Consider the following 72,089-nt stretch of genomic DNA (forward strand, 5'->3'; position numbering starts at 1 on the left):
GTCTGCTATCACCCAGGTGGTTAATAAATATATATATGCATTTAATCGAGATGTTGAATCAACTATGGATTCGACTTGGCATTTTATTACTATTTAGTTTCGTACCGCACAACATGTGCGGCACTCCTCAGATAAAATAGCCAAAACTGTTAAAATACCGTTACAACGTAAGCTGATATAAGCGCGCGCGGCAAAATTTGAATTCAATTAGATGCTACTACGTGGCAACGGGTGGTTTAAATGTGCTTAGGAGAAATTTGTTCGAATGCCTACATGAAGTCACCAGTTCATTGCGTTAGTTCAGGCTCGCACGGTCTGATCTACAAATAATGAAATACTTCTCCCACAAGCACAGATTGCAACGATTCGAAGAGGGATTAAAAGGCGCAGCTTGCTTTAAAATCTGTTATTAACGCTCTAGTCCTACTATTGAACACTCTTGCCAACAGGCGTGCATATCAACTGGTATATGTACATTTATATAATCCCCCCCCCCTTTTTTTTGGCGGGGCGGGGGGTTTGTTGTTTTGGTGTGGTGATTGAATTTTTAAGCCTTCTTTGAATTGAACTAATTTGAAATTTACAAGCAGGCCTCTCATTTGCATCCTTGACAAGCATGAAGGAGAGAAAATTGAAAACACATCACCTATAGTTTTTGTTACATTGGTCTACTGTCACTGAATTGATGTGTGGTTTTAGAACTGACTGTGTGGTTATTGAACTTTTGCCTTTTCATTGAATTGAACAGAACTCAATATTCCTTGTCAAAATGAACTTTGAATTTCATTGGTTCAAAGGAGACAATGTTATTTGAACTTAATGTATGGGTCAATTACTGCTGCTAGATAACCTCCAGGAATTTGCAAATATATATATATTTTTTTACTTTATGTCCTCTTCCCCAACCTTGGACACAGAGAAAAAGACAATTCCCCACCCTTAAATAATTGGCACCAACTAACATAACTGAAATAACTGGTAAATAATTCTATGATGTACAAATGACATTGTCAGCCATAAAGAGTTTTCAAAGTCCATTTGGCCTTCCATGTGTCCTTTGATAACCCACAGAGGACTCCAAAACAAGGTAAGAACATCAGTCATGCCACTCGTCTGTGGCTTGTGGCATACCGTTTGTTCTTACCACAATTTGATGTCACAGGCGCATAATTATAGTGCAAATAATATAGTGCAAATGTATAAAAAGCCTTAACCCATGAGCACCCAAGTGGTGAGAGTGCAGATGAGATAAAGGGTGAAGGGGTTGTTTCTTTCAATACTTGAGAAATAATGTCATTCGCAATAATGCTATTTAATTTATTGTTTAAGATGGCTTGACATCAATAACTTTAACAACTGTCTCACACTAGCAATATGAACCAGGCCACGCAGATACATTTTCTGACTCAAGCCCCTCCTCAAGCCTGCACTGGCAGAACAACATGATATGAATGCATTTCAGATAAGAGAATTACTATAGCTATTTATTAATTGAACGTCACTTGCGTCTTTATAAAGAACTACGAAGCACAAAACCGACTTATTACCCTAAAGCCCACATGTAAAGGTACTCACGTCGGCAGAAAAGAACTGGAAATGAAGATAACCACATTTACTCACCTGGAAGATTACGAGTCTCGTACAACGAAGACAATTGGAACAGCTTCAATGATACAGGCTTCCAACACTTCACGTCGAGTGATAATTAGGTTCCCGATGTTAACACTGCAAACTATGACTGACGATGTCTCCTCCATTATGTTGCACACGGGATAGGCTATTAAAATTTCAGCTTTCGAACGATCAGAAGCCACAAGAACTAAAAGTCTGAACGCCACTCGTTTTGAGAGTGTGAAATTTTCGCCATGACACGACGCTTAGCTGTCTCGTATTTTCCGTCAAAACAATAGAAAAAATAACTTCTTTGGAAAACCCTTGCTCATGAAGTCGAAGCAATATCTTTACAACATCTTTCATATCCACAGTTCACAATTCCTGATACGGATGGCTCAAAAATCCGAAGAAATCATGCCTGACCCGGACGCCATCATTCGACTTCGCCGAGACAGGCTGCTGGGCGCCAATTTGACCGGATGTGACGTCAACTTTTGTTGGATGATTCTGATACAAAAAAAGTGCCAGGCGCTATCGAGTGTTCTCCCCCGCCCCTGCCTTCTGACTAAATACGCGTGTTTCGCTATGTTTTGTAGCCACCTCAAGCTTTACAGTAATTTACCGGTTTCTCCTGCTTGTCGTGGTACGGTCGTTCCTGAACTTTATACAACAAGAATTTACTACGTCAGGGACTTGGGAAGGAAGAGGAGACAAACTTGGAATTGGGATAGGATCCAAAGGAGAGACGGAGGGAGACAAGGATTACCTAGCCTGCGTAGCTGGCGGTTTTTGTAGGTGGGCGGGAAAGTTGGGCCGAAACGAGTGGTGCGGCTGCGGGGGAAATGGGGCGAGTGTACCATTGCAGTTATGTCCTCCGTTGCAGACATGTCCTCTGACGTCATGTGATATGATGGGCCAATCACATAATGCGATCTATCCTGGCCCACGCGAATTAAGACTGGTAAAGAGACTCCGTTGCAGTTCGGTCTTCGAGCAAAATTGGTTATTCGACGGGGTGAGGGTAAGTGGCAAATATATTTGACTTGATTTGAAAGCGACGTAACTGAGCGGCTTACATCGACCGACTTCGTTTAAAAATCGAAAGCAACAGTATGTGCGTTGGTGTTCAGTTTCCATAAGCCTCTAAAGTCTTGTTCATACTATCCTCGTAAATAAGAGGATAAATCAGAGAAGGAAATGCTAACATTGAGCTTACGAGCTAACCGACAACAGGTCACAAGAAGGAGAACGCTTCTTTCCCGACAAACGGGAGAGCTTCAAACTCAACGATTCTCCTTGATCTTCGTATCATAGCATTCCAATTTTCTCTAGAAACCTATTGCACCCAAATTAAAAAGCAAAATTGCTGTGACTTAGAGCGCAATATGTTCGGCAACGTTCTGAAGTTTTATTACAATAGTACCGTTTCAATTGTTCAGTTGTGTCCTTAGTCTATATACATTTTTGGGACATCAGTTGTCCGGTTTTCAGTACCATTTATTTGTCGCAAACAAACACTCAGGGAGCCCAAAGGAGAAGCGCAACACAAATCTCAGTACTCACGTCTGTCTCATGTTTTTAATCTACCGTCGCCTTACTTCTGTTACTTTAAAACTAACTAGCGGAATTTGCAGATTTATGTCTTTTTGTCTTCACTGAGAGCGTTTTTTTAAGTCGTTTTATACGAAAGTCATAAAGCGCTTTGTGATGTTTTATCTGACAATTACCACAGTGCGCTTTGTGGTTTTGTATGTGAAGCCATAAAGTGCTTTGTGGTCAGTTTTAGGGCATTCAACAATGAAAACTGGGTGTTTCCTTGACACCTACAAGCATATCACACGATCTTGTGAACATTATATGATTTTTCCAATTTTATCACCAGAGAGCGCTTTGTGGACTAAAGAAGGTGGCACAGAGCGCTTTGTGGCCTAATCAAAACACCACAAAGCGCTCTGTGGCGCGGTTATTACAACCGGAGATACTAGTGAATATGGGGTCTCCGCGGATAAGCCTAGAAAGGCTTGTGAGCTTTCCAGCTCAATATCATGACTTTTGTTAACCCTTTAAGCCCCGATAGTGCCATATGGCACAAGATGCAATTACATGCTCAATATTCAGTCAATTTGTGTGAAATTTGCACAACTAAAAGATCTTGGAAAGATCTGCATATGGAAGGCATAATATCATGCCCCACTCCTATACAAGACTTGATTTACCACCCCTGCAACTTTTGGAACTTTTTACCTTTGTACTTTTTAGGCCAAGTTAATATCTGACAACAACCAATGTACTGAGAGCTGCAAATTAAGCTACAGTTTAGGGACATACCCAATCTGTACAAGGAACAGGAAAATTTTAAACATTTTTATTTTTTCATTTTGGGCACTTGTCAATTCAACTGTGACCTCCTCCATTTCTTTCGGTGTGATTTATAGCATACCCCAGAAAACACCTTTCAAATGGTATATCACATGTGGTCTCCTGGTTTATAGTTACCGATTTAGAAAAATTTGGCATTTCCCTCGGGGCTTAAAGGGTTAAGAAATACTAATGTAACGATACCTGTCAGTGATTTTGGGCAATAAATAAAGTTGAAAAGTTAAGTTGAAAGTGCGTTGCTTTGTGGCACCTAGTGAGTCCAATTCAGACTGAGTAATTCGGAACACTTGAAACAGCACTGGGAAAGGAGCTCAGCAATTGGCAGCACGATGAACTATCAGTCAATTATTTCATTTTTTTTTCCATTATAATCCAGTTTTTCAAGTGATTTCAAATCAGATAAATCACTGCCACCCAGCGCAAGTTTTATTTTTTTATTTTGGAGGGAGGTGAAGGGGAGTGGAAATAACAGGCTCTTCTACAGCACCGGCCGATTTCTTTGACCCTCGAGCAAAGTTGTTTTACGATGACGTACTTTTCGGTAATTCGGTTCTCATCAGAACAGCAATCTGTTGTTATCTGATTGACTTCTTAACAATGTGCGATAGGCCCTTCATCAGTACAGATATCATCCTGTTATTTGTTTGTACGTTTTGTATTTGCTGCTGCTTCCCAGTCGTAAATGATTATACTTTGTCGGGAAAAATGGTCTACTATCGGAGCACGAATTAAGTTCTCATGATGATTTGCCATACCTTGTAATCAAATGATCGAAAATCATGTATTTACTGGTAAAATAGCCTCACTCAACGCGTGAAGAATGACACTGAGCTTAACCAATCAGGGAAATCCAGTTTCTTAGGATCAAAGCCGTCGTAATACCTGGGCGCTGAAAGCCCCGGGAAAATAAAAACAAGATGGGCTATTTACATCATCCAAAAAACCTCAACTTCGTGAATCAAAAAAATATCGAAAAGCAAAAGGACTCGAATGACAAATGAAAGGGCCCAGTAGTTTACGCCATAAATGAGTGAAGGTGTACACGCTCTCCCCTTTTTCCCCTAGTCATACTTTTCCCCACACGTTAACTTTTCCTCCCCCTCCTTCACTCTCTGATCACTCGGAATACTGTGGCTTCTAGGCGGAACCCTTAGCACATGGTACAAGTCACAACTTGTCTAGTAAAACGCAGAGAAAATGGTACTACAAATCCTCTGTGTTATAGACAGCACTGAATTCTGGTAGCCAAGATATATTTGGGCAACAAAAATTCTAAAACCGTCTCTGTTCACAAACGACTAACAAGTTCCATTAAATTGCGTTCAGCGCCCCTTACAAAGTTTTGTCCGCGCGCCGGTGTCTACCAACAGCGTTGGTCAATAGGGTTGCTTATGACGATCAATAGAAGTCTTTCCTCTCTTCAATTAATGAAAAAGTGTGTTCAGCATTGAAGCCAGCTGGAACATCATGAAAGTTAATATATTCACAGATAGAAAGGAAAATCGTACCTCGATCGAATTTTACAACTCATTACTCGAACGTTTAGCGGGTTAAAGAGGCCTCATCAAAGCAAAACCGGCCGCTGATTTTCGTTAGCATTACGAGCAAGAATGGAAAACTACTAAGAGCCTTCATAAATAGTTCTTTCCGCAAGCCAATATTTTTCCTTTTGCAAATCTACTGTTCAGCTAACTCAACGGGACAAATAACATATGGTCGATGGCTGGTGAGATCCCTCAAGAATTTGTGCCAGTGAGATGATCTTTTCATGTTCCCTGACTCATCAATAGCTCAAAATCTTGAGCCCCTCCTAGACATGATATGACTGTCTATCTCCAAAACCTTTCAACTCTCTGTTTATTCTGTTATCTATGACATTTGCAACATTTATCAGTGCACCAAGCGCTGCAAAACAAGCTATAAATAAGTGTATGGATATAGATGGCGACTTCTTACGTTTAAAGCAAATTTATTCCAAAGCTATAAAGACTTCATTCAATTTTGATGTGTTTATTTGTTTGTTTGTTTTAAAATCTCGTAAAAAAAATGGCTCTCTTGGTACGGGCGAAAGGATCAACTGAAAGAATTAACGAATCGCTTAAAGTTTAAAAGTGTGAATGGTTTACAAGCAGCGATTCTCTCAGAATGGTACAATAGATTGACTTCAACTTGATGCTGGCCGTTCAATGTGAGTTTCTTTAATTCAACAAACTTTTTTGCACAAAGTTCCATTATTTTCATTATGTCCTCATAATCTGCCTCTTAGTCTTCTTATGTATCTTCTGCGGTGCTTCATCCAATTATAACTCCAGTTATGTTTCTGTCAATCTATTTCAGAAAAGCAAAATAAATTAATCAAAAAATATCCTCACTACGCACACAGATAAGTTTTCAACCAGTATTGAGTTAGGAAAAGTACGTTTGTAGCCCACGTGGCAGTTATTGGAGGGATGGTGAAAATTAGAGTTTGTGTATTAGTCCCTAAAGTGGAAAACGGTCTTCGGAGCGAGGTAATGTCTATTTTGTCTAACATTCCCTTCAGCAAGGGTAACGGCTGGTAAGTATTGACCAAGCGTGAATCTGACAATGACAAGTTCTGTTAATATAGTTGCGTTGCCGTTTTAGCCAAGGTTATGTATACCCAGGTGTGATGTCACAAGGCATTGAATGACCTATGTTGCTAAGAAAATGGTTGGAGGACAATGTCAGTTACTTTAAGTAACACTTTCATTGAAGTACCTAGATGCACTTTCACACATGCAAGCCCAAAAATGAAGGTTGCAGTTTTGTTAAAAGTTACAACACTATAGTGTACACTGTGATTACACGTAATTACAAGCCTGGCTACAGATGGCGAAGATAGAAGTGGGTTGTAACTTGAAAAAAACGGCCAACTTTTTCAAGTCCTCTTGTGTCTTTGAAAAATTGCTAAAAATTGAAAACTTGACATCTTCTTTTTATTGGTGCTTTTGGGGGCATTTCATAAACAGGAATAGGTACTTAGATTCAGTTGCAGCACAATTCTTGATCAAAACACATAGAAATCCCCACGATAGAGCCCCTTTAAAATGGATTGACTTTTCATAATTAACTTACTGCTCTCTGTAAGGTAGTGAATTGTCTATAATGCATTTACAATAGTTTCGTTAGATAGGAGCTACTGCCGAACACTTACAACTACTGTTTATTTGATCTGACTACTTTGTCCTAAGTAGCTTCCATGTTTGAACTAACCTGTTCAGCTAATTCTTGATCCCAATGTCATCCATCTGCCCTTAATCTACATAAAATCAGAAATATCAAGAAACTTAATTGTTACCATGATAAGAAGATGATAATGATGATGATGATGATTAAGATTGGTTATTATTATTTCAGAGTGGCCTATCTGAATAGACAGGTTATTTTTCATCAACAATGATTGAATTCTTGACTTGACAAAGCAGACAAAGTGCACCAAATGGCCTAAGGAAAACAAACCCTGCAGTCTTTTATTTTGCCTCTTGTAGATTATAAAGTTATTTCCTTTTTTTTATTGTAAAACAGTCTACATGATTTCCTTTTCCGAGTATGCCTGTTTCACTCACCGAATAATACAGCATTCTCGGTCTAGATGTAGGTGAAAACTTTTATTTGCTCAGTATACAGAGAAATTCAGGTTGCATAAATCCCAAGCTGTTTAACATGATTTTTGTCTTTGCTGTTCAAGAGTACGACAGTTTCATGCAGCACATGCACAGTTCACTAAAAGTTGAGACTGACCATAAAAAGAGGACTGGTCAATTTCTTATGGATGTCTGCATGTATAAAAGATAGAAACTTTAGTACACTTGGAAGTGAAGAACTTTAGAAAAGTGAGTGACCTAGCTGAAAAATAATTTATAAAGGAATATTTAAGTTATTAAATCTGAAGATCATAGCATGAAAACATTTTTAAAAAACATAGCTAAAAACCTATTTGGTATACATAATAAACACACACGAATAATATTATTATTCTGACTTGTATTGTATTAACAGTGATCAGTATCAAATTTCCCCTAGTAATATCAATGCTTATTCCACCCCTGAGGTCATGAGAATTAAGGATATGATAACCCAAAATGAAATTTCTTGATATTTTAATAACGTCTCCCAAGTACTTTTATAGGAAAAGTATGGGAAAAAGGTAGGAGAATTTGTTCTTTGATATTAAGGGTTAATAATTCCAGTGTTGGTTTGTGTTATTGGCATTCTTCCCAATATTATACAGTTGCACAGCATTCTATCTAAAAAAGGTGACCACCCAAGGTTGTCTTCTGGCCAATCTTCTGATAATAAGTTTACCAAAAATACATGTATTTAGTCTATCACTAGGTCAATTAATATCCACAAACTTACAGGGCCCCTATGGATACCAGCCTTGCTGCTGACTGGGCCACCCTGTAAAGATAAAGTTTATTAGCCCAACCCAAGGGAGTATCATTATTTGATCTAGGGTTGGGGTTTGAAGTTATTTGATATTGGTCAAGCTCTTTTTTACCAGTCAGACAATTTACATTACCCTAGCTACATATACCCTGTCTCCTGACTAGTTCAGTTTCTTGTTTAAAGAATTCATGATGTTCTATCTGGAAAAAAAAGTATCCGGTTTTTTTCACAGAAAATCTTCAGTGAATAAGTCAAACTTTTCGTTGACTTTGATTTTACAGATAGCCTCAAAAATCTCTAGCCTCCCACGCAGTCGTTTTTAGGGGACTCGTATTACCTCGTAATACGAGTCCCCTAAAAACGACTGCGTGGGAGGCTACAAAAATCTCTGGACTCATTAAAAATTCTTGACTCATGTTTCATGTAAATCAAACTTACAACTTGTTGTGCATGACATATAAAATATTGTAGGATTGTGAAACATATTTTAAAATCCTATATGTATGACAGTCATAGTTGTAGGCAATGGGCATGTTGAATGACGAGAGTTGTGTACAATTTTTTTCATGACGTGAGCAGCGCACAAAAAAGAAATTGCATGCAACAGTCATAAGCAAAAGCTGTACTGTCTAAATTGGCCTTAAAAAATAGAGCGCCTATAGCACTCATTCTACTGAAGATTTTGCGGGCTATAATAAATTCAAATTTTTACAGTACAAGTGTATTGAGTGACCTCCATTGCTTTTCATTGTGATCAGGATCATTGACAAAAATTGCCATCACAGCACAGTCAGTGTTCTTACAATTTTACCCAGTCACCTTGAAATGCATGGGTTGTTGTTAGGAAGTGCTGCTTTCTTGCACAAGAAACTTATGCAACACAAATCTCTTTGCTGAAGGCAACAATTATTATTTTATTGTAAACTTTGGGAACATGTTTGTTCTTTCAACAGGGCTAATGAAGTTTGGTTGGTCTAAATAGATTGTTCCCAAATTTTATGATTTTTATTACTTAAGAGTACAGAATCTTAAATTTTATTAGTACTACAAAAGTTGTTATTGAGATCACTACACAGTATCATCTCCAGCCTGTTTACATGGATCACTTCTCATTCTGGGACAAGTTCAGCTTGGTGTCCAGTCATTTCCATGATGTTGTTTACATGGTTTTGCTCTCAGATTAGCTCATCCCAGAATTATTTCACCCGTGTTTAACAGTGTAAGGACTGGCATGAACTGTGACAAACGTTTTCAGACTGCAGAAATCATGTCAAGCCTTTGAGGTCTCTATTAAGTCCAAACTTTTGGCCTAGTCACTCTGGTTTTCTGTCATTAGACCGGTTTTGATAGTGCACATATCATTTTTAAAATAAATTAAAAACTGAAAGCCAAAAATGAGCTCACTGCACCAAGGCAAAACAATTTCTTATAAGCTTGAGAGCCTCGATGGAGTAATGTTTTGAATCTATGCTTAATAAGACTTCATCACACACCTCCACTTTTAGAATGCTAAAGCAAACACACTTTGAGGAATACTTGACAGCTTAAACATGGAATTAAGAGTCAGAGTTAAAAGCAAAGAAATCATTCTTTGATAACTGACTTATGATGTATTATTCTAGAAAGTGACACAGGCACACTCGGAAAAAAGAAATCTGAGTGCTCCTATCAGGAGTTGAGCCTAAGACCTTCCGAATACTAGTTCAGATGCTCTACCACTGAGCTACAGGAGACTCATAGGAGCAAAAGCCATTAAACTAGGTTCATGGGGCAAATATCCTTCATACTGCTAGGATTTGAATGTTGAACATGTGGTACAGTGTATATTGGCCTAAGCTCCCACGAGTCTCCTATAGCTCAGTGGTAGAGCATCTGAACTAGTAATCGGAAGGTCTCCTGATCGGAGCACTTGGATTTCTTTTTTCTGAGCATGCCTGTGTCACTTTCTAGAATAATACATCAATTTCTCATTCATTCACTAGGCTTGAAATATACCATCACATTTATTTCAAATCATCATTCTGCCTTTGAAAAACAATTGAAGGGCTGAGAGCATAACCGACTTATGTCGAATTTTAGCCCGGTTTCCGAATTTTTGCTCTTCCAGGTTTAAAAAACATTTCGCGGTTTTGCAATCGTGCACAAAACTCCTTGAGAAAACCAAACACGAACAGCGCAAAAACCACTTGCTTACGATTTCTCTCTTGATCATTCTACCACAGAACTTTACTTCTCTCTCCCACCCCCTCCCCCTATGCAATGACAACTGAAAACAGATGGAAAAACCACTCACTTACTGTTATCTCTTCGTAATTCTACCACAGTTACTTCTCCCTCCCCCCCTCCCCCTTATGCAATGTTGATTTGGAAGGTGATGCTTGCCAGGAGACTGTTCGTGACCTAGAAAACAACACTGAGTTGGGGGGTGGGGGGGGATGTGGTGGTTTGCTTGTTTACCAGTGAACGCACTTGGAAGGGTAATGTTGTCCACGTCGTACTCGTCGGTTAAGAGGACTCGGACCGCGCGTTCTTGTTGTAAGGTGACCGTGCCTATTTGGGAAGCGGAGACATTGTAAAGTAAGTTACGGCTTGCGGTCAGCCAAGTCGTATGGTGCATATTTTTGCTTTGTGCATTAACGAAGTCAAGAAAGTTACTTTTTAGCCGTAGGTTAAGTGTGGCGCAAATAGCTTTAGCGTGATTTCACCAAAATGCTAGCTCCAATTTTGTGTTTTCCCTTCGAGGCGATAGAACCAACTAGTGGCTGTAACGTTTCACTTAACCGTTAGGGAAAATAACTGCACTTCATACAAAGACCGCTCTCTTGAAAGCCAGTAAAGCCGTAAGTCACGCAGTGCGTGACATAGAACTTTGTTTTCTTTCAATGCGTAACCGTTCTCGCCCTCAGTTCTTGCTTATTCAAATCGTGTTGCAGGGAAGGAAATGGCTTGTTTCGAGATCAGTTTTCTCTCAATGAAAAACCGATTTGTTGCCCTTCTATTCTACCCCTTTTGATCACAGCAAAAGTGCATCTTAGTACTTTGGCAACAGTTCTCACCCATGTCGCAATAAAGAAATTAATAGAATTTTGAATTATTTTTACGTAATGGGGTGAGAACTGTTCGAAAATAGATTTTCTCTGTGAAACACATTTAGGAAAGCATTTCAACATGGTGATCAAACGATAAACAAAGCATTTATGTGCTGCTAAAGGTAATACATTGCCAGCGAACATATAAAAATGACTTTTTAGTGGTGAGAACTGTGGCCAAGAAATGTGCTGACATTTTGATGACGTATTGTATCTGTTGTGCGTTTCTTACATTCCTGTCACGCATGTAGTAGTTTGTAACAGAATCAAATAAAAGCATAACAGAATTCTTTTCGTTTCTCCCGCGAGAAAGACCGCTTTCGTGTCCCATGGTTCAAAGACCACAAGTTTATATTTAATACAAATATTAATACTCAATGCATTGTCCTTTTGGTCATCCATATTGACTATCATGTTATCGATTTTTCTTTAGAAGATGGTAGCTATTCCCAATACGAAACACAAATCGGCGGAAAAAAAACACTGGACAATGTTTTTCAATCGAATTGACGTTCACATGCAAAAATTCGGACAAATCCAAGCAAAATCGAAAAACGGGCTGAAATCCGTTATGCTCCCAGCCCTTCAATTGACTGATTCTTTGTGTTCCTAAATTACAGCTTTTCCATAAGTTTTGAAAGAAGTGCATAGTTCTGGTGAGGAAATGCCTTTCAAAATGATTCACACAACAATTCAAATGACTTGCGTGTACCTTTACTCAACAGTGAAAATTGAAGGCCTCAGTGGTATCGAGATGGAAGCAGTTACTGATATCTGAATTCCGAAATTTTCCATTTAGGGGAAGCTTGTTGCTGTTGTTGGGTAAACACTAATTTGAAGCCATAGGACTTGGCCTGAATTTGAAGGGTGTCTCAGAAACAGATACTGGTTACAAACATTTTGCCATAACAATATCAGGCTGCAGTGACCAGATACTCCTAAAATGCACAATTAGCCATCAAACAAGGCAAACAAACACTTCAGTAAAAGGCTTGAAAGCGATAAATATTTAACACAAGTTGAAAATAATCCTTTGGTGACAACAACTAGTTTAGAAACAAAAAACACTAATAGCATAATTTTCAAGGTCACAGTGGTGCTAGGTCCTGTTAATAATAAAATCTGGCTGTGTGTCACCTAACTCAGCACTAAAGAAAAGTTTTAAAATGCCTAAATACCATTGAATTGAATTTACGATAGCGGTGCGGTAGATCACCCCAAACAGATAAAATTAGTATATACCACACAAGTGAATAGTACTTCTCGCATGTACTGATTGGTTAGTTTGGAGGTCATTAGCCAAGTACTACCCGTTTCGCCATGGTTACTCAATAAACAAGGTGGCTGTTAAAAAAATACATAAATGGCAACAACTGTAGGAACTAAACAACTGTCTCCAAAAGTTTTATTTGTCTGCAAGGAAGCGAGACAGAACTTTCTACTGCATGAGAAATTGCTTACCGCGTGGTGTGCAAGATTTTTTAAATTTCATACCATTTTGTCAGTATTATCTGAATAAAATAAATATTGTCAGAAATAAAATAATTTTGTGGTCCACTGGTTATTCAGCTTGTGTGGTATATACTAAAACAATTATTCACCTCAGTGTCGGTGAAAGTGATGGATATTTACCTCACCGCTTTGCGACTGGGTAAATATCCATCACTATTCACCTCCACTTCGGTGAATGATCAACTATCACCAGTCTTAACAATTAACATTTTGTATTTGTAAAATTTAGCTTTTGGTTGATCATCAATGTTGTGACAGGAAGCTAAGTCCCAAAATGATCTTTAAGGGGGTCTGAGCTTTTCCAGGGTCTGAGGTCTGAGTTTTTCAGACACCCTGAATTTGAAACTACAGTATATCCAAGCAAATATGAGCATACTCCATAAAACACAATTTCTGCAGAGCCTTTCTTTCTTCCTGTGGAGTTAAGAAAAGCTCTGCCTGCAGGGTACGTGGTTTCCAGCAAGGACAAGATGGAAATAATTTTGGGTCAGATAAAGTTTATCATGCATGGTGAGATGACTTTCATCCTGCCCAGGGGCATGGTCAATCAGTAAGTTTTTATTGTTCTCGAGCTGAAGTCGAACTTATGATACTTGTAAAACCAGGAAAACGTGCATCAGGTAATAAAGTGTTCCGCAGTTTAAGTTCCACAGAAACATTGCACAGATCTCGAAATTAAAACCCGCACATCTAGCAAAAGGACGACAGCTTTGCGTCAGCCATCCGGGTTTCAACTGGCATCGAATGTAGTTTACAGTACAAAGAAAAGTCCTGCAAAACACTGCACGAAAATAATACAAAGGCCGTAGTTACTAAAACAAGGAATGACCTAAAATGATCTAAAATGACCTAAAATGACCTTAAATGACCTAATATGAATCTAAAATGACCTAAAATGATCTAAAATGACCTAAAATGATCTAAAATGATTTTATTTTTTTAATTTTATAACAAAGACTGGGTTTCGACAAAACGCTGACCCCCTACTGACCCCCAACTGACCCCCTAACTGACCCCCTCAAAAAATCTCAGTGAAAAACAAAAAATCTTAAATTAAAGTTATAAAGTTAACCTGCAAGATGAAACAGCGCAAATGTCGAGTGAGTTACCACTCAATTTAACGTTTGACTGTTGACTGTTGTCACGAAATAACATCTGGAAACAATTCCCACGGTAAAATACAGCAGAAAGTAGATTCTAGGTCCCGCTCTGGTTCGCTATTCCCGCGCTGACGGATTCCCTCGCTGGCGATCTCGGGTGTGTAGTTTATTTTGATTGATTTATTTATTTTTCAAAATTTCTTCCTAAATTTGCTTCCGTTCTAATCTTACATTGGTCATCTTTAGCTTGTTTAAGGGATCACTGCTTTGTAGTATTAGAAATGGCTTATAACAAAAAACCTCACAAAATTACCCGACGCATTTTCCTGAAATCATGTGTTACAGTTTAGAGTCTATAACCCCTTTCCGTAACGACAGATTGTTTTGACGAAAACAATTCGCTCCTGTCAGAAAATTGACTTTCGAACATCAGTTTCGATCATCGGCTTTTGAAGCTTACTGAAGTTTTTTTTTAAAGTTACCTAGTGGAACTGGGATTTTTTTTTTCGAACAGACGCTTGATTCTTTGATTGCAATCAAAAATCTTCTGTCTAGCGGCGATTTTGGCTATTTGAATGGTTGTCAACTTCATGATGATATTATGAATCCCTTTCAAACTATTTTGGTCACAACGAGAACTGGGTGCATCGGAACGTTGGTTTATGGTGAGAAACAGGTGTATCCGTTCCTCATGATTTGTGTTGCATTTCGTCATCTTGGAAATTTCAGGTTGGTTTATAACTTTAATTTAACATTTATTTGTTTTTCCCTGAGATTTTTTGAGGGGGTCAGTTAGGGGGTCAGCTGACCCGGGGGTCAGCGTTTTGTCGAAACCCACAAAGACTAGTGAGCAGCACAACAGAAGACTTCTTGTAGTTTATTTCCGACGCGTTTCGTCTCTACCGGAGACTTCTTCAGGGAAATTCCCGATAATTACTGTATTACAACCGCGGCTTTGATTGATGCAAAGTGTCTAGTTTTTCCCCAGCAACGTGGTTTTGATTGGTGCGAAGTTCCAAGTTTCGCTCAGCAACGCAGTTTTGATTGGTACGAAGCGAAGTTCTATTTTTCGCCCAGCAACGCGGTTTTGACTGATGCAGCTATTTTATATGGAACTGGCACAGAGTTATCTTTTATTCATGCGTTACCCTTGATTTGTTAACTGCGTGTTTATTTAAGGAAATAGGCTTTATCACGGTTTTCGGCGCCATTTTGACGAGTAGGCAAACAGGCTTGAAAAAACAGCGTTTGTATGGAAATCCGATGTCAAATAATTTTGATAAAACTGATCGCTTCTAAAAAATTCATGAATTGGAAACTTTTGGCACTAGAAAGAGGATTAAAAAAAAATTGGAGGGACGTAGCTGTGCCAGAAAGCGTCTAGTCGTATTTTGAATTTTTCATACATTTGTCTGCATAGCGAACCAGCCGTGAACTGCTACTACAAATAGTTCGCGGGAAAAAATACCGAAAATCGTGATAAGGACTATTGATGCACAGATATGCCTTTACATTGTTTACAAAAGCGTTTTATCAGTGCCAATATATTTTTCGGTAAGGGTAAAAGACGGAAAGATTTTGCGGAATGGTATGTGGAATGGCGTGCGGAATGGCATAATTATGCGAAATACGATTTACGCGGGGAATAAATTAACTGGAGAGCGCATCCTGTTTTCGCGCCAATTTTATAAGAGCAGCAGTTTTTTTCGATTTTGCAGACTATAAAACAACCAAACAACAGATCGAGGATTAGAAAATATACGCCTGGGATAGAACATGTCTGATCGCTGGTTCGGAAGTGACAGTGAAGAAATCGATGAAGTTTCGCATTCAAGGAACTAAGAATAAATTAAATTTCTAGTTGACAAAAAGAACGTGACAGCGAGTAGCCTAGACAAAAAGCAACACCAGACTGGAGAAATAACATCAGTCCAAGGCCAAAACTATTATCAGTGAGAAATTTTAAATTTAAACTCGGTCATTTTATCAGACTCTTTGACGGTTACAATTTGTACAACTCATGGGAAAAATATGTTCTACTTTTTCTCACCTTACATTTTCGTCGAGCGACGAGTACGCAAGTCAATGTTGAGCTGCTGAGCTAGCTACCTAGCTATTTAATACGGCGATTCAGGTAGCTATAGTTCAGTTACGCGTTATCTAACTAAACATATCCGTCTTTGATTAAGGCCTTTCAGTGCCAGACGTCCCAACCTAAAATGAGATTTAAAAGCGAAAAAGCCCTAGAGCAAAAAAGCAGATGACAAGCATGGTGTCTAATTATCGACACTGGTTGTTTGAAAGGTTGTGAAACTATTCTTATCATAAATGCATTTTGGTCAAATTGTTGTTCATTTTCCCGCTCATGATAAATGAATCATCGAGCATACAGGGTATGAGAATTGATCTTTTACCGAGGGTTTAAAAAAAAAAAAGAAAAAAATGTTTATTATTTGCCCTCGGTAAAGGATCAATCTTTGTCCTGAGAAGACTTCACGCTGCCACGTTATTTTTGTCAACCGAAGTCGCATGGAGTAAAGTGAACATGAAATTTAATTTACTACGGATTTACTCATAGTTCCTTGAATGCGAAAACTATAAACAGTTTTCATTGCTTTCTTTACCCTCACTTCTTCCAAATCAACAATCAGACGATCAAATCCTCGAATTGTTGTTAATATTTAGCAAGAGTCCGCAGCATCAAAAAAGCTGCTGCTCTTATAAAATTGGCGCAAAAACATGACGCGCTCTTCAGTTAATTTATTTCCCGCGTAAATCGTATTTCGCATAATTATGCCATTCCGCACGCCATTCCACATACCATTCCGCAAAATCTTTCCGCCTTTTACCCTCACCGGATATTTTTGGGTCTTTCAGACCGACCAAAAAAAAAAAAAGATTCGCTCTAGTGCGGTTTGTTTACGCAACTTTGTCATCGCAACCATCGGCACTTTTCGAGTCTTCTTCTGTCTTTCCGGCAGTTCACAGCAGCTTCCTGGTATCAGCCTTTACTTTGGTAAGCACTCAGTTCTGTAATTCTGTAATTTTATCTTGGTTTCACTTCATTTAGATCATTTAAGAATATTTCAGATTTGTTTTAGATCATTTAAGGTCATTTTAGGTCATTTTAGGTCATTTTAGATCATTTTAGGTCATTTTAGGTCATTTTAGATCATTTTAGGTCATTCCTTGTTTTAGTAACTACGATACAAAGGCTGCTTACCTGCAATTCACGAGTCATCTCGCGATGGTTCAGTTCAGTTCGTGTTTAGTTCAAAATGGCGACTTCTTAATGCTTATCGCCGGCGAAAGTCGACCAAGTTGATCCCCTCCCTTGTCAAAATAATCACAGAGGACACGATCACAACGCAGTTTCATTGGTGGAAAGAAGAACGTTCATTATTGGTTACAAGGTGAGAAGACATATCTGCCACGAAGACCAAACTGCAACGCTACAAACGAGCGGCGAAGTCGTCGCTCTCGCCCCATTTCCCCGCGGCTTGGCCACTCGTTTTGGCCTTTGTGCCTGCTTTCCCGCGAGCCCAACAACAAAAAGGCTAACAAGGATAAGACTGTATTCTGAGAAAGACATATTTAACAACTTTTCCACGAGTGCACGTTGGATGTGAGATGGTAGTTAGCCATCGACGCGCGTAGCGCCGAGCTGGCTATAATCGTCTCATATCCAACAAGGGCGAATGGAATAATTGTTTTATTAAAAAAAAGAAAATTGGAAATATTGCTAGATCTTGTTGATAACGCTTTGTGAGAACAACCAGAAGAAAATTTAATGGTCGTTATTTCTCGGGCATGGCGTGCGTTTCTCAAAACTCCCGAAAACTTTTCGGGCCCGAAAAGCTCCCCGTAAAGCTCCCGAAAACGCTTTCTGGTGTTTCTCAAAGCGCACGAACTTTTCGGGCCCGAGAAAAGTCACATAATTTTCCCCCGATAATTTTCGGGTGCTAGAAATGGATAGAAAGCTCCCGAAATGCGTTTTCGGGAATGTTTTTTCAGTTTAATGGTTGTATTGCGTTACTATTATCAAGGAAAAAGTTATCCAAAACGAGAGTTTGAGTTAATTGGCAGATACTGGGCTAGACTCAAGCTAAAAATGTTTAAAAACCAAGAGAAAATTTCTGAAAATCTCACGGGTTTACATGCGTTAGTGCGCGCAAGAACTTCGCATAGAAGAACTTAAAGATTTTGTTAATTCCAGTAAATTTACGAAGGTGACTCTTACAAATCAGTTATTTTCAGTTGAACTTTCAAAAAATGACGACTGACAAGGCAAAATAAGTGAAATTCGTACTTAAAAAACTGGATTTTTGAGAGACTATGGACCAAATAAAGACAGTTTGATAGTTTCCTCAGCGGTTCGCATATTGCCGAGGTTAAATTTTATATTTTAAGTGTATAACGGACAATTAATGTAACGATACCGGATTGTGACACTAACTTGCGTGATCTCGATATGATAATTATAGTAGTGTAATCGACACCTCTGATTACCCCACGCATATCGCGTGTTTGTATAAGAGTACTTTATTGATTCATTGTAACTCTCAGAACACAGAAGCCTGCATTAAACTAGGAGTTGACTAGCACTCGCGTCTCTCTCTATCTATCGTTCCGACGTACGACCATAAAACGTTACATGGTGTCAGACAGAACCTGAACCACGATGCCGGCAGGAGGGACATCTGAAGAAGCTCCAGGAGAAGCTCTAGAAATCTTGCCCGCTCCGCCTGCACAGATATTCATGCCTCCTGCAAACTTGCCACCGCCAAAAGCGCTTGTCATGGACGACAACGTAGCCACAAATTGGAAAGCGTGGAAGAAAGTGTGGTCACGATATGAAATTGCCACAGGAATTTCTAAACAGGAGCCACTGGTTAGAGTTTCTACGCTCTTGTCAGTTATTGGAGAAGATGCCACGAAAGCCTTCGATGCCTTTGAATGGGGAGAGGACGAAGATGAAACCAAAATAGAACACGTGCTAGCAAAGTTTGACGCATACTGCGAACCGCGAACACAGGTGATCTACGAACGCTACCGATTTAACAATCGCAAGCAAGAGCCTGGCGAGAATATAGCAGCGTATCTTACAGAGTTAAGAACAATCGCTAAAAACTGCCAACACGAGGACATTACCCCAGAGGAGATTTTGCGTGACAGGATCGTTTTAGGAATTCGAGACGACAAGATGCGTGAGAGACTGCTTCGATACAGTGATTTGACACTGCAAAAAGCCGTCGATCTTATCAAAGCAGCCGAACAAACGGAGCACCAAGTGAAGCTGATGGGTGCAAGCGCAAACGTCAATGCGTTAAAACAGGGTCGCTCGAAAAGCAACAGACCGTCGATGCCGTCGCGTGCAGCAAACAGCAAACATCAAAAACAAACATCGCGTGGTAATTGCGGCAGATGTGGAACGTCACCCGCAAAGCAAAAATGTCCGGCATTTGGTCAGAAATGTCACCGATGTGGCAACATGAATCACTACCAATCGCTTTGCCGAAGCAAGACTGTTGCTACCGTGCAATTAGATGATGGACCTGATCAATATGAAATTTGCACCGTTGGAGAACAGCCTAGCCGTGCGAACAAAGCCCTTGTAAATTTGCACGTAAACCGACGACAGGCCGGAAATGTAGTCCGTTTTCAAGTGGACACTGGGTCCGAATGCGATTTATTACCACTCAAAGTGTACAAATCAATCACCGGAGATGACACTGTCGAAATGCTAAGGAAATGCAACAAATCAATCGTTTCCTACACTGGTGAACGAAAACAAATCGCCGGAAAGATAAACCTCCCAGTCTGGCATAAGGACAGAAAGAAAACTCTGACTTTTAATGTTGTAAATGGCGATTATCAGCCTATCCTATCACTCAACACAAGTATCGCGCTTGGAATCGTCACGCTAGCAGATTGTGACGTATTATCGCTCACGATATCGCCAGAAAGTAACACGATCCTTGAAGAACACAAAGATGTGTTTGAAGGACTTGGAGAACTTCCAGGCGAGTACAAAATTATCACGGACGAGAGGGTAAAACCGAAAGTTCACCCCCCGAGGAGAGTACCAGTTGCAGTACGCCCACAAATCAAGGAAAAGTTAGACGAATTAGTACAGCGAAACGTCATCACACCAGTAACAGAGCCAACAGAATGGGTCTCAAGTATGCTGGTAGTAATAAAGCCGAACAAAATTCGAATTTGTTTGGACCCAAGGGATCTGAACGAAGCGATCAAGCGAGAGCACTACCAGATGCCTACCATAGAAGAGGTCGCTACTCGACTTGACAAAGCTAAGCTTTTCACAGTGGTTGACGCAAAAGACGGATTCTGGCAGAAAAAACTAGACCGCGAGTCAAGCTACAAAACGACTCAACACTCCCTTCGGACGCTACCGTTGGCTTCGCATGCCCTTCGGTATCAGTTCCGCTCCAGAAGTATGGCAAAGAACCATGCACGAATTTGTGGAGGGGCTTCAAGGCGTAGAAGTCATTGCTGATGACTTTGTTATGGCTGGTTTCGGCGACACCACTGAAGAAGCTTACAAGAGCCTAGAACAAAATGAGCGATCATTCTTCACAAGATGCAGAGAATGGAACTTGAAACTGAACAAACAGAAAGTCAGTCGTGCTCAGACAAACGTACCATTCATGGGGCACCTGCTCACTCCCGAGGGACTCAAACCCGACCCCCGGAAGATTGAAGCGATCGTTGCCATGCCTGAGCCAGAAGACGCCACAGCCCTTAAACGTTTCCTTGGAATGGTGAATTACCTTTCTAAGTTCATGCCGCATCTGAGCGAAATGACAGAGCCGTTGCGGAGATTAGAAGATAAAGACGTGGAGTGGCAGTGGATGACGCAGCACAGTATCGCGTTTAATACTGTGAAGAAGTACCTGACTGAATCTCCAGTACTCAAGTACTACAACGTGAATGAAGAAGTTACCATTCAGTGCGACGCATCTGAAACAGGTCTGGGAGCTGTCCTCATGCAGAAAGGTCAGCCAGTGTGTTACGCCTCAAGAGCGCTCACAGACACTGAAACCAGATACGCCCAGATCGAGAAAGAGCTTCTTGCCATCGTATGGTCTTGTCACAAGTTTGACCAGTATATATATGGCCGAGACATCGTAAACGTCGAGTCTGCCCATGAGCCTCTACAAGCCGTATTCAAGAAGCCTATACAGCAGTCACCGAAACGACTACAGAGAATGCGCATGGCGTTACAAAACTATTCTCTGGACATTCAGTACAAGAAAGGCCGTCTAATGTTCATTGCAGATGCCCTGAGCCGTGCCTACAGGCTTACAACCGAGGACGCCCAGCACGACAGCAGTGAAGTACGCGCCTTACGAGAAGTTCAGCATGAAGATGGACTTTCTGTATCGCCCAACCGACTACAACAGTTCAAACGAGTCACAGCAGATGACCCAGAGATGCAGCTACTCATTGGTGCGATACACAAAGGGTGGCCGTTATGTCGAAAAGACTGCCCAGCAAAGCTTGTACCTTACTACGACAGCCGAAGCGAGCTAGTTGAAGATGGTGGACTGGTTTATCGCGGAGAACGCCTGGTTGTTCCTCAATCGCTGCGAGCTGATATGCTCAAAGAAATCCACAGGTCGCACATAGGAATCGGTGGATGCCTAAGGAGAGCCCGGGAGCTACTCTACTGGCCAAGAATCAACGCGGGAGTCAAAGATTACGTTTCCAAGTGCAGCGTTTGCCAGTCATACCAGCCAGAGCAATGCCGAGAGGAACTCCAGCAGCATGAAATGCCCAGTCGCCCATGGTCCAAAGTTGGAGCTGACATTTTCGAGCTTGGACCACAACAGTTCCTGATAATGGTGGACTACTGGTCAAATTACTTCGAAGTACAGGAACTGAAACGAATAACGTCAGCAAGCGTGATCCACGCACTTAAAGTCCAGTTTGCCAGACATGGTATTCCGGAAGTCCTTGTTACAGACAACGGGACACAATTCAGCTCGTCTGAATTTGCGAATTTCGCCGAGACGTGGAGATTTGAGCACAAGACCTCAAGCCCACGCTATCCTCAGTCGAACGGAAAAGCGGAGAACGCCGTGAAAGTTTGCAAAGCGCTGCTGAAGAAAGCACGAGCCGACAACAAAGATCCTCTACTGGCGTTCTTAGACTGGAGAAACACCCCGTCAGAAGGTTTAGGAACCTCACCAGTCCAACGTCTGATGGGCAGAAGAACACGAACGCTGTTGCCAACCCACACCAAACTGCTGGAGCCAAAAGTAGACAGCCAGACAGGAGACAAGTTAGCAAAGCGCAAAGCCCTACAAGAGCAGCGGTACAACTCGAAGAGTCAACCGCTAACACCGCTACAGCCAGGTCAAGCGATCAGGATGAAACTCCCTGGTGAAACTAAATGGTCTCTTGGAAGTTGTGTGAAGATTCTTCCAAACCGTTCGTATGAAGTAGAAGTTGCTAGTCGCCACTACCGTCGCAACAGGCGTCAGCTCAGAACAACTGCTGAGACACCGCCACCTCCTTCTGTCGAAGAAGATCTTTCGCACGATCATCCACAGACTGCAAAGCCTCCCAGCACAAGTCAAGACGCAGAATTGGCTATCAATCCCGACCAGCCTGCTGTCCAACTGCGGAGGTCCTCCCGTATCAAGAAACCACCAGCTTGGCATGAGGATTATGTCATGAACACTTAACTTTAAGAAAAGGGAGATGTAACGATACCGGATTGTGACACTAACTTGCGTGATCTCGATATGATAATTATAGTAGTGTAATCGACACCTCTGATTACCCCACGCATATCGCGTGTTTGTATAAGAGTACTTTATTGATTCATTGTAACTCTCAGAACACAGAAGCCTGCATTAAACTAGGAGTTGACTAGCACTCGCGTCTCTCTCTATCTATCGTTCCGACGTACGACCATAAAACGTTACAATTAATTCTGTCTCTTTTAACGTAAATCGGTTGAGAAGAAGCTCAACTTCAAAACCTACAAATGTAGTCAAATGTTTTCAAACTGAAATTGGCCTATTTACTCGCCGAGATTGCGAAAACTGTAACTGATTCATGGCGCTCGCTTTCGTGCTTTAAGAATTATTAATGTAAAATAGAAAGCTTTCACTAAGGATATATAAGTCTTCATACAGTGGACAACGTTGGCCTAAGTTTTGTATTGGCTTAGGACAATTGGCTTAAACCGCAACCGAAGGCCTCATTCAAACAGTTTGTTTACCGTTTGTGCATGCATCCATGGTGCATGGTAAGTAAGCGCTAGCTTAAGACGCAGGCTACTGAAATTTATCCTCAGTGACTTATATCTAGACTTAGGTATCTCTTAATTTATCATTTCATCCTCAGGTAATGTAGAAAAAGTATTCGCAAAACAGGTTGTACAGCAACTTCGTAACTGAAAGAAAATCAAAAACAACAACTGAAAAAACATGAGATACCCACCTTGTCTGATTCTGGAAAACTTTCACCGGACAACGCTACGCCGCAGGTGTGATAAGCCATTTTCTTGCAGTACAACTTATTTCTTCTATAATTATCAGCCTCCACCTCGAAATTTCGAGTTCATGGTAATGCGGTGTCCGAGGACGCTAAAACTTGCTCAAAACCAAAACATCCCTTGATTTTTTGGGGATTTGCGAGCAACGTTTTCAGTTCATTCAAACGAGTAGCCAATAGTATCATGGAAACTTTGACAAGGCTTGACGGTTTGACAGATATATGGAAACATTGACAAACTGCAACAACGGTGAATTAAGTTCAAGATTAAAATAGAAACCAAACAGTCTACACGTTGTGCACCAGTTAGCTCAGTAGTATCTGCGCTGAAATCTGTTTTTAACAACAGCATTTACCCGTAAATTTATTTTACAAATACAGTTACAGAAATTAAAGTTGTAATAAAAAAACCGTGTTCTAAAATAATCTTTCCAGCTCTAACATGAAAAGATTCCCGAAAATATCGGGAGACAATTCGGGGCACTTTCGGGTGCTCTGAGAAACACTTTTCGGGACCCGAGAAAAACACCCGAAAAACGCCCCGTAATGTTTTCGGGCCCGAAAAGTTCTTGGGAGTTTTGAGAATACACCATGGCCGCTAAGCAAATCAAATCCCTAGAATTACATTATACGATGATCCAGTTGCTGTAGTTTATATGGACTCTCTAACACCAGTCGACCGCCACCACCGTCTCACAAATATTTTCACTTTCTTCGTGTCACGCAAACAATTGTTCAATCAGATTGGTTTTTTTTGGCATTTTTCTTTAGAATTTTTTGTTTTACGTTGCTTTTTCGCAGCGCTAAGAAACAAATCACTTTCGGCAGTCGGTAGCGTGCTGTTTTGCATTTTGTATAAGCCCGTACAAAGTATTAAGGAGGGAACTTGAAATGGTAGATAGAGCAGTTTTCACACCATAACCAAAGGAATTTTTCTGTCCAGTTCCTACAGACAGAAGAAGCGATGAGCTAATCAGAATTCAAAGCAATAACATATAGCCGGATCCAAGCGCGGGCCGTGGAACGCACGCGGGCAGAACACGATTGGGTTTGATTCTTGTTGCTTATTGTTTGAGAAAGTGGCGAGCAAAGCAAAACTAAAGTAAACGCGAAATTACTTTCAATACTTATTTTAAAACCACTCTAGGCTCTAGGGTGAGAATTTCAGAATCCAGACCAGTTTTATCAGTTAAGGACTTTTTCGTCCATCTCACCCGTCTTGAATCGAGTTTACTCGTAAGGAAATAATTTGAAACTCCCCATTGATAAGTAGGTGGGTGGGAAGCGCAGTAAAGAGAGAAAAAATGCAACTCTTCACACTTTGGGAGAATTTGTAGTTTGCTACGAGCAATTACATCAGCACTGGAGACATCCATTGCAAACAGGGTCTTTTCATTTCCATTTAAACAAAGATGCATTTTTAATCTTATGATTTTATTGAACTTTGAACTATTAGACTTTCCAAACTGATAACTGTTTAATAATCTTTTAAACCTAGTGTTGATGTCTCTTTCACTCTTTTCTTGTTAATGCCGTGAAACTTGTAGTTAATCGAATAAATTTCTGCGAATTAAGTCGAATCACTCAATCTCTCTCACTCTGTGCTGGGGGGATGGTCAAGGGATGTAGACCTGACAATGAGGAAGCTCTTTGGCAGCAGGGGTTATGACGTATTGAGAAGGATGCAGAAGGCTACCATCTCGAGTTCTCTCAACATAGTGAGAACTTTCAAAGCTACCGTCAATTGACTTAATAGCATAGGAGCTCAAGGTAGTTTTAGTAGTAGAGAGCTTTAGATTGTCTATAAGATTTTTATATTTTATCGCTAATTTTTTTTAACTCAGCAGTTTTTTTATAGTTCCTTCAGATCGCATAGGTTACGCTGCGCGCCCTATGTGGTTCTATTTAGCATCCATACGTTTATCAACTGCACATAATAATAATAATAATAATAATAATAATAATAATAATAATAATAATAATAATAATGACAATGTTCTTTGAGTGTCAAGAACTCAAGTTGTTACAGGATAATAATGAACGGAGAAAGGAAAGTTCCTTGGAGATGCGTGACACTTGAAAATGTTTTCGGATTGGATTGATATAAAAATAATTATCAAAAAGTGTCAAAAATGGTTTGAAAGAAACACAGACGTTTCGGGTATATAACCCTTCTTCAGTGTGGAGAAAACCGTTGAAATACGCTACTGGAAACACGCGCGCATATAAATAGTAGCGCGCGCATGCATTGAAAGTTACAATTCAAACATAGTTAAAATTGATGTTAAGTCCATCCGGCTGAACAGTCCCAAGTTGGAGAATCAACCTCATTTCACACTGCTTTCGCTGGAGGTTTGTCCCATTGCATAACCTCATACCCCGCACCCGGATATCTGAAATACTGTGATCCGTGGAGTTGAAATGTTGGGCCACAGGGAACCCTGGAGTGTTGTTGCGGATGCTGCGTAAGTGCTCGCTAAAACGGCTCCTGAGGGTCCGCCCGGTTTCACCAATGTAAAGAATGGTAGGGCATCGGTTACAGGATATGCAGTACACAAGATTACTGGACTGGCAGGTGAAATGGCCACGGACAGAAAAAGAGTAGCGAGGGCCTCGTATCTCGGTGTCTTGGCTGATGTACTGGCAAGTATGGTAACGGGGGCGTTGACACGCATGTGATCCATACTGGTCAGTGGAAGAGTGGTCGTGAGAGCGTACAAGCATGTTTCTTAGGTTGAGGTCGCGTTTGTATGCCACGAAACGCGGTTGTGGGAAGATATCTCGCGTTTGCTGATCAGTTGCTAGAATTTGGAAGTTCTGAAGTAGAAACCGTTTGATTTGGGTGTTAAACGGGTGGTAGGTGAGAACCAGAGGTACTCTATCAACGGTTCCGTCCTACTGCTCAGACGAGCGTAGGGCATCAGGACGGTTGATAGTTGCTACCCTCCGTAGATCGTTTTCAAGGGAAGAACAAGGATAATCACGTTGTGAGAAGAAGGTAAGCATCTCTCTAGATCCCACGAGGAAGTCATCATCGTCGGAGCAGAGTCGACGCAGGCGGAGAAACTGGCTGTAAGGGATAGCACGTTTGCAGTGATCAGGGTGGAAAGAAGAAAAATGGAGGTAGTTGTGAGTATCTGTTTCCTTGTAGTAGACGGAGGTTTGAATCTTGTCATCAGAGATGTGTAGGTTAATGTCCAAAAACGGTAGTTCTGTTTCAGTGATAGTAGATGTAAATTGGAGTTCTGGATGGAAGTTTGAAACGAATTTAATGAAGGCTTCGAGTTCTTCCCTTCTACATGACGCTGCTCCAACAATTTCGTCTATGTATCTCTTGTGTAGCTGTGGTGTAAAGCCTGTGTATTGTTCGCAGATTTGCTGTTCCACATAACCAACGAATAAGCAGGCATAGTTTGGCCCCATTTTGCTTCCCATTGCAACCCCACCAATTTGACGATAGTATTCGTTGTTAAAGGAGAAGGAGTTCAAGGTGAGTACCAGTTCAGCGAGTCTTGTAAGCGTACACGTGGAGGGTTTATTTATGTCACGCTTATCCAAGAAGTATGTTAAAGCTTGCAGTCCACAGTCATTAGCAATAACTGTGTACAGCGACTTAACGTCCATGGTGAACAGAAAGCAATGTCCAGGATCAGTGGTATCAAAGCTAAAAGAGTTAAATATGTTAAGTGCGTGGTTTGTGTCCTTAACATAAGTGGGAAGAGTTCTGACAAAAGGAGCCAGGACTTCATCCAGATAGGCAGAGATGTTTTCCGTAGGGCAACTGCACGCAGAAACAGGATAAGGCTACTAAAACTATAACTTAAACAATAAATCTACCATGAAGCACGGAAATTTTAGGAGTTTTATTTTGTAGATTGGCGATTTTTTGTTGTTTGTGGGAACAAGTTTTCGCGGTTCGAGATGACTGAAATTTCTGCTGGGAACTAATTTTTGTGATTCGCTGTTCAATCAGCAGAACATTAAGTGGAAGAAACCTTAATATTTTCCATTTTTATTGTACAGTGTGTTAAGTGACAGTTCACTCTACTTACATATTACACTGTAATATACCTTACTGTGCAAAGAGACTGAACAACAACGAAACAAAAAGCTGATTTGTTGATTTGTTGGCAAAGAGTGAGATCTTTGATGGCGTAGCCATTGTTTGTCACCCCCCTAGGGGGGAAATTTTGAAAAATGGATGTAGCTAAGACGTGCTTTTCTTTATTCTGAGTAGAAATGTGACGCATTGTGATTTTTAGTGAATATTAGAGAGCCAAAAAAACTTGGTTTTGAAATTTGTTGCAAATTATGACTGTCATGTCATTAAGGAATATACAGGTATAATAATAATTAATTTATTGAAAACCACTGTAATTATAATATTTGAAGGGTCAGTTGTTTTAGTTCTTAAATATAAAAAAAATAGCCAGGGCCCGGTTGTTCGAAAGCCGATTAACGCTAATCCACGATTAAAAGATAACCGAGGTTTTCATCTCGCTCACAATTAAAAGTTAACCGAGGTGGTCATCTCGCTCATTAAAAATGATTTTAAAGGCTCATTTTTAGCTAATGGTAAAGAAAGGTCGAAGGCAAAACTGAGGAACAAAAATCTTTTGGACGAATCCTTACGGATTAGTAAATATACTCGAATCAAAGTTCACGTTAACCCAGGGTTAACTTCATCGGGCTTTGAAAAACTGGGCTCAGGACATCAGTTTTTCATCCAAATTCAGCTTGGTTCCAAATCAGGGCAAGTAAATGACGAAATATGACAGTTGCTTTGTTTTTTAATGAAACCACAGGAAATGGTTGACTACAAGAGAGTTACTTGTAGCTTTGAAGTTGCTACATCTAAAACATGAAAAACTTTGAGCCACGCCCAACAATCTTTTGGTACCATTCAAGGGTTTTTAAAAACAAAATCTGACAATCATCCCAATCACATTTATGATTGAGTCCCGTAGGGGTAGGGGGCGGGGGGTAAGTATGTACACATTAGTTGTTTGTAAAGTTCACAAGCAAGGTGATAATAATCAAATCAATATGATAATTTTTTAAATGTATCTAAAAAGCGTTCTTTACATGACTGAGTGTGTACGAGTACTAACTGTTGATTACTTATTTCTTCAAATCCTTTAAAATCGCACGTTTTTACGCCTTAGTATTCACTTATCGGAAGAGCTGACAAAAACATTCTCCTAAACAGGAGACCATTGAAAACGCGACGTCTTTAGTGTGGACGGCCGCGTGTTAAAACGAACACTCAGTCCGAAAACGCTAGTACGTCGTGTTAAAAGTTCTTTAAGAATCTCAGCTCATTTGAATTTTGATTTTACACCAGATTAAAAAAGTAAAACTTCAACTATTATTCAGACTGTACCCTTGTCACATTTAAAAGCGTTTAGAAACATTCAAGGATTGAATAATAAAGCCCGTTATTTCTTTTTCTTGACAATTCCCTTGATAGTATCTGCAAGCTGTTCAACTTTTGGGTTTGCGCTCAGCTCCAGCGTTTCACTCACGTGGAAAATCCTTTTAGGCAATTTATCGTACAGCCATTTATCAGGTCTCCAGCCAAAATGAACTGTAATGACCCGTTGAATGACTTCATCCTGCTCGAGGAAAGCTTTGACGATACTGCCATCGAATACTACATATTCCTTGTCGAAATCAAACGCCCCTTCATCGAGGTGCTTCTCGCTGTCTTGCGTGTACACGAACACGACACACGCGCTTTGGAACAGCTTGTCTTCGACCGTGGAGTTGCCAGCGAGGGCATCACGCGCAGTTATGACGTTAACCAAGGATCCCAGCCTTTCTTGAAGGAAGTCTTTGAGTTCCACGCTGCGAGGTTGGTCGGCTTGTGTATAAAGAAACAGAACAGTAGACATGATCACTGATCCTAAGAAATCGAAAAAAATGACAGCGTGGTAGTGAGATAAGTAACATTCAAACGACCCCTTGAATAGAGGCGCTGTTTCTTGGGTATGTATAAATTTAGTAAAATTGTTTACCAAGAAAAAAAGAACTCATAAAAAAAACTCATGCGACTACCCCACATTCTCTTTTAAGTACATATTACATTAAATATGATATTGCGTCGCGTCTGAAATGGTTCTTGCAAGAATGCAACACACGCGCGCATACCCCGCGCGTGTAATTCTCTATTGAAATAAGAATAATATAGTATTTAACCTTGTGACCCTTCATACCGGTAGGCCATTTTGTGCAACCAACTACCGCAGCGCGAGTTCCTTCTGTTGACAGAAGAAACGCAAGATTCAAAGTCAGCCTTGTAAATTCGCTAATTAATGAATGCACCAGAATACTGAGGCAACGTCTGTGGATCTCGGTACGCTGTCGTTTTATTGTAACAGGACAACGAGAAAACAGATGTTTTCTCGTTGTTCTGTTACAATATTCAAGGTGGTAATCCTTTACGCCAAATCTATGCAGTTGCTTCGAGACCAGCAATTATTTCTTCATGCGGCTGAGAACTAAAGATGACAAAGGAAAACGGAGGAAAGTATCCAGGAGTATTTGCTTGAATGGTTTTAATATCCAACTAAATCCATGTGACCATTCAAATAAAAGCCCTTGAAGCTTTTTGAGCCATGTTTGAATATGGGTTATCTGTGCTGCTGTTTCGTTTCACTAGCGAACACATTAAGTATTTCCCTCCAATTTTGAATCAAGATACCCTTGGAAGTAACAGAGTTCAAATATTAAAGTTAACATAGAAAATTGATCATTGATTTAATGATAATACTGCTCTTAGGAAATGGCACAACAATGGCAAAAATAGTAAAAATAAGGTATAATGATTAAAACAACTAACGAGAAAAGGGATCACTTTAGCTCTTTGCTTTCTCAACTTTTAAGTCAAGATCCTGTGGTTAGTTTTCAAAACAAACTGATGGTTTACCTGTATACACTCCTATTTCCAATGTTGCGCTGGCTTCGGCAGCTTGTCTTGTGTTAAAGGTCTTTAATTTTGTAATCCGCTTCACGCAATACACCAGATTGACACTGAAGAGATCAAGTTATCCTATTGTTTTCTTTCCTCACCGGTCACCCACAGTAGGTGCCCTGACTCAGTAGGTGCGTTCATTTATTATTGACCAAATTTCTGCTTATATGATTGACATGCAGCCACGAGGCTCAACAAACGTGCTCTACTGGCACTCTCAGGGTTACTCAATAAAGTTTCATACATGGATGGCCTGCGTAGTGGCCGTAATCCGGGGGGGGGGGGATGGGGAAGGAAGTGGGAGCGTGAAAAAGTGAGAGAAAACAGGGGGACTTCCCCATTCACAGACTCCCTTGCACCCCCTCCCCCTCCCTTCCCTGCTTACGCCTGCCAGGTAGGCTAATACAAGGACGGCTCTATGGTTCAACCCCTAACACCGTTCGGTTATTTAACCCAAACATATCTACAAATTAGAGTATTTAATCGCGAACATTCGAGCTTGTGCTTTTGTGTTAGTGTCAGTTGTCAGTGTTAGTTGAAGATTGTGAGTTGTTAGTTCCTCCCGCACAAATCCAGGCGAGTGCTCAACAATATGAAACTGAACAAGGCTTTTAATTAGCGCCTTTAAAAAAATACGTTGCCATGCAGGTTCGTTTAAATTTTTTGGCGCTTATTCGAGACGGGGCGCTTATTGTTTTTTCGAGAAACAACCGAATGTGCAAACTCAAAACTTTAATATTGTAATTATTAAAAATGGAACAATAACAGAAACGGTAACAGTAACAAATATGAGGTGAATGTTCAGTAAACCTGGACGAATTTTGAAAATCACTAGGATATTCGACGTCGATAGTTTCAGTGACACTTACATCAAGAACAAAGCTTTCTGTTGCAGCAATTCATTGTAACAGGGTCGTAACATGGTATATCCGGGACCCATTGATCCCTATTTTCTTGCCGTTATTTTGATCCCTGAGCCCCATTTTCCCCAAAATGTTGATCCCTGAGCCCTGATGAAAAAATTGATCCCATCCATTTTTTACACAATTTCAACTCAGAAAACTTCGTTTATGTCCATATATAAAATATAGAACACGTTCAAATGGGCTGATGAGAAAAACATTAACTCTAAGTCTTAGTTGAAGTTGTAAGTTCTATCATAGCTTTAAAGATATAGATGAGTTGACCTCTGTGCATAAGTAGGCCACTTCCCTTTACGTATCACACGTCTGCGGCGGAAACTTGAGCTTTTCATATGTAACGTTCATCAAGAGTATTTACTAAGGTTTATTATTAGTGTTGCTCATGATCATACGAGCAAGGCAGGTTTTTTTGCCAATCAGAAGAAAGCATAACAATCGAAATTCGAATAAATCAGTATAATTTTAGCCATGGTAATAATGGGGTTGACAGGCCTTCGCGACTCTCACGTGCGTCTTTTAGCCTTTAAATCAGACTTTTGCCCTCACAGGTATATCTTTTAGGGCCTCTTCATATGATCCCGGTTACCGGGATGGCTCGGTAAGCGGGATGAATTTAGCAGTCCGTTCATATGGGAAATTTCATCCCGGTTACCGAGATGAAAAGTGGTGACGCGGTCAATCGAGCGTGACATTTACCGAACAAGCCCGGCAAGAATTTTTCATTTTTATAGGTTCTACAAACCTCAAAAGTATTATATCTTTATCTCTACTACGAAAAGGAATAATTTTGAACTAGAACATCTCAGAAATGAGCCGTAATAATCAAATATATCCGTTCTAAAACGCGAATGTTTGGTTATAGACTTCATCCCGGTAACCGGGATACCGTGTTCATATGAGAAAATTGTCGTCCCGGACTCCCGAGATCTCGGTCGCTGAAGCCGAGATCTCGGTAACCGGGCTGGCCCGCCTTCTCATATGAACACTTCGAATTTTTTACACAAGAAATAGGAATGAGGCGAGATCTTGGTAAGCGGGCTAGCCCGGTCAACCGGCGACCGGTTGGCTCAGTTGGTAGAGCACCGGACTGCCGGTGCCGTGCGGGAGGTCGTGGGTTCAAACACTGGCCGGACCACCACTCAGGGTCTTAAAATAACTGAGGAGAAAGTGCTGCCTTTGTTCTGATACCTGCAAATGGTTAGACTTTCTAGTCTTCTCGGATAAGGACGATAAACTGTAGGACCCGTCTCGCAACACTTTCATGTTCACAACCCTGTGGGACGTTAAAGAACCCACACACTAATCGTAAAGAGTAGGGCATGGAGTTCCCGGTGTGCTGGTTTGGTCTTTGTGTGTGCAATAGTTAGCCCGGGTCCGCAGTAATTGGCATTAGCTGTTGCGGTATCCCTGTCCATGTATTGGACGAAGCTAAATAAACAAATCATATGAAGAGGCCCTTTGACTGAACACCCTTTTCGCTATGAAATGAGCGGTGTCCCCTGTAAATTTCCTTTTGGCGCTGGATTTTCTTTTTATTAAATCCCATTTATGATTTGGAGGATTTGCGCGTGTTTTGTAATTGATCTCATTGATCTCATTTTGACCTCAATTGTTGTTACGTTTCTGTTTAGCGACTGTCGTTCTTATGCCGTTTGTGGCATTTAGTTTAGGCTTGGTATGGCTCATTTCAGTGCGTCTGGTGACAGTATAGCCTCTCTTTTTATCGTTGTAAGGATAGGATTTTGAACCGTGTAATAACTATACATTATCTTGCAGCTTTTGTCAGATTGCCGGGCCCGGCTATTTGCTTTTGTTGCAAGATGCTGTGCTTCTTATCACGGTTATTTGTCCCTTGATCCGTTCTTAGGCATTGTAGCTTCTTTGAAAGCTATGCAATGCGTTAATTAAATTGAGGGCTAATCCAGCGCCAAAAGAAAATTTACAGAGGACACCGCTGGCAAAACTCTGATATAAAGGCTAAAACACGCACGTGAGAGTCGCGAGGGCCTGTCAACCCCATTATTACCATGGGAATTGCCCCCAGCCGGAAGCAAGAATAGGAAATGTACGTTGGCCAGGAAATTCTATGGACGGAAACCTTATTACGCGGAAAAATATTGTGATAAGAGATTTTTTTACCGTGTGTTCATGGTGTGACAATTCTGATCCCTGATTCGAGCTCAAAAGCCTTGTGATCCCTGATCCCAGTCTTCTGAGCCCTGATCCCAGTCATATTTTGGGCTTTGAGCCCTGAGCCCATATACCATGTTACGACCCTGTTGTAAGCAATTGAAGGAAGATGAAACACGCTTAATCTCGATGTTATCTGACAAAATTGAAACAGAACAGGGGCGCTTTTTGTAAAAATGGCAAAACGTAAAACGTATTACGGGCGCTTATTAGAATAGAAGCTAGAATAGAAGAGCTTACTGTATTAACAAAACCACATTCGAAGGGATGGGGGGGGGGGGGGTGCTAATTAGAAAGGGGGCGCTTATTAAAGAAGGGCGCTAAATCGAACCATCACAGTTATAGCTGGTACTTGTGCGCTGTACTCATGGAGTTTCGTTCAGTGCCTGTTAGGTGTAGCACCAACAACAGTGCTTCCCGGACACAAATAACTCGTCCGGCAAAGTCACAAGAATCTCAGGATGGATAGAAAATACCACCGGTTCACGGATATAGCACTTTCATATTTTTGCTTTAATTTGTGTCTCTTAGGAAATCTTTTACATTTATATTCGTTTTCATTTCACTCATCGTTGACTTGATAATGACGTTAGGTAAACGTCGAAACGTCGTCGCTTTTTTAAACTTTTAACCAAGATGGTTTTAAATTTTTTAAACTTTTCAACATTATCGCAATTTTGTATACTTTAATATTTATAGCAACCCCAAGTTCTATATATGAACACTTTGGTATACATGCGACTACAACTTTGTACACTTTAAACATATCGGGCTAAACTTCAGCGGTGACAAATTTTACGACCCCAGTGATGTTATGTAACTTGACTCGGTTTTGTCATAATAAATACATGCCTTTTTTGTTTCATTGCAGACTACACAATATATACCTAGCACATATAATACATACAATTCTTAATTCTTATTGTCGCTAGAGTTTAGAGCGGTTTTCAGTTCAGTGTTGAAAAACCAAAACCAAAGTAATTACTCTGGCCAATCACAACTGATGTAAACAACACAATCAGCCAATCAAAACTTGAAGTAAATACATGTAACCTGCGTCAAGCGCGGGAAAACGCGTGCGACCAGACACGATTGGTTTTGGTTCGGCTTCCCATTGGTTGAGAAAATGGCGCGAACTTCGCCAACCAATCATAGAGGCTAGTAAAGCAAAACCAAAGCAAACGCGAAATTACTTTCGACACTCAATTGAAAACCGCTCCGTCATCAGATATACAATTCACTGACGAAACACTTCTAAAATATCTATCCATTTCTCATTTTTCCAGCCTGAGGTGAATAAAACTCAGTAAAATTTATACACAGGGACACCTAGCAACGGTCCATTTCAGTGACTTAATCGCCTGGCTTCGTGAAAAAAAAAAAATAATAATAATAAAAAAAGAAAACAGGATTCGTGGAAAGAACAAATGAACTACCAAGAAATGGCTAAGTTTTAATTATTATACACAACATTCAGTCTAAATAACACTAGGTTTTAACTTGTAAATAAAAACACGGCTTATTTTAAATAATAGTATTAAATAAAATAATTATGACAAATTACACTAAAATACCTGACAATACCTTAGCCTACGAATAAAAGAAGAAACACTATATTTCCTCTTTCCGTTTGTATCGGCACCTGCTTTTTTCGTTGCACGCTGTAATTGGCACTCATCTTCTTCAACAACTCATTGAAAGACCATGTAACTCTGTACAATGTAAAAATTCTATAAATTGTCTGCATATGCGACCAGGTTCTGTCGTTGTAAATAGTCGACATTCTTGCTCACGGCTTTTGAAAGCCTGAGCGAAACACTCTTTCTTTATTCTTTTCCCTGTCTCATCTGTTTTACCATCTTTCTCATCATATCCCTGCACAAAGTAACAAATCCAGAAAGTTACTGAAGCCGACAGTAGATCATTTTTTCATCCAGTGAGTTGGTCAGCCGGACTATTTTGAGCCAATAAGTCAGTCAGTCAGTCAGTCAGTCAGTCAGTCAGCCAGCCAGCAAGTCGGCCAGTCAGTCAGCCAGCCAGCCAGCCAGCCAGTCAGTCCGTCCGTCCGTCCGTCCGTCAGTCAGTCAGTCAGTCAGCCAGCCAGCCAGCCAGCCAGCCAGCCAGTTGGTCAGTCAGTCAGCCAGCCGGCAAGCCAGCCAGCCAGCCATCCACATGGTCAGTGGGTCGGCCAGGTAGCCAATCGGTCGGTCGGTCGGTCAGTGATTTAGACACAACCAGTGAGCCAGGAGTCATGCATGTACCAGTCTCCGAATATACGAGATATTCAGTCAAACAGTCAAACAAACGGCAAGTGACTCGTACCTGATTGCATTTAGTTTCTCCTCAACCGACTCCCAAGGGTGACGATCTTCGCTAAACTCAAGAAGCTCTACAGGAGAAAAAAAATTAACGAACCGAGTCGTCACAGGGCACTGAGTTGAACAATGAAAAGGGAAAAAGTAAACGCGTAATTGTGTCCTGCAAGATAAATGCCTAACAAGCTTCACTTCCAACCTTTTGCAAGTTTCATTTCACTGATCCAATCGCCCTCTTTGTAATACTTTACACGCAAGTTCTGCAAGGAAAACAGTGTACAAAACATTTGACTTTCAAGCATAGGACCGTTAGGCAGGCCTATTTACTTTCTGAGTCTGACTATTCTGCTATAAGCTGAATATATCGAGTCCTTTTCTTACATGAACTACAAAGGAACAATTAGAAAGGGTCTAGGTAGCGTTAACAATCTATTAAAACATATACTTGTAATGTTAGTTTTTGTACATTTTGTCGATAGCAGTGTTTTTTGCCTAAATGATTACAAACGTTTACACTATACTCTGGGAAAGAGAAACGGAATCCTCTGATTGGAGTTTGGTTAAAACAAAGACCTCTGCTTCACTGGTGAGGTCATTAACAAAGATAAGACATTTGTGCCTAACTGGTTCATATTGAGATCACAGACAAAGACAAAAGCTTTTCTGTGTTTCCCACAAGCTGCCGTTTGTCCTGAATTGAAGTCTGATATTTCGAGGACGACTCCATATGCCAGCGATGGTCTGGGGTTGAGCATTGTTGGAACTGATTGATGCACGCTTTTTTCAAGAACAATATGTTAGTCCCAAGCTCGTGGCAACATGAACATTCATCTTTAATCCTAGTACATGGTCGCCACCAGTCTCCCAATGGCATCCGACCCAACCTCGTTCCCAGGGTCCCTCCCCTTAAAAATCCTGGGGACCCCGGGAACAAGGCTGCATCCAACCAGTGTACGAATTCCGCCGGGGACTGGGATTTTTTCCGTCTCATGCTCGTAACAAGATTGAAATTTCATGTTTTCGAAGCTTTCATCCCTGGCTAGTGCACCGATGATCCATAACCCTCGCACACTCCACCCTTCCCAAATGTGACTTACAAGAAGCGGAAATCTTTCCATGCGAGTGAGCAGTAAAATACGATCCACATCAAACTCAAGGCGAGCGACCCTCTTGGCCTGCGTATAGGTTGTACTCATCTGTGCTATGAGGATGTTTAATAGAATCACGATCACCGTACCCATGTACGCTAACATCAACAAGATTGACAACCAGCTGTGAAGATACACAATAACAGTAAATAGAAGTTTTCAAGAACACATATGTAGTTCTCTCATTCTTCCAGATCACACCCGTGTGGTATCAATTTTTTTGAGGGTTTAATTAATTGTAAAAGGGGAGGTTTTCGATGAACAATTTAAAACAAAAATAAGTGATGACATAGCAATGATGAATGACGTTTGCACTCTAAGTCATCATTTTCAAATTCGTGTCCAATTATAGTGAAAAGCGTGCGAAAGTTTAGTTGCTTGTGATTAAAAATACAATGTGTCAATTATGAGTTAAGTAGTTTTACTTTAATAGAGTCAGATTGATTGTTCAGTTATACTGCACGCCACATTGTACTTTTAATCACATGCAACTAAACTTTCGCACGCTTTTCACTATATAACTAGCTCGCATAATCAGACTTAAGCAGCCGCTACACGTTGAAACTTTTAGCTGAAACTTATGTGCAACAACAACAACAACAATATACTTGAAACTGTCGACTCCTATATTGAAGTGGAAACGATAATTGACCAAAATGAAAAACTGATCATCCATGTCCTTCTCATTTGCTAGTATAATCTGATTCTCCTTTTCCCCCTTCATCTCTTTTCTATTGTAATATTAATGATAATAAAAATTACATATAATTTACTTTAATTTTGTTGCATAGCCTTATCTAAATCTGCGTTACTATGTAAAGTTAAGTTTTTTCCATTTTCCAGCATGTTTGTAATTTCTTGTATTTTTTTCCATTATGTTCTCGTGCTCGTCTTGTCCCGCCTCGACTAGTTTTGTGGCTATTTGCGGAACAAGCCCCTTATATCGTCTGAATTTGTAAATAAATACAATTGTTGTTGTTGTTGTTAAATCTCTCCAATGTCATAGATACGGTATTTCACGCTCTACATTATAAATGAAAACTTACTTGAAACCACTGTAATCTTCTGCAATCGGTTGTTGCTCAGACAAAGCACGAAAACCACTCAACAGCACGTCTGCAAAGCGACTAGAATGAGAAAACGAATGTAAATAGGAAAGCGTGTCACTGTCAGTGTTACACTTGTGGCTCAGTTCCCCGCATGGTGCTGCAAAAAGTGCCGTCAAATGCTGAAATTTAGGGAATTATCTATGCTTAAATTGAAAGTTTTATAACATGGCTAAGTATTTCTACTTCTTAGTTCACTGTTAGTTGTAATTTTTATAGAGAGTTTTCCACTGAAGCAATCACACATACACACAAAACACCCCCACCCCGCCTCCTCCCCCACCTGGAAGATATTCTTTAGGGAGTCAACGTGTGAATATGAAGAAATCTCCAAGAAGGCTTCGAGGGATTCTGCAGCGATGACAGGAAAAAGAACTTAAAGATTATACGTAGTGATTTTTTTAATCACTTTATGTATTTAGCACAGTGCACTTATTGGGGACACTCTCCAGATCGAATTGGAATTTGGAAGTGTTGGGGTTTTTTTAGGAGAGGGGAAAACCGGAGTACCCAGAGAAAAACCTCTTGGAGCAAGGACGAGAACCAACAACAAACTCAACCCACATATGACGCCGAGTCTGGGAATCGAACCCGCCGGGCCACACTGGTGGGAGGCGAGTGCTCTCACCACTGTACTATCCCTGCACCCCATTTCCTAAGAAATCTTGTGTCTGACTCTTCTTCAAAGTCCCAGCGAACGATCAAACGTACCTACCTTAAGTGTTGGCTTTGCTTGGAAAAACCGACAGACAAGAAAAGTGAACCACAGAAGGAGAAGAACACCCATGCAAAAACAACCATGAATCTTGTCACGTCTTGATTGATAATCTTTGCCAATGTTTTCGTGTATAAGCCTGTAGTCCTGAAAAAAGACAACCATGCAGGCCTTTTCAGTCCTTTGATGGATCAGGGAATTTTAAAACTCTGCAGTGTATGTTAAAGTGCTAAACTGAACCCATAAATTTCCCACTAAGCGTTAGCCCTAGTAAGGAATGGGAGATGCCATAATCAAATGTACAGAAGAAATCTCCGAACTCGGCGGGAATCGTACCCACGATCTGCGGATTTGATCGTCCGTTGCTGACTGAGCTTTGAGGACAGACGTGAGTGTGCGATCTCCTATTTCCTTCATACTAGGGCTAACGCTCAGTGGAAAATTCATGGGTTAGCACTTAAACATAGACTGCAGAGTTAATTCTCTCATCCATCATTTGTGTCCTTGGTGCTAGCGGCACAACATCCACTTGTACCCTTCACACTACTTTCCACTCTCAGGGAAAGGACGAGAATTAACAACAACCAAATGAGTCCCACAGTCATCTACAATGGCATTCCTTGTTTAGCATTGCTCGACACTCTCGATAACTTATCAGGCAACTACCAATCAATCAATCAATCAATCAATCAATCAATCAATCAATCAATCGATCGATCGATCGATCGATCGATCAATCAATCAATCAATCAATCAATCTTTATTTGTACTCACTTTTGCTCAAAACCAAAATTACAACAAAGAAAATATTAAAAGTACTAATTAGAGCATTGGCTGCCTGCCTACCAGTAAATTTGTCCAGTAAATATCAATAAGTTTTAGAGTGTTTCTCAAATCTTCTCTTAACTTCAATCCCTTTACTTTTTGTAATTATTAGTCCTAGCCCGGTATCTTACAGGAGCTTAACTGCGATGTTATACAAACTCGGGCACATTATACTGCAAAGTTCCAGAAATTCACGTGAGTTCGGAGAAACGCTGCCGTTTGCAGTCGAAAGACGGTGCTATAGCCCTAGGCGTTCTGAAGACTTTTGAGATACAGACTCCATGGGCAGGATTAGAGCGCTTGCTGAAGCGGGCCCTAATTTATGTAAGGGGAAAAGCTTCTGAAGAAACTGAAGTGCTGCGCCGGTGGGGAGTAGAAAGGATTGCTTGGTTTATCAACAGAGTTGATAACTAAAGGTAAATTGGCCACCGTAAATTAAGAGATCCTAGCACTCACGTTTCGAGCGTTAACCCTTCGTCAGAGCGAATCGAGGCTAATGCTCGAAACGTCAGCACTCGAATCTCTTTACGGTGACCAAATTACCTCATCAACTCTGATGATAAACCAAACATTCTTTAACATTTAGGTAAACTGTCAAGTTTGAAGGTTACCTTGTCACACAGGAGAACTTGAAAATCCTCAAGAAATTGAAAAGAAAAGCTAAGGAAGCTACCATCCACTGTCCTCTGCTGTCAGCATACCGCAAAGGAATTATGCACAAGATTAACAGCAGGCCTAACCAGTCAAACAAATTCATCCACTCTTTGAAGTAGGAATGTCTCTCCCTGAAAGACATGTGACAAAATAGAAAATAATTCAGTATCGGCTTTGGAAATGCCCTTCCTGGTTCCAGGATCCGGGAGGTTTTCCTCTCCGATGCGCGTCACTTATGGTGACACGGACGTGTAGTCGTACTCCCTTATATGGGCTATATAGGTATGTGCGGCGCCAAAGGGTATGGTTTTTCTGCTGTTTTGGTCATAAATAGGGTATCGCTTTTAGCCATTTTGCCACCATTTTGGTAATAAATAGGGTATAGATTTTTGCACTCTAGTCCTGGGTTCGATTTTTTTTAGCAGAAGCTACTTCAGGTCATAAATAGGGTAGGGAAAATCGCAGATTTTAGTCATAAATAGGGTAGGGAAAATCTCAGATTTTAGTCATAAATAGGGTAAGGGTTTTAAGAAGCGGGCCGCACATCCCTACCCAATTCTTTTTGGAGTACCCTCCCCCCCCCCGGGTTAGCATGTCAGATGTCAGATCTGAAGGTTTTCGTTTTGACGCCTGGCCTCTGCTGTCATGTTAAATTTCCTTAGGCGCTATTATTTTTTTGCGTTTTTCAGACTAGCGGAGGCAAGCGCGAGGCGCGAGTGACGCACCCCTCCCCAACAGAAGTTGTCTCCTCCACGTACAAGACGTTCAAACTTATGGGAACAACATTGTTTTACAATAAATTTCATGTGTATGAGTTTAAATTACAATCAAGCTATTTACTTTCTCATCTGATTGATTTCTTCACAGATGTAAAACACAGTCATAAGCAAGGTGACAATCTCACAGAGGCCACGCAGGAAATCAGCTGTGCCCTTGTAATGGGTTGGGTCCACTGTTATTGAACTGTGTATTAAGGAGGCTGACAGGAGTAACAGGAAAATCACATAGCATATCGCTTGAAGGCTGAAAAAAACAAATTACAAAAATATTATGAAAATGACACCATAACTGATTACTGCGGTTTTTTACATAGTCTATCCATGAATTTGAACAACTGTGCACTAAAATCTACCAGACACTTAATGGAAGAAGCCCGACCACCCCTCTCCCCTCCACCCACACGTTTTTGCTTGGAGCCCCCAAAGTTTAGCACTGTCAACTTTCCTGTGAGGGCAGGGGAGTGTAAGACATCTAGCTGTCTCGATCTTTTCTTGTCTGGGGTTGTTGCCTGCATGAGCTCTGGTAATGTCCCCTTGCCATAATCTAATGTAACCTACACCTAATCACACTAGCATTCAATACTTGTGGAATTTCTTTCACCTTAGGAACCAGTGCCCATAACTCTGCCATTTTGTTTTGATTAGCATTCTCACAACAGGGTGCTGCAAGGCGTCCTGTAAAAATAATAATAATAATATATAAGAAAATAATGAACTTACATTAGTACTATTTCCCTCTGGATGGGATACTAGTCTACTAAAGAGTGCCAACAGCATTTTCCAGAAATGTTTTCGTTATGATTCACCAGTAGCCATTTACTAATTATGTAGTCTAAAGACAGACAGAGTTGGAGCAAGCTGGAATTGCCGATCTTCAGTTCAAAAGCGCGGGCAATCACGTACTTACCAAATACACTGTTAGTATAAACCACTTGAAAAACCCTGCACATTTTTGGTCAAGACTTATAAAACATAGCCACACAATGGGTCTACTTGCAGAAGTGATAATATTTTCTGACAAGTACAACTGGTGGTTTATGTGATTAGTGTATAGTCAATCCGATGCCTATTCAAGAGGTGATTTTTTCTGGCCAGAGCTCAAAGATGTTAATTTTCTGCACTGTAAAGAAATAATTTTGTTTGGAAGACGTTCCGGAATTGAGCTAATTAGCACTCTATTAAAGGGTGACATCTTTTAAGCTAATCACCTTATTCTTAGTCTTTGCAATAAGATGTAAGCAAGACTTGCCCTTCCTGTCAAAATGCTCATTATCGATTTGCTTGTCACCCTCCAAAGCCAGCATCTTTGGTGGGCGGCCTGCCTGATCACCGTCCAGGATGTGGTAATAAAAGTGATAGTCCAGTGGATCATCTGGGATTGTGCGCCAAGCTCCTTCAATTCCTTCTTCCTCTTCATGAGTATCATACTTGTCTTTGCGTTTTGGCAGATGGGGCCAATGAGGATTAACCATCTGATCTAACACAGCTACTACAGTTTTCTGTTGACCAAGAATGAAAATTGCAGAAAATATTGTTACTTAATATACATGAAACCACAAAAATGACCCCAAAATGATATGATTTGTGGTTTACACAAGTGGTTTGTCCTCACCCAGGAGTCTCAGTCATTACATGCAGCAATTTCTAGTGTGACAAGTTAGGTGACAGTAGTTGTTATTAAGGGCATTCAATTGAAATCTAAAACTACAACACAGATTTTTTCATACCTTGCTACAGTGGGATAATAAGTCACCAATGTCATAAATACAAAAAAAAAAAAAAACATTACACAACAACAAACAAACAATCAAAAATGGGGGTCACTGGCTTCCTTTTGGAGCAAAGAGAAGGCATGAATTGTGACAAAGGTATGTCAAAAAGGAATTTAATTTTGTTTGTTTCAAAATCATATCCTGGTATATTAAAGAATTGTTGACAATTTAACAGTGTACAACTGTTACAATATACCTTCATTTTAGGATTCTCAATAATGGAGTTGAAACTGAAGTAAGATGGCTGTGGGTTCTTTAGATTGCCCGGTCTCCACGAAAACAAACTCTGAACTCTGAACAAAAAAACAACATTACAATTTAAATTATAGATCAACTTCAAAACAGCAACTAAACTGATAGGAAAACTTACAAACAAAAAGATTATTGCTGTTGAAAGCAAGTTCGTCACAAGCAAATGCACTTAAAAGCACTTCAACAATATTAAAATGAACAAAAACTTGATTTGTGATCGTTATTGTGAAAGTGATTACATGTATTTTTTCTTAATGGAGTGTGAGTGCACTTAAAGCATAGCATACAAAGTTCACAAGAGATGCAAGACATAATAGATTATTGTTTAAGGCTGTGGCTGCATACAGTTTTTAGTCTAAAGATATCTATGACTCCTATTTCTAGTTGTTTTCTATGACAGAATGCCCTGTTGTACAACTTTTAAAACTAATATTGGTACAAAGAATCTCTACAACGCTTGACCATCTGAGTGTTCTTTTAAGCAAATTATTTGAAGGTTGCTGCCAAAGTGTTCAAACAGACAGACTTAAACTGGTTTCTGGATCATTCATTAGCCCAGGTAGGAGTTGTAAATTACACAACATTCCCTGGTTGACAGGCAAACGTTTTCCAAAGGGAACTGGTTAATATCAACTGCTAATCATCAAGGAACTCTAAATATACACAGCTAACTGGATAGCATCATAAATAACAATTCAAGGGGCCCAAAAAATACACTAGGCAACAAAAAATAGAGACCTGGTTGCCCAAAGGGCAATTTAGCAGGAAAGTTAGCGTCGAATACTGGGGGTGCGTGGAAAAAAGCATTAAGTGACATCTGATCTCATGTCAAATTCTCCTTTGCTCATAGAAGGAAGAACAAGGTAATTTGCTAGGAGAATTAAGTAGTCTATCAGATGTCACTTAGGGCTTTTTTCCACACATCCCTTCAATTACCTTTCATGCCACATCATTCTAATTAAGTATGTCGCTACATCATCATTCTCTGCTATCAAAGCCAACTCTACTGGTAATAAACCTCTTTTCTTCTCAGGTTGTAGCTGTGCTTTTGTTTTTAAAGCAACCAGTCCTGGGCACTTCTTCATGAGTGTTTTGGTGACTTGCAAAAAATCTAATTCAGCAGCATAGTGGAGCAATGTCCTTTTCATTTTATCTTCTTCGTCTCTGAACGTCTCGTATCTGTTGTCTTTGTTGAGTTCACTCTCCAGCAAAATCTCTAAAAATCTATTTATCTGCAAGATGACAACAATGATCAGCCATTGCCTGAAGGGTTGGGTTAAAAGGAGGGAAAATTTGATACGGCCTTATAATCTCCTGAAATTACTCCAAATTCCCAGATCCACCATTTGAAAATAGCAATTCTGTTTTGAATGAAGGTGGAAACCCAAATAACAGATGTTGTAATCATAACACACTCTAAAAAGGTGATTCTGATGAGAAGAAATTGGCCAAAGGATAATTTTTGAAAGACAACTACTTCTGTCATTTACTAAGTGCTACTCTCAGTAGCCTGCTCTTCAGGCTACCAGTTAATGAAGAAAGCAATAACAAGAAAGTTTAACTCTACAAAAATGTACATAATTATCCCTTGTCGTCCCCTCCACCACCTGGCTTGCGCACAGCTAAGCAGAAAATCAATCAGAAAGTTTCAAAGTTGTTGCATATTAGATGCAACATTCTGTGGACACAGTTGTCAATTGACATGATGTCACTAATAACAATAAGCAATTATCAAACTGAACTGCTTAAATGAGCTTGAAGTGTGTTTTTGATGGAGAGTTGAAACATCTTTGCCTCTTTCTCAGTAAAAATCCCACGACATGTCAGTGGAAGTTACTGAAATGAGGCAATTTAATTCCAAGGACATTCATATCAGAGGCTATAATTACGGGCATAGTGAAATCAAACCCAATCAAACTGAATTTCAATCAATTAGTTCAAAGGAAATTGAACTTAATGGAACTGGCGCAATCAATCCGTGGAGAAATGGATTCAGATACGCTGTGGGCTGTTAGCTTTAAATGCGTAGTAAAAGGCTACCAGTATTTCCTCTTTGACATGAAGGAGGGCGAAAATTTCAAAGTTTTAAAGAAAACCGGCGAGAATGGCATCAAAGCAATGAAAATCCTATGGACAGATACACTCTTAAGCCTTTTGTTAACACGTTGTTTGACTTAGTGAGACACGCATTAACCTTAGATTGCAAAATTTGAATTGCAGCGTCCACATTTTGTTTATCATGAACAAATATGCTGTACATCCAATTTCCACAATCCTGATTCTAGTTTGAACGCTTCAAATATCTCCATCAGTTATCCATCAGAACTGCAGTGTTGCCGATGACTAAAATCTTTCTTGTATTTAACAGTTTCTGGTAGCGCCACTTTTTGGCGGTTAGATGTTCCCAGATGTCCAATATATTCTGACACTTGTGAACCTTTTCTCTCCAAGTCACTTTTTATCGTCCTCAATGAATTTGAAAGAATAATGTATTAGTAAGATATTTTTCGTAATCATCCAGCTGTTGTATGCCATTGCCAAAGTCATGGTTAACAATTTGCTCATACTTTTCCATGAAAGTAACACTTCAAGCTGTCATTTTGCAATTGCAAGTTAACTTACAATGAAAATGGTCTGATAATCCTGGAATACGGAAAAACGCAGGAAAACAATCACAATAACTTTGCTCTGTTCTGTTCCATTTACTGCCATGGACAGTTTATTTTTGTTATTGAATATTAAATCAGTAAAAAAAAAAGGAGGAAAAAACCCTGTTTTTGATGGGCTTGCTTTGTATGTATAGGTTTACCAGAGCTTGGGTGCAGTAACCGAGAAGGCAGTCAGACCACATTATTCTAACATTCATCAGCTTTGCTGAATAAAGTGAGTTCATTCACCGAACACAAATGGATTGTGTTCGAACTCAACCAAACTCAATCAAACACAATCTGATGGATTGAGTTTGATTGGGTTCGATTGAGTTTGATTGGTTCGGAAATCGAACTCACACAAAAGTTGGTGTTTGATTTCGTTTGGTTGCCGAAATCAATCCAACTCAATCCACGGATATAGTTAGATTGAGTTTGATTCCTGAATGTTCAATTTACTATGCTGAGATGATTTGCATGGATAAAAGTTAAACATTGCTTTCTTGTGATATAACATGTACAGTGTACTGCTATGTATCAATATTTATCTTGTGACCTGACTTTTCCATGTTTCTCACCAAAAAACAAGCCATTCACAGGGTATAATTTACCACTAGAAGGAAAAAGTCATTTACGGATTATGTATAGTCCACACATACCAACTGTTCAAGGCTTGGAAGACGGTCTAAGTTATCTTTATACTGTTTTGCCATTGGCCACCTTTTTAACATCAGTAATGCAGGGTCTTCATTCGGCATTTCTCCATTGTCTTTGTATTTTTGGATCAGCCTCTCAACACGCACCTCATCCATGGCCCTGTTCCATGTAGATCCCTCACCTTGCTTTTGACGTACCTGCATATTATAATTTAGAAAGCATGTTTAAAATAAATTCAATATCAAAGAAAGAGAGAAACGGAGAGCAGAACAGCTGAGATTACAGCAAGGAATTACAAGTGTAACAGCAGTGGTTTATAAAATAAAGCCAAACGAATATAATAGAAACATTGACAATAATATAAAAAGGACAACGACAGGAAAAGTAGAAGTAGGAATTATTGTTTATTTATAACACATCCATGTATTCATTTTGGTAACTAAATAAGTACAGAAAATCTGCCGCAGGTGAAAAGATGAGGTATATGTCGCGGTAAAGAACAATGGGGACTGGTTGCATTTCTAAAATTGACAATAATATTAAAAAAATTGAAAACAATATCAAAAGGACAATGACAGGAAAAGTAGAAGTGGGAAATATAGTTTATTTATAACACATCCATGTACCGGTAACTAAATAAGTACAGAAAATCTGCTGCAGGTGAAAAGATGAGGTATATGTCGCAGGAAAGAACAATGGGGACTTGTTGCATTTCTAAAATTGACAATAATATAAAAAAAATGACAATAATATCAAAAGGACAATGACAGAAAAAGTAGAAGTGGGAAATATAGTTTATTTGTAACACATCCATGTACCGGTAACTAAATAAGTACAGAAAATCTGCCGCAGGTGAAAAAGATGAAGTATATGTCGCAGGAAAGAACAATGGGGACTGGTTGCATTTCTAAAATTGACAATAATATACAAAAAAAATTACAATAATATTAAAAGGACAACGACAGGAAAAGTAGAAGTAGGAATTGTAGTTTATTTATAACACATCCGTGTACTGGTAACTAAATTAGTATAGAAAATCTGCCGCAGGTGAAAAGACGAGGTATACCGCGGGAAAGAACAATGCAGACTGGTTGCATTTCTAAAATAAGTGTAAGCGTGTGTTAATACAATGCAAGTGTTTGTGGTGCGAGGAATCGGTGCTTAATCGAATATAATTTAAAGTCAAAATGGCGTTGGGTAGTTCGCGTATTCTTTCAAGATTTGAAAGACATTTCTCTCTCTCCCACTCTCTGTCTAGGCTTAATTAACGATGTCTCACATCTACTTTTACATCACTCACTTCTTATTGCTAGACATTATATATACAACTGTAAACTGAGAAACACCATACCCAAGGTGCAACTACATATAAACAATTGCTTGTGAACTCCATGAAAATTGATGGCAAAGCAAATCGCTTTAGATAATAATACCCTAAATTCTTTAAAAAAATGGAGCCCATTGAAGAACGCCCTCCAGTCCCAAATGATCAATTAAAATCCAACAAGTTAATGACGAAGATTAGTAAGTAGGCGGTAAGCTGTAATGTTGCTGTACATAATGTGAAGTAACGATTGGATGTAATTAGGTAGTTTAAATTTAGTCGTAAGTTAGTATATATTGTAAGTAGCCGTAATTGTAAGGAGCGAAAGCCATTTTACTGTCTGATATGTGTTGAATTGTAATTAGAGTCTTGTATTGTTAGTAGACAAGTGTAAGTAGCCAGTAAGCACTGTATTGTTGGTAGAATACTGTATTGTCTAGTGATGTATTTAGCCGGTAATGTAAGTAATGTAAGTAATGTGTTTTTGCAAATAAATGGTTATTAAAAAAAAAAAAAAAAAGTTCGCGTATTCAAATGTTAAAATCCCGAATCTTTGACTTGGCGAACATTAATTTTGTATCCAGTCTTTCCAGAGATAATAAAAGTAACTAACAATCCAACACTAGAAACAAGCTTGTTATCTCCAAAGGGTATGTTAAATACGCAGTGATATAAACACTCAGTGTATAACTTTATGAAAGAATTATCACAACAAAATCCTTTCTTGTTTTGTATTTAGTTTTCTAAATTTGTTCATTTCGATACAAGTGACGAAGGGCAAGTTACGTCTTGTAAAAAAACAAAAAAAACACCAACACTTTATTACAAAATAGACAGTTACAAGGTGTTTAAATACCTACCCGCAAATAGCTAAAGCTAGTCGAGGCGGGTAGGTATGTTTATACTAAACTAAATACAAATACATTTGTTGTTTACAACTGAGTTGACTAAAATAAAAGTTGAATAAGTAGTAAACAAGCAAGTGATGCTGTAAAGTGAACCAGCCGTGAACTGCTACTAACAATAGTTTGCGGGAAAAAAATACAGGGAAATGTATGGAAAGTTCAAAACACAACTGGACGCTTTCTAGAACAGCTACATCCCCCCAATTTTTTTCTTAAAATCCTTTTCCTAATGCCAAAAGTTTCCAATTCATGAATTTTTCAGAAGGGATGTTTAATGAAAATTATTTGACATCGAATTTTAATACAAACACTGTTATTTCAAGCCTGTTTGCCAACTCGTCAAAATGGCGTCGAAAACCATGATAAGGCCTATTTATAAATGATCTTAAAAGGTCCAGCAAACTGAACTCCACAGGCTGTGTCGAAAGTTCAAGGTTGTTTGTTTTTTTTCTTGAGCAAATCTGCACGCTTCGAAACTTCGATAGTGAACTATGCACATGGTCCTCAAGAAGTCTTCAAGAGTTTTGAGACATTAAATCAGAATCTTCCTCGAAGGATTTTTCAAATGTGGTCGGATACTCGAAAACGGATTCTCATTTTCTTCAAATGGTTCAAGGGCCGAAAATCGTATGTGTATCGCACATGATCGTCCTCCCTAGTTAATGCTCTTAGGTAGAATAGGCCTTATCACGGTTTTCAACGCCATTTTGACGAGTAGGCAAACACGCTTGAAATAACGGTGTTTGTATGGAAATCCCATGTCTAGTAATTTCCATAAAACATCGCTTCTGAAAAATTCATGAATTGGAAACTTTTCAATTTGGCACTAGGAAAAAGGATTTAAAAACAAAAAAAAATGGAGGGATGTAGCTGTGCCAAAAAGCATCCAGTCTTGTTTTGAACTTTCCATACATTTGTCTGTATAGCGAACCACCCGTCAACTGCTACTAAAAATAGTTCGCGGGAAAAAAATACAGACAAATGTATGGAAAGCGGCAATGATGCGGAGAATGGGTCAATAGTTCTAGGTGGTACTGTAAATTAACTCCTTCAGGAAGCTGGTTGAGTGGATGATAATGTCCAACGCTGAACTGCTGTATCCAAAAATAATGGTCAGCAAGTCATGAAATAAAACTTTCAAGGTAAGTGTAAACTGTGCAGTTCCAAAAAATATCCTTACTCCTCCCTCCTGTCTAAGACTTTTCCAACAAAATCATGAAAGCCAGGCTTTAAACAACATAGCATTCTGAAAAGACTGCCCCTCCCAAATTGGCTTGTCCAGCCACACCCAATGCTGTATCAGATTGAACATCCAGAGCCTTTACTCTATAGTCTTCTTACATCTGTAGACTGACAGGTGCCTACTACAGTGCTACTACTCTGGTTACGTACACTATTCCACATTACATCCACTTCACATTATGGTATCTGACGTCTACTGGTCAGGATTAGCTATTTCAGCATTAATAAATAGCATTCCACCTTGTAGGTCAGGTTGATTGTTAAATTTGGGTAAAGCTTTTGGGTGCCAGATTAAAAAATATTGAGCCTGGTAATGAACAGGAAAGAAGACTTGTCTATAGTTAATTTACTGGGTTGTGGTTGATTTTCATTCATCTTTCAACGATTTTTTTGTGCCTCTTTTTTAAGTTACATGTAGACGATGACAGGTCTAGAATAAGCAAGCTTATAAATTTATTAGGTAGATATCTTGTAAACCTGTCTTTGTCTTTACGTAATGGTTAAATTCATTGGTAAGAAACCTGGCTTAGTGCTTGAGGACACACTTTGCATGAGTGAACATTCCAAGCCATAAAAGCTATGTCAGGGATTGCAAAGACTAGACAAAGATTGTCTGCCATAAATTAAATGTTTTATACCCCATGTACTGTTAAAGAAATCCTATGGATTTCCACAGATACACCTGTACAACGGGCCTTATCATGGTTTTCGACGCCATTTTGATGAGTAGGCAAACAGGCTTGAAATAACAGCGTTTGTATGGAAATCCTATGTCAAATAATTTTCATAAAACATTGCTTCTGAAAAATTCATGAATTGGAAACTTTTGGCACTAGGAAAAGGATTTTAAGAAAAAAATTGGAGGGATGTAGTTGTGCCAGAAAGCGTCCAGTTGTGTTTTGAGCTTTTCATACATTTCCCTGTATTTTTTCCCGCGAACTATTTTTTGTAGCAGTTCATAGCTGGTTCGGTATACAGACAAATGTAAAAATTGGAGGGATGTAGCTGTGCCAGAAAGCATCCAGTCATGTTTTGAACTTTCCATACATTTCCTTGTATTTTTTTCTCGTGAACTATTTTTAGTAGCAGTTCACAGCTGGTTCAGTATACAGACAAATATATGTAAAGTATAAAATATGACAGGACACTTTCTGGCACAGCTACATCCCTCCAATTGTTTTCTTAAAATCCTTTTCCTAGTGCCAAAAGTTTCCAATTCATGAATTTTTCAGAAGCAATGTTTTATGAAAATTATTTGACATCGGATTTCCATATAAACACTGCCTGGCCTACTTGTTAAAATGGCGTTGAAAACCATGATAAGGCCTATATTGTTAGGGTTGTCAATTCTTGATTTCTTGTTTTGATCTGACAAACAGCTACAGCCTTTTACCTTTGTACAGAAATTTTGAGCCTTTCAATTGCTATTGAAAAATGTTCTATATATAAAAATAAACATTTTTGTGGATAATACAAGTGGCTTCATGGACAAATTAATACTCCAGGGATGGTCAGAATGATACTGGACAAATGTTAACAGAAATAGATGACTGTGGAATTTAAGTGGAAAATCAAGCATCTTTGGCTAACCAAGCCTGAAAAGTAATAAATATTTCCAAATTTCAGAAGTCTTTTGAGTTTTCAACTTCAAAATGATCGTTGCATAATTTTAAGGAGAGGATCTAGCAGTTAACAATTATTTCATGTTAATCCGAACATAATAATTTTTTCTTATGTGTTTAACTTTTTGATGACCGGCCGAATTCACCAAAATTAGAAGGTGATTTACTAATAATAATAATAATAATAATAATAATAATAATAATAATGATAATGATAATGATAATGATAATAATAATAATAATAATTAACAATAATAATAATAATAATAATAATAATAATAATAATAATAATATTATTACTAATAACAATAATAAAAATGATGATAATAATAATAATGATAATAATAATAATATATATAATAATGGTTATAATAATATATAGTTTTAGTATTAGAGCGCTTTAGATTGTCTATAAGATTTTTATATTTTATCGCTGATTTTTTTTTAACTCAGCAGTTCTCTTTTTATAGTTCCTTCAGACCGCAAGGTTACGCTGCGCACCCTATGTGGTTCTATTTTAGCACCCATACGTTTATCAACTGCACATAATAATAATAATAAACTCGGAAATTCTAGTGATTCCTTTCAAGTGTATTTGATTTTTCTTCCATTTCATTCAAACATTTTTCAGAGTTAGTGAGCTTCGTGCACTTTAACATAATTGTTTCGTGAAGAGCAAGTTGCAGTTGTAAAATGATATTATCTGGGTTCCGAGTTATTTTTAACCCCAATATAAATGGCTTTCCATCAAAAAATTGTCTGCGTTTTACCCTCCCAGGAACCCTGCAACAGTGAGGTTAGTGATTTAAAAAGGGATAAATGAAAAATGTGGTCTGTATCATCTGCACTTTTAAAAACAATAGCGGCTGCACAGCATCCCGTAACTTGGAATTTTTTAACAAGTTCATGCTCCATAAACTGTAATATTGGCTTTCCATTATTCATCGAGCAGGCAACGGCTACATAGCCGAGAACTTGTCCTCTCCTGATCGATAAGCTAAAAAATATTACAATGTTACTGTGAATAATGCTACTTTAAGCTTAAGCAATTCTCAGAACAGATTGCCTGTCAATCTGTCAAGACTAGAAATATCATGTTTTTTTTTTTTTTTAGCTTTTCCCGATTTTTCTAGGAATATCGACGGAGTCACATCATGCATGCCTTGACCCAAAACCCTCTGTCAAACTCATCTTCTAGAATGTGGTGGGCATCACTGCCAACTTCGGGTTCTTCAAGTTGGTTCTCTCTTTCCTCTGTGAGCTCTAACAACACTTGTTCTTCTTTCTTCATGGTAAAGTATGAAAAAACCCTCAACAGATTATTAATATCTGTTACGCCCAGATTTTGGCGAGAGATTTCGCTGTTTTGCAGTGTTTTGGCGGTGTTTGACTTGAATTATTCTCGTTCCCAGTGCTCCAGGTTTTCTGTTTAAACTGCTGACCTCAAGAAACTAGAAACGAAGGCTCTAGTGGTTTTAATTTGACCATGGATCCTAGAAAGTCTTTCTAGGATCCATGATTTGACATGGTAATGGTCAGCAATGGCTGACGTGGTGTCATTTTGGGCGAGGGCCATAAAGTGAAATCTCTAAACGCCTGAAATCCTGTGTGCATAAGTTCTACTCTTTATCAACCTTAAGATAACTTTTCAAAACACTCACCGGATCAAATCTTTCTTTCCTTACAAGGACCGCTTGAATCGTTCTCAGCAATCTAGGATCATTTACAACAAGCCGGTTGCTGGGACTGCAATGATTTTTGGTAAAAAAAGCGACGACTTCACGACAGGAAAACTAAACGCTTCGAGGCCCTCGCTAGAAATGACAGCACGTCGGCCAAGAACCAAAACTATTAAAACCAGCTATCAGGATGTCAACGTAACGCCAGCAGTGCCGGAGAAGCTGATGCTTTATTAAGTAGCTGTAGCTTTTTATAGATTCGATCGTTTCATGACATGACTCCTAGGTTCAAACCATTTACGGTTATAGATTCATTGTTAAGATTGTTTTTCTTAATCTCGGTTCTAGACCCCTTATCACTATTATATATATAGTTGTAAAGAAAAAAAATTACGGTCACTTTTGGAAATGTATGTTGACTATACGAAAAGTCGAGTTATTTAAAATGCGCAAGCTTATCCCCGCGCGCCGGAGCCCCATTGATAAGAGATTTTGGTAAACCCTTCAGAGTTATGTGTTGTTTTGAACATTTTGTGCTGGACTTGTGTAATTCATTCGCAATTCACAGCGCATAAGTTTTGTAAAGGCACGCCCTAATTTTAAGCGCTCACTGAAATATTTCAGGCCACAACCAAACATTATTTTTCTTGTATTCTCCTTTTGTTAACGTTTACTTAGAGACTAGAATTATTTCTGTAAGAGAAATATTCACAGAGTTATGAAATGTTTTTAAAATTTTGTGTTGGGCTTCTCTATTTATTGATTCGCCATTCGCAACGCAGAAGTTTTATAAACACGCTCTAATTTTAAATTAAAGCGCTCACTGAAATATTTCAGGCCACAAACAAACATTATTTTTCCTGTATTCTCCTTTTGTTAACGTTTACTTAGAGACTAGAATTATTTCTGTAAGAGAAATATTCACAGAGTTATGAATTGTTTTGAACATTTTGTGCTGGAATTGTGTAATTCGTTCGCAATTCACACCGTATAAGTTTTGTAAACACGCTTTAATTTTAAGCGCTCACTGAAATATTTTGGCCACAACCAAACAATATTCTTCCTGTATTCTTTTCTTAAATTTTAGTTAGAGGCTAAAATTATTTCTTTAGGAGGAATTTTCCTAGAGTCATTAATTGTTTTGAACATTTTGTGCTCGTCATTCGCAGTGCATATTTGTAAAGAGTACGCCCTAATTTTAAAGTAAACGTTCAAGTATTTCGAGCCATAACCAAACATTATTTTTTACTTTATTTCTTTTCTGGTAACGTTTATTATGAGACTTTAAAATTTCTGTACGAAGAATATTTACAAAGTAATATATTTTGAAACAAAAATTTTATTTTTATCCGAGCGACCAAATTGCACGCGTGGAAACATTACGTGGTAGGCAAATTTTCTTTATTGTGCGAATTTCAAACTTTACAAAAATGCATTTATAGTTTCCACAGGAGAAATATTTGAGAGAGAGCGTAATTTTTTCATCCACAAGTGTTTTATGCTCTCGAACGTCATCGGAATTCAGCAATGTGATCTCGCACGATCAACAAGAACAGCTTATGGCTCAAAACATTTTCCGCTGAAGCGTAAAAAGTTTGCTTTATATGCACTTAAGATATATATAACTCAAGACAGGATGAAGAATTTGTAACGTTATTACGTTCATACAATAAGCAGAGTAACATGTATATAAATGCTATTAAAAAGGAATTGTGGAGCTCCGCTTTTAGGCTTGGCTAAATATATACATTATGTTTATCACCGCTGCCTGTATTTTATTTCCGATCAAGCTACGATGGCCCAAGAAGGTCTTTATGATACTTTATGTAAAATCACTTATTTTGTCCTCAACTATACAGTTAATGGCCCATTTTACCTTCTTTACGTAGTAGAGCCTATACTTAACTTGCTTGGTGTTCTTTACTTGCTTAGTGTACTTTACTTGCTTGGCGTACTTTTACTTACTTGGTACACTTCGCTTGCTTGGTGCACTTGAATTACTTTCTTGGTACACTTTACTTACTTGGTGTACTTTTTCTTGCTTGGTATACTTTACACTCTTGGTGTACTTTGCTCGATCCCAACCCCGAGTGAATACAGCTGTTTCGACAAAGGTTGTCCAAAAAAAGCGTAAAAGCGTACGCAAGAATGCCGAAAGGTACTCTGAAAAATACGCAATAAATTTCAATAAAAGTTCAAATCCATGATGCCTCGCCCGCACAGCGAAGACTTGAGATGGCGGGCATTATGGATTCTGAGCTTTTATTGAAATGTACTGGGTATTTCCCAGACTACCTTTCGGCATTGTCTCGTACGCTTTTACGCTTTTTTGGACAACCTTTGTCGAAACAGCTGTAATCCCCAACTAATTTTTGGAACGGAATGCAAACAGGGGATTGCGGATTGACAAAACATAAGTAAAAGTGATGTTCACAAAATAGATCGATAAATAGAGTTAAAGATTGGAAGAACTGCTTTGATTTCTTCCAAGATTTGAGATGAGGTGTTAAAAAAACAGTAATCATGTGGCTGAACTACCTAACGCACTAATTATAGCGTAAAGTCAGTGTCAGTTGACATGGCTTACCGTTTGGAAAATAGGAAGATAGTAAAGTATGGCTTCTTAGGTAACTGCTGTTATTGACTTTGAGCCAGTGATTTTTTTAAAAGACATACAAACAATTGACGAATTTGTTAACCAAAGTCATGTCTATCAGTCTTAAAACCCGCCAGACCTGTTCACAATTCCGCAGTGAAGCACGTCATTCCGTTCCAAAAATTATTTAGGGCGGATTATTTCGGGGTCAGCGCGAAAAATAAAAGGAGTTTCCCGGAAAATGATACCCTATTCTAGCCAAATACTGTCTGATTTCTAAACCTTACCCCAGACTGAACTGCTTGAAAACCATACCCTTCACAGTGGCACGCACCTGACCTTCAAATGATAGCTCATTAATTTTATTTGTTTGCTTTCTGTTCTTTCTTTTTCCTTTTTTCTTTTTTGTATGTATAACTTGTTTTAAATTTGTGTGTCGGTCACAAAAACTTCTGAGGCGGTCACGGGATAATCGCTCTGCCTATTCGTGTAGCCAAAAATGGGATGCGAAAGGAACGTGCCAAATTATTTGTTTCAAGTAGAATACTTACATCGAAATTTTTTAGCCCAAGGGAAGTTATGTGTTGATGCACAGATGTTACAAGGCAAATGTATTCAAATCATTAAATTAGCTTATGTCATGAGTGCGTGCCTTTCTCACGGACTTTTTGCCGAATGCGCAATCACAAGTAAATGACAAAAAGTATGAAACAACGGCAAACGGATCTGGACAAGTGAACTGTGTAACGTGCTAATTACTGTTCTTTGGTTTAGCAAAATAGTTTCTTATTCAAAAACCGTTGAAATCCAAAACATTATTAATGGACAATCGCGACCTCCATACAAAGTCCCTGAACACGATGTCTTGTATACTATACCGGCAGAAACGGTAAAGCTTCAAACAAAGTTCAAATTTACATTCCTTTTAAAATTACGACAGTTTTCATTGGAACACTGATCATCCTTCGTCCGCGATCATCCGCAGTACACTCATCAGCCCAAAAGTTAAGAATTTTCTGAAGATTTTCCCGGCTGGCAGTCAGTCTAATGTTAGCCCAGTGTGTAAGGAAATCTAACAAATGATTTCCCTTCACAGAAGAACAATCAAATATGGCTGTTATATCACAGGTTTTGGGATCACCAGGACACTCGACATATTTCCAACCGTTCCTTTTAACCACATCTATGATATCTTTGCTGTTGTAGTAAGCTCCAGGATTCAAAATCAAACCTTGAGAAGAAAACGCACTGTAGTACTTTCCAATTTCACTCTCTTCACCTGCAATCGCACATACAATTATTCCGTTTGCCCCAAGCTCTTTATCATAGCAATGCTCAAGTGCCGTTTCAAGACCAACGTAGTATAGACTGTGAAAAAAGTGGACCACATCAAACTTGACGTCATTTTTTTCCTTTTGCTCAACGTACTCTTGAAAAGTCATGGGGCACCATTCAAATTCAATGTCAGCTCTCTTCTTCAAACTTTCAGGCAAATCTTCTGCTTTGTCACGAAATGCTTTCAACACGTTTTCGTCTGGTTCGATGGCGCGCTGAAAGAATTGACACTTTTCAGAGCTCTCACGTGGAACCGTTTTGCTAAGCATTTCAATGAAGGACAAATCATGGTCGCCTTCACCGCTCCCAACACCAAGAACACAAAATGGCAAATGTTCTCTGAGAAGTTCGCCCACATAATCACTGATCAGGGCACTGACATGCTTCTCGATGCATTCTGAAGTAGGATGTCGACTAGGTTCTATTGTTGACGCATAAAAATATTTCAATGCTTGTAAGTAGGCTTTAGGACAACTTATTAGCGAGCGAGCCACAAGTTGAGCCATCTTGTAAAAAAATACCAACATGATAATCAGGAGGGATTTTAATGATCCCTAATCCCGTCATCCGTTACCGGAAACCCGAACAAAAGGTCCTTTGAGAGCACCTTTGACATCGACCTTGACAAAAAAACATTAAAGTGGTGAGGTGGCCTTTGTGAACTTTAATGTTCTTCAAATAAACTTTGACAGCACCTAAAGGTCTTTGAACGTGGGCTTTACTGAACGAAAATGGAACCATTGTTCTGTTAAGCTCCATTAATGTAAATAAAAATATAGTTTACACTCCGATCTGAACAACCTTAATTTCTTCAACAAACATCGGACCTACCAGAAAGTACTATAAGGTTAAAACATATTTAAGTAACCTAAAAAATAAAATTGAACCCTCCGTAAGTTTTATTACAAAAAGGGTTCGTTGCTAGCTTTATCATGCGCCTGGGTTAGTAATTTTGAAACCTTAAAACTGTTTCGTGACTTCGTATTCAGTGTACTGCAGAGTATCTTAATTAGCTCAGTACGTAGGCTTAATGTTTTAAAACACAATGTATTGAAACAAAATAAAACTCACGATTGACAAATGACGGTACAACATTACTTCATTTTTCTTTTGTTTTCTTATTTGACTTCTAGACAGCTAATCGGGCTGTGCAGAGGTAGCTTTTAACACTTCGACTATCCTTTTGTCACTCAAAGCTAATTTTACTTATAGTCAAAGCCAACAACAGCGAGGTACACAATCAAAATAAAACATGAAGCAAAATTATTTTTGCATAAAGCGAATATGAGCTCCTACAGTTTTCTAATCTTCGAGGAGGTACCGATGTTTAATTTCATGGAAGGGACCTATTGAATGATAAAAAGTTCACACGACAAAAAGCATGGTTGAAAAAGTCGAACTACGTACAGTTGTTATGAAAAGAAGCCCTTTCTATAGGCCTTGGATTTTGCCAGCTGGGAAATTTCTTTAAAATGGTCATTTCCTATTTTTCAGTGTCCTATTTGGCTGTTTGTCGATAACTGAGTCAGCCTGGGCAAGAGTATGGAGTTTAAGGAGTGAAAACAAAACGAACTCCGAAATTCGAACTTAGGGGGCACATGTTTTGTTGTGGGGTTAGGGGCCGGGTGGAGGTCAGGAGTTCAGTTCCAACGGCTTCTCTGTAGCGTTGTTCACCTAAAACTTAACCTTTTTCGTTTAATTGAACCAGTACAACGTCATAAACTTACCAAAAGTTTATTTCATTAGCTTTTAGATGAAGGTCCTTTCACTGGAAATAAGACTCAAAACAACGCAGTAAATCTAACGAATCATTGTCAATGGGCAGGCACGAAGAAGGTCCGAAAATTGGGCTGGAACGGGATTCGAACCCATGACCCATGTGTTACCCGTGTATAATTGAACTATCAAGCCAACTGGGAGCTGGAGTTGAAAGAATCAAACATTCGTTACTACTTCCCCAATAACACAGCACCACAGTTTCCCCATCCCAGAAACTATTTTTCTTTTACCCAAAGGTGGTCATTTTTGTAAGTTAACGTTCGTAATATACTCGCAGTTGCTTAAGTTTTTGAGTGTACATGACTGTGTTGGTCCTTCATCTGTTAAAATACATCACCTGAAGTTCACATCTATGATATAGATTGTATATACAAATCCAACTTTTTTACCATAAGGGTTAAGTTAAGTTACAATCAGAAGACGACTACTCTATCATTTGAAATTCCTTACCACTAAACTATATACGCGAATCACAATCTACCAATCACAAAAGCTGGTAGGAGAGCGTTCAAGGAAAGCGTCTTCCTTTAGGGTCTGAAAACATTCAGTTGACTGAGTTCTATAAATCATCTGAGGGTATTGAGGATGGCTTAATGTAAGAACAAAACATGTCTACAAGTAAATCACATCCCTTTTATAATCATCACAGCTCTTGTTTTCCATGTTAGCATCTTCCTTCCACGACCGTCCTCAATGCATTGGTCTTTCCAAAAGCTGAGAATTTTCTGTTGATTTTCTTGGCTTGAAGTCAGTCTAATGTTCGCCCAATGTGTTAGGAAAGCCAACAAATGATTTCCCTCCACAGAGGAACGATCAAAGATGGCTGTTATATCACAGATTTTGATATCGCTAGGACATTTTACATATTTCCATCTGTTCTTTTTCGCCACATCTGTGATGTCTTTGCTGTCGTGGTAAGCTTCACGATTCAAAATCATACCACGGGAAGAAAACGCTTGGTAGTACTTCGACATCGCACTTTGCTCATCATTTATGAAACACAGAATGACTCCTTTTGCCCCAAGCTCTTTCTCGTAGGAGTGCTCAAGTGCTGTTTCAAGGCCAGCGTAGTAGAGGCTGTGAAAAAAGTGAACTACGTCAAATTTCACATCATGTTTGTTCTTTTGCTTAACGTACTCTTGGAAAGTCATGGGGCACCATTCAAATTCTATGTCAGCTCTGGTCTTCATACTTTCAGGTAAATCTCCTGCTTTGGCACGAAATACTTGCAGCACTTTTTTGTCTGGTTCGATGGTGCGCTGAAAGAATTGACTCTTGGTGTCGAGTCTTTCATGGCGGTCTTTAATCAGGATTTCAATAAAGGACAAGTCACTGCTGCCATCACCGCTTCCAACACCAAGAATACAAAATGGCGAATGGTCTTCTAGAAGATCGCGGACATAATCTTTGATCAAAGTGGCGGCGTGCTCTTTAACGCACTTTGAAGTGGGGGTCGTGAAATAATTTTCCTGTTCTAGTGCTAGTGAGGCGTAGAAACTTTTCAGGGATTTTAAATAGTCTTCAGGACAAGTAATAAGAGAGTGACCTTCCCCTTCAGCCATGCTGTAGAGAGTTTGATCATGGATCCTAGGTTTGATTTATCGTGACTGGGGCCTTCTTTTTATATGCGAGGTTTTTAATGTTAATGCATTGACTCAAATGAGAAACAAAAAGAACAATAGAGCAATATGTGCCTTTATCCAAGCTTTATTTTCTTACTGTGTATTTCACCTGTATTTATAAAACAATGCCTACTGCACTAAGATCTGCTTGTACAAATCAGAAAGCTCGAAATAGTTTAAGGTCTGTGTACCCTCCGTCCATTCGATTTTCATAAAAACAAGACGCTTTTTAGAGCGTTACGCGGGATGGTTGGGTTGATGAAAACATAACTTTGAATTGAATGGTTCATCACCTGCTGGAGTTCGAGATTAGAGGTTAGCTCTTAATGATACCGCGAAATAACAGCAATCTGACAGATACCGGAAATTCTTGTGATTGTTACGAGCATGGATTACAAACCTTTGCGTCAGCACTAATTGCTTTCACCAAACAAACAGAAAGACAAACAGACACAAAGCTTTCCTAGGGTGCCTGGTGCGACTGTAAAGCTTATGTTCGGGAGATGTTTACTCGATCGTAACCAAAGGCCGAATGAGTGATTGCACATTTTTACCCAGCACCCTTTGTGGGTGGTGACGCCACACCGCCTGAAGCTTTCCTAAATGAAAACCTTTAGTAAAAATTGACAATAAAACCTTTACTTTTTTGTTAGGTCGATTACTAGTAGCGCTTAGGCATCCGTTCGACAAAGTCTGCAGCGTCACGTACCAGTAATGATCTTGCTATAACCTCTGGTCTAGTTTCCTTTGCATTGAATTATTCGATCTCTTTGTCATAGCGTAATTTCTTCGCCGTGAACTCGCCAATTTCCACCGTCTAAACGGTTGAGTACTACTTAGAAGTTATTCTTTCGATTTACCGCTTTAAAAAGGTTTGTTTTCTTTCTGAAAACGGCAGATTAGAGTGTTAAATTCATGCATGTGGACGCCATTTTGAAAAACCTTTAGGCCCCAGGTCGTGGCTGACGTGACACAGGTAGGGATGAGTGGGTCCCCTCCCTCGTGATATACGCGCCGATAATGGATTTTGATTGGGCCGTTTTTGTTGAAGACAGTCAGAACAATAGATCCCTTCTAGGAGGGAGCAGAGTTTAATGCAGGTTTAATGAATAAATTAATGTGCAATTAATGTGCAGATTTGCAGCTACCATGAAGATACCGAGCCCAATTTTTAGACACGGTCTGCCCTCAGGGCATCCCGGGTAATAAATTTTTGAAAATTAAAAAATACAAATCTTGATTTTCTTGCTTTCACAGTCGGGTTTCAGGTAATGGGTAGCGGGTAACGGGATTACGGTTTATTAAAATTTTTTCCGGTTGCCATGTTCGCAAGATTCAATTTCCAATTTATATGCCTTCAAAAGGCTCTTATAATTTCTTTTTTCTTTTTTTTTTCCGTGGCGTACCCGTAAACTAGCCTTTTTAGCTAAGCGTACTGACCACATTAAACATATTGATTGATTGATTGATTGATTGATTGATGGCTCAACTTGTGTCTTGCTCACAAATAAGTTGTCCACCTTAAGCCTTTTACAAGTCGTGAAATGTTTTTATGCGTCAATTATCGAATCTGGTCGACATCCTACTTAAGAATGCATCGAAAACTGGCATGTCAATGCTCTGATCAGTAATTATTTGAGCGAGCTTCTCGCAGAACATTTACCATTTAGTGTTTTTGGTATTGGGAACGATGATGCTGTCCATTATTTATCCTTCATTGAAATGTTGAGCAAAACAGTTGCGCGTTAGAGAGCTGGCAAGTGTCAATTCTTTCAGCGCGCCATCGAACCAGATGAAAACGTGTTGAAGAAATCATTTCGCAATAAAGCAAAAGATTTGCCTGATAGTTTGAAGAAGAGAACTGACATTGAATTTGAATGGCGCCCATGACTTTTCAAGAGCGGCAGGTTTCTTTTACAGGTCACAGTTCACAGGTCACAACTTCAGGTCACTTTGAGAATTGTATATAAACAAGCTAAACAGGGTCTCCAAGCCTTAACCTCACACTAAAAGCTAATTCAGGCCTAGGGCACGTTAACCCTCTTGGTTATATACCAGTACAATTAAGTGACCTTTACTTGTGACCTGTGGAATGTGACCTGTAAAAAGGACCTATCCTACCAAAAAATGTGGCGACAGGTAAAATTACCCATAATTCTTAGCGTACGAAAACCCTAACTCAGAACGCTCATAAAAAATGCATAAAAGTTCTAAAAACGTGAAACCTAGCATATACAATGTTCTTGGTACAGGGGCGAACTTCGCAAAAAAAGTGTGGCTTTCTACGTGCCTATTGGCTCTCCTCAGTTCGCAAGACATTATGATAACATGTCCCACCATCTTTTTCCATACAGTGGATTGGAAAGTACTACAGTACATTTTCTTCCCTAGGTTTGATTTTGAATCCTCGAGCCTACTACAACAGTAAAGATACCACAGATGTGGCTAAAAGAAAAGGCTGGAAATATGTCGAGTGTCCTTGTGATCCCAAAACCTGTGAAATAACCGCCATCTTTGATCGCTCCCAAACTCACTGGGAAAATATTAGACTGCAAACCAGGACAAGATTATGTTCCTATAAAGACTGTCATAGTTTTTAAAAGGAATGTAAATTAGAACATTATTCGAAGCTTTGCCCATTCTGTCGGTTTATTATACAAGACAAGGAAAGACTTTGTTCTGAGCGAGTGAGGCTGCTTTGCCGATTGTTTATATGCATCAGTCAATTTTAGCAATGCCCATGCCCCCCGGGCAACCGTGGGGCATTTGCTCAAGTTGAAGTCCCGAGGGTGGGGCATTCGGGTACCCCAGGGCAATCCCACGGCATCTGACACACGTGGTTTCCAAATCGTGCGTACACGTGATGGAGGCGTTTATAGGCCAAGACCTGAACTACGTTGCAGATTGGCTAGTCCAACAAGGAGAAACTCGTGGATGTTTTTAAAGGTAAATGTTTTCTCTAGGTTACATATTTCTTCATTTCTTGCGTTGTAAAGCGTCTGAAAACAAAAACTTGAACTATGTCATATCACCTGTCGAGATGGAAAACAATCAACGCGATGAATACAACTATTAAAATATGCATTCCGCGTTCAATAATGAACATGAAACTCAACCTGGGGTGCACTTAAGAATTTAGGTTTGCGAATTTAAATGATGTTATCTTCAAGATGGAGCTTGTGATCTTAAATCTAATGAATCCTTTTCCTAAAATATCATTATCGTCTCCACAGAAAACTTTACCTGTGAATACTGGCGCCTTTCATCGTTCCCATGCAGTTGGGGGACACGTCCGCCGCAATCTCAGTGTGTTTGCTTACTAGCTTTATATTTTTCTTTTTGGTTTTTGATTCAACGAACTGTCAAATATTCAGGGAAAATTACTTAACAAGTTATCTACTACCAAACCGTTCAAAGGAAAATAAAAATAAATAAAAGGGTTCGGCCTTGAAGTCTTGTCTGCGTTAATAGGCGATGATCCCGGGGGCAGGGCATCTGCCCTTTTCCGGTTCGTCCCCATGCACCCCGAGATACTTGCTTCAAGTTCAGCTCTGACCGCTAGCTTGAGTTGAGGAAAGGATTTTCGTGGGCGAAAGTATACTACAAGAACCCCACTAGCTGCTCCTGGGTCTCCGAGGATGTTCTGCCTTCTGCTAGTTGGGATTTTTTAACCATGTTATGTTCAATTTAAATTATCTCTTTGTGAAGGTTAATGCTCGGCCCCACTAGCACTTGTACTATAGACACTGCCGAGGGTTAGTTATGGTTTTGAACTTCAAGTATCAGTTGTAAAGGCATGCAGCGAAAACTAGCAAAGAAGTTTTGAAATATAAAGAGACTTTTCTTACATAATTTCTTTGACATGTAGCGCACTTATCTTTCACTCTTCTTCCAGTGCTATAAACGAAAGTGAAATTCTCTTCTAGATTTTCCAGATTTTACGTGGACGAGACGCAGGCTTGGTTTCTGGTTTTCACTAGCGACGCAAGAAAATCAGGCTTAAGATTTGATACAATTTTTCGAAACGAAATGTCCTTTCACTTCACTCCGGGTTTGATTCCGTGAAATTCATTAGCAGCTATGAGAAACCATTCTTTCTAACAAAAGGTCCTTTGGAAGCACCTTTGGCAAAAAGCATTGTCGGTGGCCTTGCCAGAGGACGAAGGCAAAATTAAAGTGGTGTAGGCGGCATTTGTGAACTTTTATGTTCTTCAAATAGCTTTTGACAGCACATTGAGGTTTGTAAAGATGGGATTAAGAAAAAAATGGAAACATTGGTCAATCAAGCTCCATTCATTTAGCTAAAAATATCAAAAATATAGTTTACACCGTGAACGACTTAAGTTCGTCTATAAACATCGGACCTGCCAGAAAGCACTACTAGGTTAAGACAGATTTAACTTAAAAAACAAATAAAGTTTCCTTAATTCCTCAAAGAAAAGTTTTATTATGAAATGTGGCCTTTAGTTGTAAGTATAACCACCTATAGTAGTATCCTTTGACAAATCCAAAGGAAATTTTTCTTGGAGTCAATTCCACGATAGAATTACAACAGCAAGTTACACAATCAAAATAAAGCATAAAGCAAAAGGATTGTTCTGTAATGCGAATTTAAGTTTCTTTCAAAAAGTGCATTTAAAGTTACAGCGGCTCAGCACAAATACAGTTTAATCCCCGAAGAAGTTCCGTTCTTCGTTGAAAAGCGATCTTAATTATCATAAAATTTGGTGCACTTTCCTTGAGTTTCTCCAAGAATTGTTAATAGTTTGAGAAGCTATATCGAACACTCGAAAGAGTGTTTCCCCCGAATTCCAAACACCTCGAAGTCGGTTGAAAAAACTTGGCTGCGTCTTGTTTTTTCAACCCACTTCTAAGTGTTTGAAAATCGGATGAAACACTCTTTCGAGTGTTTAATATATTACTTCTTTTACGCGCAGGCATTTCCTTCGATTTATGGAGACACTGTTCTTTCCTATGAACCCTATGCAAAAATGGCGGACATTGTAATATCCTTTTGTCTGTATTGAAATAAGCCTCACTAGCCTCGTCCAAGGTGAAATATTCTTTTGATTTTTGAATTCAAGAACGAGTTTAGTAGGGATAATTTGAATACAAACAAAGAATAATTATTAAAATATGAGCCATTTTTACATTGATTCCAATTTGCCGGCCTCCTAATAGATCCCTTTATTTTCGCTGTTGCAAAGTTGATTCTGTCGTCTTCTTTCCTTGGGAAGAAAACACGAGTATCAAAGAGACGAGTGTGGTTTATCTAATCCCCTCCCCTCCCCTCCCTTTCAGTTGTTTTGTACTCTCCCTTAGTCTCGTGCAGTGTGCTTTTCAAGGTCGCAAATCCACGATCAAAAAGGCTATTTCCCAGGCAAAACGAACGACTGGTCGACTTCTAAGAAACGTGCATGTGGATGCGTGTAAAAGTAATTGGACAAGGCTAAAATAGGTCGTAATTGTGATTGCATGGCTATCATTACCTAAAATCATGAAAATCAAAATCTCTTTCATGTAGACTAAAACGCAGCACTCGGACCAACATCATTCCCTGGGTCTCTCCTCTTCACCTCCAAGCAAGTTTCTCACTGCCTGGAACGAGAAGAGGAGAGGCCCTGGGAACGAGGTTGCACTCGGAATTTACTTTAAAAGCAGACACACACTTAGTTAATGTTCCATCTGAAAATATTAAGACAAACTTCCTTGAAAGATGCAAACCAGTTTTGCTACAACAATTGCCATCCATCAGAAGGCCCTTGAAAAAGCTAAAAGCTCCTATCCATAAAGGCCCTTGAAGTCGAACTTGTGTTCCTTTGGCACACACTGTGGGCCTTCCGGGGTACCGTACCGCTCCACCTTCTGACCGTAAAACCAAGGGTCTGTGGGCGTGATCAAGATGGCGTTAGTAGAAGCCATAGAAGGATCCTCGTCAAAGAAGTTGAAGGGCCTGATGAAGAAGTTGGCGGAGTTAGCAGCAGTAGCTGTGTTAGGTAGGTCCTCTGAGTGAGGGACATGCATTGCACCGATCGTTACCCAGGCAACCAGGTCCTCGTTTACGATTGAGTCGTCATCACGAAGATACTGACGAAAGTCAAGCTGTGTAAAGTGAAAATAATAATGATAATAAAAATAACAATGAAAAAAGGTCTCTGAGAGGACATGTGGTTCCTGGTACTTAGTACTGAATAGAAAGATTAAAGAATAGAAAAATAGAAAATCACTGAGTGAAGTTATTATTGAGGTTGAAAAACAATGCAGCGTAATTTGATCGTGTTGTCACATGGGCGGATTTGGTATGCGCTGGAGGATTTCGGTTTGTTTACATACATTTTTTTTGGTTTACATAAGATCGCGTAGTAGAAAACCTTACAGAAAATATCATGAAGGATCATAATCATATTAAGGTTCTTGAGAAGATAAAGATGACTTGGAATGAAACATAAGATTCGGCAAATAATTTCGCAAACTAGAGAAAAATTATCCCTTTTCCACGGACCTGTTAAACCTGTGAAGAGGGTTTACGATCATGATAGGGGTGAATAATTTAATAATTTCCTTTATTTTTACGCTGGATGTAAATCGGTTGTCTCCAAGGGCAGTGGTTTATGTAAGTAGGAAGTACCCCGATGCTCCGACAACCGGCTTTCCATCCTCAATAGCGATCCCATAATCTCTTCACAAACAAGCCTCTATATAGAATACTGTACCAAATTTCGATGTAACAACTGTATTGCCTACTAACCTGTGGATCAGTAGGCGAGTTTTGGTTATAGATGGAGCTGCTCTGTGTCTCGTTCTCTTTGTATTTAGTGACGGCCATTTGGTAGAGAGACCAGCTCATCATCGGCGTGATGATCCAATCTTCAGGATACAATTGTTTTAGAATACCTCCCAGCTGTATGCGATACCCTTTATTCACACCCATCCTGTTCTTTTTTTTATCATTGTAGAAGTTCAGATACTTTGGTGTATCGAAGTTAAACTTATAGGCGGCCTCCTTCTCCGTTGTTTTCACGCTGCGTTTCAACACCTTTTGGACACGGCGTTTGTTCGGGAACCATCGCTCGGTAATGTTCTCGATTCCAATTTCAATCGTCTCATACGAATTTTTTCTTCCACCGATATCCAAGTCAACCTTGTAGTTGATCAGGTGATCATGTGTGCCACTGGTAAAATGCTCATGTAGTAGGTATGCATACGGACTAATGTTAGAGTCAAAGAACGTACCAAAGATGTACCCAGAAGCTGAGATCTTCACTTCTATAACGCCATTCTGATAAAAGATGAAGTCAAACACATAATCATAGTTGTACACTGTTGCCACTGAGCGCAGAACTAACACATGATCGGTCATCCCGCCATAGAACGTGTACCCACCCATGAAGTTGTTATCGTAATGTCTGCGTAGTGGTAGCCCAGTGTTCAACTCGAATACGCAAACAGCATTGCGAAATGTTTGCGGGTGAGCAGCTCCGATCATGTGCACCAGGTCTAAAAAGGTAGCAGTGTTAGGACAATCCACTCCACGGACCATCTCGTAGCTACTCATACCCATTTTCCAGTTGCTGTCAAGGAAGTTGTTCCAGGAAGGATTTGGATAGTAACCCGCGTAAGTGGCAGCGGCCTCTTGAAGGCTGAGCTCGTAGATGATTCGTTCTCCGTTGAACTTTATGTCATAGATTTGCATTCCACTGTTAGAGTCCATTCGGAAATCAAAGGACCAAGACATGTAGCTAACATGGCGTCCCTTTACAGTATACCGTTTTCCATCAGGTTCGTATAGTTCGGGTCCTCGCATTGGTTTCGCTGGTTGTGGATCACCTCTGCGCTCATAGCTTGAGAATAGAGGGTGTTTCGTTGGCGCGTCTATCTCGATCTTATCAATGGTGCCATTGTTGTATTTCTCCATTAGCTCATCAACTGAAGCAAATGTTTGATTATTATAGATGACGTTAAGTATTTTCCATTTTGAGGCATCTGTTCCCGCATGATTAACTAGCAAAGACAAATCTACTGGATGTTGGTATTTACCGGTCACTTGTCGAAGAAAGAAAACCCAAGTGTAACGATCTTCACTCGTAAAGCCCATTGGTGAGGTGAACAGAAATTCAAAACACTTTGCATATACGGTGCAGTCAGGGTTATACGTGTAGCCATCATAACTTTCTCGCATCAACTTGGTGAGCTTTTGAGAAGCACCCTTCACAACTGCCTCATGCAATGCAGCTAACTCTATTACACTGTCAAAAGGACGGGCATTGAATGGGACAAAATCTTTCTCCCCACCAGGAATACTTCTGGTCGTGTGCTTGGTTGGATCAGCAACAGGACTGACTATATATTCCCTCACTACAGGAGGGTTATTAGCACCATGGAATACCACTGCAACAGCTTTACGTTCAGGCTTGTCTCCACTGCCGTCCAGGTAAGCTAGCGCCTCATCTTTGGACGGTGGTAACAACTGCACCGAATAGATGTAGTTGCTGTTGATAGTTGCCTTTTCGTATTTCGTGAGTTTTAGTTCATTTTGGTTCATCAGATAATCTCGAACAGCCTTGATTTCATCCACTGTGAGGTCGTCAAAAACACCAACGGACTTTGGTGGCTCATCTGGATTAGGCATACCACCTGCACAAGTCTGTACCTTGTCATCACCACTGGACACAGACTGGTTTTTGCTTGCGTTTGAATCTTTGCTGTTTGATAATTTTGTGGCTACCACTATCAAAGCGATCAGGAGCGCTATGCTTATGATGATGAAGACAATTGCTAGCACCTTCCATATCAGAGGTGCATAACTTGGCGGGCTGGATTTCTTCTTTATCATGGGGTCGCTTGTATCCATCTCCTGTTTCATCCTGTACCCAAGGAAAAAATACAAGAGTAAGGAAGCAGTTTCAATCAAGAGCACAGTTCTTCACGTGTCACTGCTTGTTGTTATAATTTCGTACAAGAACTAAATTAACCCACTTTCGTCAGTCTTCGACAGATTTGACTGCGATATCGAGCTATACAGTCATTTAATTTAGGAGTTTCATTAGTTTTTGTGGTAGGGTAAGGGTTTGTTCTTAATGGTGAATAGACGGGAACCACTCATTCATTTGTCTTGATTAGACTGGCTTTAAATCTCTCCAAAGCCAGGTTGGTTTTATTCAGAGTAAATGGATGGCAGTACCCGGGTCCTCGCTTCTAATAATAAAATAAAAATAAAATAAAAATAAATAACCTTTGTTTACCCTCGGCAGGATACCCTACATTTACGGTTTATTAAATCACGCTTTGGAAAAACTCGAAGCACACAAAAAATCCTAATGGCCTCCTTACTTGACCAGAGTTGCTGAATGTCGCAGCCTATTTAAAGAGCCTGACATTGTCAAAGTACATTAAACACAAAATACAAAGACGTTTGAAGGTTATGAGTCGAACCTTCACTCCCAAGAACCGGTCATATCCTTGTACTGTGCACAGAGAGAAACTTTGAACGAATGCGCTTGTGGGTTATTCCTAGCTTTTGGGAGTTGAGTGTTACCCAGGGACTGGATTTCGCCTTAGTAAGCGAATGACTTGATTATAACACGGGCTGCAAAGTAGTTTTGAACAGTGCGAGGAGAGGCATTTGGAGCACTTTAACGGCTTTTTGGTCCTGGGGAAGGCTGGGTGGGAGAGGAGAGGGGGTGGGGAATTTGAACAAGCCAATCTTCAATCGTTCAAATGTCGGAGGACGGATGTTGCAGTTTTGCATTAATTGATCAGCACCTAACTTGATTCCATTTTAATATGTTACTATTATTGAAACAAAAAATAAAGCACCATGACGAGATTGTCCAATTTTGAGTATGAGACTACGTAAAACTTAAGCCTCAAAGTTCAGTTTGTAGCTGTTTTAAGAGTTTGTATGAATTATACTATAAATCCTTCCTTGCTCCAACTAGGGACTATTAAATTGCATGAAGGAAATGGAAAATTAGGATCGCCGAAAATTAACACAACAAACCCTACAACGGATAATTGACCCTCAGTGGCCTGAACATTACACAGACATTATATAACACTTTCGCCACTAATCTTTTATTGCGTGATTAAATTGATCATGCGTGACTTTAATGAACGATCCTTTAGTTTAGATATCAGGCCGGGTGATCGTTTGACAGCTTAGTAATAGCTTTTTGTTTTAAGACAAGTATTTTTGGGCTTAAACTTTTATTGCTACTATCGCAGGTATCGCGCAGATCATTTTGTTTATCCTTTGTTTCGCCGTCGTTTGGATCCTCTACGAGCTACAGAGATCTACTCTTCAGGTACAATATTTCGCGTTTGTAAAGGCCCCGTTTACATGGAGACAAGTTGTCCCGGGTAGAAGGGTCACTCGCCTACCCGAGCTACCCTTGGCGAGCCAACTTTTCCTACATTTCCTTACAAAACTTGGCGAACTGTTTACATGAGAAACAAAAAGTTGGCTCGGCTGGAAGGGTGACCCGCCTAGCCGGGTCACCCTTTTGCGATAGTCAGATGGTAGGGTCACCCTCCTAGCCGGGCCAACTTTTCTCCATATAAACACTTTGGTTCGCCTAGCCAGGTCAAATTCGTCAAGGCGAGACAATCAAAGCATGCGCGAGCGCTGTTGGCTCGGGCAAGGGGGTCAATTTTTTCTCAGATAAACGCTCGCTGAAGTTGACCCGGCTAGGAGGGTTGACCCTCTTTCCCGGGACAACTTTTCTCGATATAAACGGGGCCTCAGCGTGAGTAAGTTCCATTTTCGGATCATTTTCCCCATAGATTTTGCAATTCTATCTGTGAAGCTTAACTTAAGGAAAAATTCCATAGCAAGTGTTTTAATCTTGCTTTCAGAATCCGTCTTTGACGTATGGAGGATATTACTACATTCCCTTGATTTATTCTTCTACTTTTGTTATACTTCTTATAGTCTCCCATAGCTCAGTGGTTAGAGCGTCTAACCGGTATCAGGAAGGTCATGGGTTCGATTCCCGTTGGGGACCTCGAAAAATTCTTTTTCCGAGTTATTCGACTTGAGAACGCTTCTTCATTATTTTCACTTTATCCAAGTCGCCATTCCATTTATCATTTCACTTCTTATCTAGTTTACCTTATTATAGGAAATTAACAATGCACGTTGACAACGCGAAGAAAATTTACGTTACACTAAATTAACGCGAATTTTTCAAAAGTTAGGTTTACATGCATTAAATTAACGCGAATTTTTCGATAAGCATCTTGCTTTATTTACTGCGATTTTCATAATCCTGCAAACTCGCACTTTACATTTCTGAATGCCAAACTGCGTTTTGGCTTCCGTCAATAACACCTTCCAAGACAAGAGCACGGATGTTTCTAAGTTTTTTTTAAGCCGAGCCTAAGGAGTCGAGAGCTTA

At 39.5% G+C, this 72,089-nt stretch overlaps 4 protein-coding genes and 1 long non-coding RNA gene across 7 annotated transcripts in view; all 5 read right to left on the minus strand.

The window, feature by feature from the left end:
• Positions 1–5,832: 5,832 nt before the first annotated feature.
• Positions 5,833–17,586, minus strand: LOC146474585 (uncharacterized). The gene is made up of 3 exons (XR_014866032.1): positions 17,328–17,586; positions 7,228–7,273; positions 5,833–6,321 (listed from the first exon to the last, which is right to left on the minus strand). It is a non-coding gene; the product is annotated as an uncharacterized LOC146474585 (long non-coding RNA).
• Positions 17,587–25,665: 8,079 nt separating this feature from the next.
• LOC146474586 (uncharacterized) lies at positions 25,666–27,375 on the minus strand. Its single transcript, XM_085116245.1, has one exon. It carries the CDS (start codon positions 27,254–27,256, stop codon positions 26,528–26,530), a length of 729 nt encoding a protein of 242 aa, XP_084972371.1. The 5' UTR covers positions 27,257–27,375; the 3' UTR covers positions 25,666–26,527.
• Positions 27,376–27,524: 149 nt separating this feature from the next.
• On the minus strand, positions 27,525–30,619 carry LOC146474587 (uncharacterized). Its single transcript, XM_085116246.1, has 2 exons — positions 30,561–30,619; positions 27,525–29,537 (listed from the first exon to the last, which is right to left on the minus strand). The coding sequence occupies exon 2, from the start codon at positions 29,524–29,526 to the stop codon at positions 29,071–29,073; it is 456 nt and encodes a 151-aa protein (XP_084972372.1). The 5' UTR covers positions 29,527–29,537; positions 30,561–30,619; the 3' UTR covers positions 27,525–29,070.
• A 3,591-nt stretch (positions 30,620–34,210) lies between these two features.
• LOC146474588 (uncharacterized) lies at positions 34,211–46,792 on the minus strand. Of its 2 annotated transcripts, XM_085116341.1 has the most exons (13): positions 46,592–46,792; positions 44,221–44,516; positions 43,229–43,325; positions 42,469–42,759; positions 41,862–41,935; positions 41,322–41,504; positions 40,439–40,612; positions 39,003–39,149; positions 38,228–38,308; positions 37,131–37,305; positions 36,233–36,293; positions 36,041–36,107; positions 34,211–35,593 (listed from the first exon to the last, which is right to left on the minus strand). In XM_085116341.1, exons 1-13 carry the CDS (start codon positions 46,790–46,792, stop codon positions 35,545–35,547), a joined length of 1,896 nt encoding a protein of 631 aa, XP_084972467.1. In that variant the 3' UTR covers positions 34,211–35,544. The 2 variants fall into 2 exon arrangements, with proteins under 2 accessions (XP_084972467.1, XP_084972466.1); XM_085116340.1 differs by lacking the exons at positions 34,211–35,593; positions 36,041–36,107; positions 36,233–36,293 and having other exon boundaries at positions 36,521–37,305.
• A 19,059-nt stretch (positions 46,793–65,851) lies between these two features.
• The window catches only part of LOC146474589 (diamine oxidase [copper-containing]-like), a 9,640-nt gene continuing 3,402 nt past the window's right edge, over positions 65,852–72,089 (minus strand). Inside the window, exons 2-3 of one of the 2 annotated variants that reach the window (XM_085116339.1) lie at positions 67,442–69,547; positions 65,852–66,795 (exon numbers count right to left, since the gene is read on the minus strand). In XM_085116339.1, the coding sequence (XP_084972465.1) occupies positions 66,475–66,795; positions 67,442–69,544 (2,424 nt within the window). In that variant the 5' untranslated portion in view covers positions 69,545–69,547 and the 3' untranslated portion in view covers positions 65,852–66,474. Of the gene's footprint in view, positions 66,796–67,441; positions 69,558–72,089 lie in introns of both variants that reach the window. The other variant, XM_085116338.1, reaches the window with a different exon arrangement.

This window comes from Pavona decussata, unplaced genomic scaffold (genome assembly GCF_977016875.1).
Source record: "Pavona decussata unplaced genomic scaffold, jaPavDecu1.1 SCAFFOLD_87, whole genome shotgun sequence".
Lineage (NCBI taxonomy): Eukaryota > Metazoa > Cnidaria > Anthozoa > Scleractinia > Agariciidae > Pavona > Pavona decussata.

Excerpts from the sequence above, each read along its gene's own strand:
- LOC146474586 (XM_085116245.1), bottom strand. The coding sequence starts at position 27,256 with ATGGACGTTAAGTCGCTGTACACAGTTATTGCTAATGACTGTGGACTG.
- LOC146474587 (XM_085116246.1), bottom strand. The coding sequence starts at position 29,526 with ATGTCTACTGTTCTGTTTCTTTATACACAAGCCGACCAACCTCGCAGC.
- LOC146474588 (XM_085116340.1), bottom strand. The coding sequence starts at position 46,792 with ATGCAGGTACGTCAAAAGCAAGGTGAGGGATCTACATGGAACAGGGCC. Across the intron at positions 40,613-41,321 it reads GAAATCAATCAGATGAGAAA|GGAGAGACATTCCTACTTCA; the intron begins GTAAATAGCTTG and ends CATGTCTTTCAG. Across the intron at positions 38,309-39,002 it reads AAGCAAAGCCAACACTTAAG|TCGCTTTGCAGACGTGCTGT; the intron begins GTAGGTACGTTT and ends TTCTCATTCTAG.